The sequence below is a fragment of the Vulpes vulpes genome, unplaced genomic scaffold, assembly GCF_048418805.1.
Source record: "Vulpes vulpes isolate BD-2025 unplaced genomic scaffold, VulVul3 u000000641, whole genome shotgun sequence".
Lineage (NCBI taxonomy): Eukaryota > Metazoa > Chordata > Mammalia > Carnivora > Canidae > Vulpes > Vulpes vulpes.
The window spans coordinates 256223-326188 of record NW_027325782.1 but is presented as its reverse complement, the minus strand read 5'-3'; the positions used below and the strand labels follow the sequence as shown (position 1 = coordinate 326188).

Here is a 69966-nt window from a genome sequence, read left to right as displayed (position 1 = left end):
ACAAAAGTCAGTGGCCTAAAAGAGATGCCAGAGCATCAACAGTCTGTGGTATAACCTTCAGTTTGTCAATGATTTAAACAGAGTGGGTTATCTCAGAAATTGAATTCGGTAAAACATTTTTGTATACGTTCATGCCTGGAACTCTGCTACAGCAGGCTGTGTACTAGATCTAGAAAGATGTTCTGTGCTCTCCATCTCTATACTTCCAGCTGCTAAGTGCAATGACTTGCCTTATTCAAAAGTACATCTTTCTGACTTTAGGCTTCTAGCTCAGCTGCCAAACGTGAATGTTGTTGTCTTGCGATACCTTTTCGGAGTGCTACACAACATTGAGCAAGAATCCTCACCCAACCAGATATCAGCTTATGATTTATCAGTGTGTATAGCCCCAAGCATTCTTTGTCCACCTAATTGTGGCAGCTTGGAATTGGAAGAGAACTTCATAAAAAAGGTAGGGAGAGCTCTCATATGTGTCCCCTGAGGTTTAGAATCCATGCTTTGAACCTGAAATGTGTAGTAGTCAATTGGATGGATCAGTTCTGAGAAGTGCACATCTTCATAGGCTTCCTTGGAATTGCAGAGTTTGTTATCCTTCTCTGGTGGAATCTGGGAAGGGGTGTTGTTAAAGTGGGAAACGCAGGGCAGTTGAGTTGCTTCTTTCCCATCCAGGAGATTCAATACTAGACTGACTAAACAAAAGAGAGAGAAGAATGATGTAATATGGTAGAAAAGACCTGGGCTCCAGAGTTTGACAAGCCAAGGTCAGATCTCAGCCTTATCCTTGAGGCGGGAGCTTGTAACCTTGGGCAAAGCCATGGTTTCTTCATGACACAATGATAACAACCCCCGGCTTCCGTGGTCCTTACTGGCACATCCTAGGTGCCTCGGGCACTATGAGCACCTATGGCTCCAAACACATTGGCTTTGCTCTGCAAGTCTTGGCTCATTTAGAAAAATACTTGGCTACTGTTTTGCCTCCGCTACATCAGACAGAAACTAGAGAGATATTCCAGAACATCCTAATGAAGCCACACATGCCTAATAAGATGACAGCTTTTCCCCAAGCTCATGCCAAGAGCCAGCTTTAGGCAAAGCGAGACATGAGAAGGGACTTCAGTTAGAGAGACAGACATGTTTTCTCCCCAGCCCTGTGAGGTTTTACTCAAAAACAAAACAAAAGAAAACATAGAAAAAAAATCCACAGGACTATGCACTTTCCAAAAAATATTCTGCCCTATTTAAGAAATTGATTTCATAGGAATTTGTCTCTGCCCTATACATTTTAATCATATATTATACTAAGTTACATCCCAATATTTTCTGGAAGCAAATATTTACAAAATAAGTAAACTTTCAGAAGGTAGATTACTTTGAAAGCTATCCTAGTTTTAAGGTGTAACCATTGGTATCACAATATTAGCTATTAAATTATGCCACAAATTAGGACTTTAGCCCACTGACTAGTAGTATTTTAAAATCTGTACTCAAAGTACAATGGAAAGTATCACTCTATGTTATTTTATTAGAGAAATTGGTTTTCTATATATTTTTATCAACTCTGAATTTTTCATAGAAGTCTTTCACAGTTTTGGTTAGATCCAAGGTTTATAAACAAAATGTGACTTATAACTCTTCCATATGAAAAAGAGCACCCCATTGTGTTCTTTTTGCATTACAGGCTTCTCTGATACAATTTTTGTATGAAAATTGTCTGAAGATATTGGGTGAAGACATCACTTCTCTCATGGGAGATAATTCAAAGAGTTGTCATTACAATGAGAAGGCTGCAGGTACTGTGGATAATTTAATAAGCTTTAGGGAGACACAGACAGCAAGGTTGCCAGGGGTCATGGCAGATACTTAACCCTGTTCTGGAGCCCAGAGCATCCCCAGGGCAATGATTCCCAGCTGCTCCTTCTTCTGAAGGCTGGCTAGCAGGTCAAGGGAGGTTTCACACACTGGAGACCCACGAAAGCATAGAAACTCCAAGACGTTTTTGGCAGTATTAGGAGATAGCATGGTATGATACAGTGTTTGGGGATTTTTTAAAACACAATTTTAAATGGATCCCACATCTATATTGTATTATATATGTAGGTAAGCATATAATGCATCATTCTTTATTTCTAGTAATAATATATAAATGTGCTCTAGTTGAAACCATAGCACGGGACTTTTATTCCTGCTCCATCCTCTTTATGATCAGTGGCTCTTGAGGCACCACAGGATTCCAGTGCTCTTTAAAATAAGTTGAAAAGAACCAGCATCATTGAGAGAAAAGGACTTGACTTGATGTCAAACAACCTCCCCACGGTACAAATTCCAGTGCCCCCATTTATCAGCTATAGGACCTTTGGCCAATTACTCTAGCTCCGTATCACTTTATTCATGCCTAAAATGTGGATAAAAATAATGTCTAAATCTTAGAAATGTTGTCAAGTTTCAATAAGATAAAGGGTGTAAAACACATTTCTAAAACGTAATTAATAGAACTAGGAGAAGTTCCCCTGAGACTAGTGCGAGTATTATTGGCGCCTAGCAAATCACAGCTCACTGGTAACACCCCATTTTTTATAAAATGAAGTTTAGATTCAGAACCTGGAAACACATATCATCAATCCCTCCATACTTTTGACATGTCTTCGTTTTACGACATATACCTCATTGTGTTTAGGGAAGCTTTTGGATAATCCGTGTCATCAGGAATTAAGATGAGTCTAGTACCATGTCTGAGAATATGCTGGTGCAAGACAAGTGTTTGTTTTTCATGTCGTCAGTGACAGAAAATCAAACTGTTGAATCCAAGCCAGTGAGAGTGATAGTGATTTCCAGAAGAGCAAAACTGCAGAATGCTACCAAGTCCCCATGTGGTCCATCCACCTACATGTCTACAGTTTAGTAAGGCACTGAAGACTGGACTCCATAATGACCCTTGACACTTCCTCTTTATCTGTTTTTCCAATGAATGAGAATGAACCCCTTCCAAGACCCAGCTATTTCCATTTAAAGTTTTTTCCTTGGTCCCATATATTCATATTGGAGAAATCTTCCCACAATTTATCTCCTCTATCTTCAATGCCGACCATATCCTATGACCTACTTTTTGAATTGTAGTGTACTGTGTTGTGTTGTATACTTTTATATGGATAATAAAAATCATTCCATAGCTCAGTAGGTTAGACAACCATTTCTTTGTTTATGATTCACATAACACTTCAGTGGAAGCTCATTTGAACAGTTCTGGTTTCAGGTGTGGTCACCTGTGCACTTGCAGGTAGCCTGCAGCTCCTGTCGACCTAACCTAGGTGTCTGTGTATTGGCGCTGGCTCTCAATTGGTCCCCATGTCTTCCATAAGGTAGCTTCTCCTCCTTTCATATGGTGGAGGAAGTGTTCCCAGAAGCAAGAGGGACTTTTCAAGAGTTAATGTGCGAGAGGACTGTGCAAAGGACCACGCCAAAGGTGTTGGTTTACAAGTCGAGAGGTCATTATTTCTTGAGACCACACATCATAAAACTCATGGCATCACCACTACCACACATATCCTTTTCTTCACTGGCTTCTCATTCTCAGTTCTGTGCACCAGCATTTCCTAAGGGGTATTCCAAATAGGGTCAGAAGAACCTTTGAAATACTAACTAATTTTTTTACCTCAGGTATTCCTTCCCTCATCCTTCTTCTTGTCTTAAGCTGACTTAAGAGGCAACTGAATCACCTCCTCAGGGCATACAGGCAAGAGGAGAATATGGGGAAAAGGGATCCCCATGTTGCTTATGAGATTTACAGATTTCGCTTTCTAGGAAACAAAAATGATTTGTGGCATAGAGTAGAAGATTTAGGTGGCAATCTCATGGGAGAAGCCAAAACCACAAGGTTGGTATATGGGATATCTGCATCTTTCCCTGGATAGATACCAAAAGGAAGCAGAAATTCCTCACAGAATAGCAAGCTGACATGTCTAAGAAAGATGGGGCACTCTATGTCCATGCAGTTTCTTATACCTCAACATGGAACAGATCAGTTAGTAAAAGTATCTCCATCAGTCCCAGAATACTTGGAAGAAATCGAAAGCCACTGGGTGTGAGAGACATGCCTCAGCAACAGGAGTACACACCAATTTCCCAGGACCAGAGAGCTGTTTGGACACCTCAGCGGCTATTAGTGTACATCAATGACACAGAGCAACCAGATAAGTGGCACCTCACCATTTTACAACCTGTCCTGCACCAGAAGACTCCGGAACATAGACACACTCATGGGGGCAATTAAGAAAACCTAAATCACTACCAGTCTTGGAACAGAGAATCAAACTAGACATCAAGTGAGCTATTTAGAGCTACAGAACTGTACATTTCTGAGTCATGCCAGTGTATAGACGGATATTGCCATCAGTGCATATAGAATATATGATCCATGCGTTGTTTTCCCTTTCCCAGGAACGGTTCCCTTGTTAAACAGGTCTAGGAAATTCTTACTTTCCTTTTGGAAGTCAAATTCCCCAGTTTTCTTCCACATATATTTGACATTATTCCACCCTTTTGAAGTGACCCCTTTAATTAATCATCCTGGGAACATTTATTACCTTGTGCATAGTAGTGGCCAGGTGTTTATGGTTATTTGGTGAAATGTTCCTCATCTGTTTATCCTTCGACACCTTGGCTCATCTGCTGACTCTTAAAGAATTCAGTTATTTAAGCAATGTTAAGGTATCTTCAAAGTGAAACATTCACAGCTGAGCAGTAGAAACTTTGAACTCAGCTTCTCACAGCTGATCACCTTTTCTTTGGAAAGTTCTTCCTTCAATAGGGAATGTTGAGTAATTAAAAATCATCTCTGGAAGCTGTTGGTCAATAAATGCATTCATAAACTCAGGATACCTTATTTTCCTTATTCTATGTTCTCTTTCAAGCCTTGTGCTTGTGTGTAGGTGTATATATACATGTATGTTTGAGTGTGTGTGTGAGGAAGTGTTTCCACACTTCATTGTGGTTTAGGCTCTTTTCAGTAAATGTTAAACCTATTTAACTGAAAACATCATCTCTGGGTGGGTTGGAGTGGTATCACAAGGGAACACAGCCACCACATAGCCAGCATGTAATGACTACTTCCCAAGGACCCTGACTGCAGAAAGTCATCCTTGAAGATGGTCCAGAGCAGAGGAACAGAGAAGTAGGGTCAGCAAGTTTGTTTGTTTCCAGAGAGGCAGATCCTTTGGATGGTAGAACTTGAGCACTCAGAAAGCCAAAGAGGAAATCTGAGGCTGAGGGGAGACTGGCTGTGAAAGCAGAGGATCACCACACTCAGTTTGACTTCGTACCAAATCCTTCTAGCCTTTAAAATCAGATCTGACACCTGAACCCACTGATCACTCCAGTAGAAAACAAACATCTCCAGGTTCAGTGTCTCCTGTTGCATTGCAAAGACAGTAACTGATGGCACAGGAAATACTGACCTTCAATCTGATCGAGTCTCTAGGTTTAACCATCAGTCTGAAGGATATGAGGAAGAACTCTTCAACACCATAACGATGGTATTAGCCAACAGCACAACGTGGAGAGTTGTACCCAACAAATGACTCCGTTTCCCTCCTCTAGCCACTACAATGAACACGCTCTAGAATGGCAATGGTGAAAATAAGGCTAAGTGAATGAAAATACACTAACCTCCCTTCTTCCTTAGATTCAGGCCAGAAGACCATTAAAAGAAGTCTTTTCAGAAGGTTAGCCTCTTGGTGCTGTGGTGCTACTTGCTGCAACAACAAGTGCACACCTGAGCCTTCTGCAGATCCCAGACAGCGCTTTGGAGTTCCCTCTCGTGGATATCTGTAGTAATGACAACTTGCCCTTCCCAATTCTGGTAGGTCTCAGTTTGGTCTTTTATTGCCTTCCTGAGGAGGGGGACCTCGGAGAGGCCAAGTGTTCTCATGCAAACTTACCCCAAATGGGGAAATCTATAGACAGCCCCTGGCTGTGGCTGAGAAGCTTTGGTAGTGTCATTTGATTTATCTATTGCAGAGTCATGAGGCCAATACAGCAGGACAACTTTTTGTCCATTCCACTTTTTTCCAGAGACCCACGTAGGCCTGTTCAGATCAGTCAAAATGGACTCTGTGCATGAATCATCTTCACATTTTCCCATTGCCTTCTGAACTCACAGTAGTCTCCAGTCTCTTTCAACTGAGTCTACCTAATCTAACAACTGAAAACATCTTACCTAAGACTAAAGACACATCCTGTGCCAAATATGAATCCATGAATCCTAACAGAATTTGTTAAATGACAGTCACAGAGGCATCTTCAAAAAATTAGCCAATATAAAATCATGCAGAATCCTAAAGCAGAAACTAAATTCTGGGGACAGAGTTAACTTGGACTGAGCAATTCATTTCTTAATTTTGAAGAGAAGATCCTGAGAATACTGATAAACTGTAAAAGGATAATTGCATAATCTAGAATGAATGACAGGCAATTAGGTGTTCCCCATTGGCCTTTACCATACCTGGGAGTAAGGTGTGTGTAATCATTAGTTAATATGCACTTAGTGATACAGTTAAGGTTTAACATGTCTAAAAGTAAAACAAAGGTACTTAGAATGACTATCTGACTTTATTCCAGAAAGAAAGTTACTCACAGGCTACCAGTATAAGAAAGCTAATTCTCATAATTGGTGGATCAATTACTATGATGAATCTCTCTCTCTCTCTCTCTCTCTCTCTCTCTCTCTCTCTCTCTAATAAGACTCAGTTTTTATTCATACGAGGAACATGTAAGAATTTGGTGAATGGAATATATATCAGTACAAGAAACCAGCTTTTTTTTCAGAGAGCACTGAACAATGCCTTTTATATTTTTCTGTAATTCTTTCTATGCTAGTCAAATGGGCCAATAAATACTCTGAAGATTTATAGTGGATGGTGAGTCTTTTCCAGTTTTGTTTTGTTTTACTTACCCATAGCATAACTGGTGCTACGAACAAATTGGTTTCTTCGTAGTCTTGGGCCTCAATGTCAGTATTAATTTAGTTGGCTTGCTCTTTTAAAGAATGAAGTCATTCCTTTGTCAAATAAAAGAAACAAGTAGAAAAACCAAATTGCCAAAGGAAAATTGTAATTTCTTAAAGTGGATAAAGAGAAACTGCTTTATAAGAATGGGAGGTTTTCCAAAATGTAAAAGTGTAAAACTAGTTGGGGAAAAAAAAAACATAACAAAGCAACATCATCCTCAGGATAATAATTATCTCTGGGCAAGGAAAGACCAGGATTAGGAGAAAGGAGAAAGAAAGAAACTCCAAGCACACATACATCAATTTAAATTCTTGGAAGAATTCAAAATGCTTACACTTCACCATGTGCTTCATACTAATGAAGAACATGTTGTAGGTAACTTGATCATATAAATATCTACCACATACCCATGCACACACAAACGCACACATTGAATTGTATATGTAAACATACAAAATACTGTTTAATGAATAAGTAAATAAACGACAGAAATTTTAGGATTTTGTATTTATTCATAAGAGACCGATAGAGAGGCAGAGACACAGACAGAGGGAGAAGCAGGCTCCTCACAGGCAGCCAGATGCGGGACTCGATCCCCAGACCAGGATCACACCCTGAGCCAAAGGCAGGCAGATGCTCAATCGCTGAGTCACCCAGAGGTCCCTAAAAAACAGAATTTCTGATCATTCAGCAATTTTGTCTGTGATTCCTCTGTATTGATGATCTGGTTCACTCAGTCCAAGTGGCTGAACAGTAGTATTCCATTATATGATGATACATTTATGTGTGGGCACATCTAGTCAAACTTTCTAGAGGCTTACCTAGTTTATTAGCTTTCAAAGAAATTGATTTTTTAAATCATCTCCATAAATGTTTTTCCTAGGCTCTTTGTGTTTTGTTTTTATAATTCTGTTGCTTCAACTTTCTTACTCTTTTGATTTCTTCATCTAGCTTCTTGGATTAAATGCTAGCTGATTGTAGTAAATATATTTAAGACTATTCAGAACTTCTAAGTATTGCTTTAGCTATACCTCACAAATTTATTTTTCATATTTTAGTTTGTTGATAAAGCCATTACAGTTTATGATTTTCCTTGTGAAGTCTTTTTTAACCTAGTCATTATTTAAGCATTTGGGTTTTTTTTTTTCAGATTTTCTAACCTGTAGGATTTTAATTACTAGTTGTAATAGTTCATTTCTAATTAAACTGCACTGTAATCAGATAATATGGTTTGAATAACTATGACTCTTTGTGACTGAGAGTGTACAGTTGATTTTATAAATATTTACAATGTTGCATGCATGCTTTAGGAGAATGTCTATTCTCTGTTGTATCCTCTTTTGAGTGCAGGGATATGTAAACTCACAATTATGTCATACGTGTTACTCAAATTCTCTATATATTCTCCGAATGTGCAGTTTCTGAGAGAGGTGTTAAATTTTGCCACTATGCTTCTCTGAGCTTTTCACTTTTATTTTGTAATTCTGAGTTTTCGTAGTTGCTGGCTTTTGGTGTTTTATGGTTTAAGTCTATATTATTAGGCACATACAAATTTATAATTTCTGTAGCCTTTTCATGAATTATATATTATAGCTTATTTGGTTTATTCACATTAATGCTTCAACTTCATATTCGACTTTGACAGATATTGTTGCACTAGCGTTTTTTTTTTTGGTTCATATATGCTTAGTCTATTTCTTTTTTTCCCTTTTTATATTTTCTGTTTTAGGTTGTGTGTGTAGCAGTGTCCCCTGTAAGCAGCATATAACTGATTTTTTTATATCCACACTGATAATTTATTTTTTTTTTTATTTATGATAGTCACAGAGAGAGAGAGAGGCAGAGACACAGGCAGAGAGAGAAGCAGCCTCCATGCACCGGGAACCCGATGTGGGATTCGATCCCAGGTCTCCAGGACCGCGCCCTGGGCCAAAGGCAGGCGCCAAGCCACTTCGCCACCCAGGGATCCCCACACTGATAATTTCTGATGTTTATTAAAGCGATTTAATCTATTACATTTATTGTCATTATAGTGTATTTCGAGTTATACTGACAAACCGTATTTTGTGTTTCTTTTTCATTGAAGATTCCTCCTGGTTCTTTTTTTCTTCTTTCCTAAGTTTTGTTAGATTCATAAATCATATTTTTGTATCCTCTGTGTCAATTTTTATTTATATTAGAATTTCTCAGCTATTATGTCTTTGACCACTTTGTTCCAATATTCCTCTATTATCTTTTACAAGAATCCATTAAAATTTTCTGAAACAATGATTCTCAAAGAACACTCGATACGAACAACCTTTTCACTTTTTCTCTTTGTACTGCATCCTGGGTAAAATTCTCAGTTCTTTTTTCCAGTTTATTAATTCCTTAACCTTGGTCATTCTAGAGTTTATTCTTTTACTTTCCTATTTTTTCTTTTCTCCACACCTATATGTTTTCTGGGATTACTAATCAGATCTTTTTCCTATTCATACAATTTTATATTTTTTCAGTAAAGATCATTTCAGGGGCATGTGAGTAGCTCAGTCGGTTGAGTATACAATTCTTGATTTTGGCTCAGGTCATGAGATGGAGCCCCCACATGGGGCTCCTCACTGGGCGGGGAGTCTGCTTGAGATACCTTCTCTTCTTCTCTCCTTCCCTGCTCTCTCTTGCTCATGTGCTCTCTCTTAATTAAATGAAAATCTTTAAAAAGTTCATTTCATTCATTTTCCCCTCTGATTTTGGTACCAAGAAGTAGGTCTTACTGTGACAAATACCTAAAAATGCCAAAGCAGCTTTAGAACTGGGTAAGGGGGAAGGCTGTAGAAGTTTGGAGGGCCACACTGGGAAAAGCCCCATTGCTGTGAAGGAACTATTGGTAGAAATAATAGATGTTGAAGGCGATTCTGGTAAGAGTTCAGAAATAAAATCAAGAGCTTCAGAGATAGATTGTATCTTTTAGAGAATACATAACTAATCAGAAACAGATTGTTCAAAACATGGATGTTGAAGATCTTTCTGTGAGATCTCAGATGGAAATAAGGAACGTGTTATTGGAAACCATAAACAAGGAGAACCTTGTCATGAAATGGCAGAAACTTGGCTTAACGAGTGTTCTAGTATTTTGTGGAAGTTTGAACTTGGAAGCAATAAAATCAGATATTTATCTGAGTAGATTGCTCAGGAAAGTTTTAAAGGAGCTTGTTTCTTCCTGACTGCTTATACTAAAATGCAAGAAGAGAGAAATGAGTTGAAGAAGGTATTAAGCAAAAAGAAGTCAGGACTCAAAGATGTGGAAAATTCTCAAGTTTCCTAATTTCTCAGTTTGTCATTTCTGCTCTAGCACTTGTGCTCATGCTCTTGCTATCCCTAGACAGTTCCCTTCTTGTCCTCTTCCCATCCATGTCCGACCTATAGAGTCAGCTTCCCAACAAAGTCTGTCTTGATTTGTTCAGTCATGTTGGCATTTTCTCTTGTGAATTTCTGTAACCTTATAATCATTTTCCTGTGATTTTTGTGACATGTAGTCTTTAAGGCACGTTTCATTTTGTAATTTTACATTTTCTGAAATTGAAATTTCAATTTTACTCTCTTGTCTGTGTGTATATCTATATCTTTTTCAGCAATTCTCTGTTTACCCATCAAATGCTTTTTATGGATAACACATATGTAATCCACGGGTTCTAGAATATGAGGAAATAGAAAATGTGACTGCTGAATGGTTCTCAGGTGGTTCTACATGGCACGTACAAGAGCAGGGCTAGAGCAGTGGGAAATTTAAGCAAACCAGTGGAGCCTTGCTCTGGTCACTCCACAGCCTTGAACAAGCAGCTCAACTCTTTTTTTATACTTTTTGCTTTATTACTTCATTTTTGGATCTGAGCAAAAAGTTTTGTGAACCCAAAAATATTGGTATAAATGTGTAGTATGTTTTAGCTTTGTCTCTCTTAGGAGAACACAGGCTTCTGCTCCCAAAGAGACTGGCACAGTTATGTCCAGATAATTGGGTCAGCTTATTCTTGATTGGTTTGTGTGCAAACATGCAGACTACATCCATAGTCATCACTCCTCTTAATCTTTCAAACATCTCTGTGCCAATCTCCTAAATGTTAGTTCCCTTCTAACATTTTCTTTAAAAAATGGTGCCTCAGGCCTCCCAGAATGAACACAAATTTTATAGCATTAATGGTTCTTTGCAGACAGCAAATTTTAGATTTCTTTCCAAAGCACATTAATGAGTGTTAAGAAAATCTGTAAATGGCTATAATTTAAGAAGAAAGTATTATCCTTAAGAGAAGATTAGAATTTGGAGGGAAAAACAACCACAATTTTTATCTAGAAACTTTTTATCTTCTCCCTCTGCCCCTTCTCCTGCATGCTCTCAATCAATCAATCAATCAATCATTCAATAAAATCTTTATTTCAAAAGAGGAAATGGGCTCACACAATTGTGGAGTCTGGCAAGTCTCAAATCTATAGGGCAAGCTTGCAGGCTAGAAATTCAGGTAAGAATTGATGTTATAGTCTTGAGCCCAAATTGCACAGGCAAATGAGACATTCAGGCAAGGTTTCTATGGCACAGTCTTGAGGCTGAATTCCTTCTTCTATTGGAAACTGGTCTTTGCTCTTAAGGCCTTCAACTGTTTGGATGATGCCCCCCACCCACACACACACACTACGGAATGTAATCTGCTTTACTCAAAGCCTACTAATTTAAATCTTATTCACATCTAATATATTCACAGTAATGTCTACACTAGTTCTTGACCAAACTATTGGGCACCATAGCATAACCACAATAACACATAAAATTAACCATCACGGTGTGTCATTATCTATTAGGCTCTGTTTTCTACCTCTTTTCCTCACTCAGCTCTACTTCATTTCACCTTACTCCACCAAATAAAATGCAATATGATTTCAGCTTTGTAAGGGTCTCCAATCTGCTACAGACCTAAAACCTCTGAACTAATCAGGAGTTCAAAGAGCTCTCTAGATGACACAGCCACAAAGACCAAATTCCCAACAGCTTTGTGTATCAGAGGTTTTCCTGCATGGTAGGTTTGGTGGAAGAGACAATGAGTGAAAAAAGCAAATGTCTATGAGGCAGGCTGATCTCAAAATGTTAATACACATTTGCCACTGAATTCACATCATGGATGGTGTATCATTTGTGTCATTATTGCTCGAAGTAAATTTTCTTGAAGTCTTTAAACCTGTACCCTGATACATATGTCAAGACTGATGGAGAGTCGCTAGGTAAGGGTGGATCTGAGCTGCTCTTTCATTCTGTATTTGGAATCTCAGCAGTCATCTCCTGGATTTTTTTTAGAGCAGAACTGATACAGCATCAGGGGCATTTCAAACTCTCGAAATGACATTTGAAAGCATTCAAATGAATGCAAGTAGCTGCATAAAGTAAGCACTAAAACGTGAGATTAACTATTGCTATGCTTCATGAGCCCTTTCACGTTTTTCTTCTAGCACCGTGGTAATAATAAAACTTAATCGTAGCAGCCTTGGCAGTTTAAAAACAGCACATATGTATTTCCACATTTGATTCTTCCTCCAAATAGCACCATGGACAAATATTGTTCGACAGATATGAAACTGGGGGCTCAGAATTCAGATTTCACTTGCGGAAAACAAATAGCAAATACTGGGTCAGAAGTAGATCACAGCTTTATCCACTATATCATCTCGTCTGTTAAACATTCTCAATTGCTGTTCTGGGAAATAAAAATCATTATGTTTCCAAAGTAAATTATGAACCAACAGCTCCGAACGACTTGTGTTAGAGGTAACAGTTCTTACACAAGAAAAAAAAAAGCAACTATTTGTGGCATTACCATGAAAGTCTCTTACTGTGAACTTTCAGAGAAAAAAATTAAATTTACAAGACTCTCATTGATTTAAAATGTAACATAAAAAAACTAGAAGAAAAAAGAAATGGTGTTTTGTGTTATGATAATGAAGTAATTTTCTTTTGTGTCTGGTAATTGCATTGGAAAACATTTTTAAAAAATAAGTACAACTCACACTTAACTACATCTTTGAAGAAGTAGAGGAAGGAGGATATTCATTCAGAGGATCAGCTTGATCTTTGCTTCTTTCACAGAGATCAAAAGACTTACTCTTATTTGGGAGGGAAAAGCAGAATTCCATTAGGACTGAGATGAAGGATGCTGGGAGCAGAGTAGCTGCCTTCTCAGTGCTTCCTAATTGGGTATCCTATCTCCAGAAGATACTCTTAATGGATTCTTCAAAATCTTAATTCCAGTAATTAAGCCATTTAGACATTGGAAGGATGTTAAACAGAGTCCAGTAAGAGCAACAGGATTCAAAGTCACTGCAAATGACTAGAGTGGCAAAGAGATAAATGGATTGGAAAACAGGAAACTTTTTTCCTGGCCCTCTAAAGTTAATCTGCAGTGCCTCAAATGAGTTCATTTATCATTCATGGGCCAGATAATAGGTCTCAGAAATCTCAGAACTGGTTCTCTCTATATAAATCCATCCTTTGTTTTAGAAACAAATCCTAATTTTTCCCATTCTGTCCTCATCAGCATGCTGACTTCCAAGCCCAGCCCAACTCAGAATTTGTGGACTTCAGTGTAGTTAGGGGCCCGAATAATGTGACAAAATGTTCTTAGTTTTACTAAAATCAAACTCATCACACATATTACAGTAAGTTCTGAAGTTGGTTATATTGTTTTTTTTTTTTTTCTTTAAGCACAACCACAACAAAAGTGATAAAGCCCCAACTGTATTTTCTTTCCAATGACAATGAACAATGAAATGTTCTCTGTTTCTGAGAGGATCATATGTTCTATAGAAAGTAATTTAATAAAAAAAGAACATCATTTAAGAAGGCACATCTTAGAGCAGTACAGACATTTAAAATTTGGGCCACGTATTTATGTTTTAAACTGCAGTTCTTACTCATTCTCTATCTTTTGCCATTTGCTTATCTCATTGGACAAGCATATTCTCAATAGCCGGTATCTCTTTCTCCATATATGGAACACTAATCACATACAGTTGAAAATCAGGAGGAAAATTAGCATTCTGTAAACACCAGTCACTTTCTTTCATGGTGCTTCACTTTATTTACTATAGAGATTTTATCGATATTGCCTGGAGTGACTTGCTCTTTTGTTGAGTTTATGGTTGATTTGTATCTCAACAGACTGTAAGTTCCATGAAAGCAGAGCCATTTTCTGTCACGTGTTCTTCTAGAGCCTGAGCCCCAAAGAGGTGTGCTTGGCACATAGTTTTGTTTTGTTTTTGTTGTTTTAGAGAGAGAGAGAAAGCTTATGCATGGGGGTGGGGCGGGGGGGGGCAGAGAGAGGGAGAAAGAAAATCCACGCTCAGCATGGAGCCAATATGGGGCTCCATCTCATGACCCTGAGATTATGACCTGAGCCAAAATCAAGAGTAGGACACTTAACCAATTGACACTTAGCCCACCTGGCTGCCCCAAGGTATTCATGTATTTTAATAAACTCCAGGCACAGGACTAGACACATTGTGGACATTACCTCATTTAATTCTCAAAGTGATCTTGAAATGTAAATATATTAGCCCTTTTTCACAATGAGGAACCAAGGCTTAAAGGAATTAAGTAACTTCTGAAAAATCAAACAATTAGGAATTTAGGTGTGCTGTGTGTTCTGTTTGGGGACCATGTTACAAGAAATGTTCCCAAAGTAGGCCATGGCTATAAACAAGATGATATGGGGACTAAACAAAGTGGCCTTAAGTAACAACAGCATCAGACCATAAAAAAATTATTCCCTTTAAAACTTCTTTGTAATTAACTTTATTACATCAAGGACAAAGTCTCAAACTGGTGCCAGTTTGTATGTATTGCTCCCGCAGTAATTGCTACTCTCTTCTTCTCTCTCTCTGTCTCCTTATTTCACTTAAGGGCAGGGAAGAATATAAACCCAGATTTTGTTTGCAGTGTAGAAATCTTCTACAACTTACTTAAGGCAATTAGTTCTGGTTTCTGATTTGCACTAGTAACAGAGTTCCATCATCAATAAAATTTTAGATAAAAGCCTTAAATTTACTTAAGGAAAGTATTAATTAGATAAGAGTACAGGTGGGCAGCCCTGGTGGCTCAGCGGTTTAGCGCCGGCTTTGGCCCAGGTTGTGGTCCTGAAGACACAGGATCAAGTCCCACATTGGGCTCCCTGCATGGAGCCTGCTTCTCCCTCTGCCTGTGTCTCTGCCTCTCTCTCTCTCATAAATAAATAAATAAATAAATCTTTAAAATTCAAACAGGGATTTTGTAATTTCTCCAGAGAGGCAACTTTCACATACCCTCTGTTGAATCGGTCTGGAATGTTCTTCTCATTTGCCACTCTCTTCTTTAGCTGGCTAGGAGTTAACATTTAATACAATGCTTGCCCTAATCTTTTTATAGCCACTAACTGCGGCTCCCTGGAAGCTTCCACATTTTGTTTCTGATAAACCACATGTTAGACATTTGCCCAAACAAAACATAAAGAAAGTGTTTGAACTCAGCCTGTGCTATTTTTGCATACTTTTACTTTATAGACAAGTGCTACAATAAAGACAACGTGTAAGTTTAGGGAGATAGAGCATGTAAGACCCCCAGACTTATTGGCCTGTGTACAGAACAAAATGTTTAATCCTTCAGAATATCTATCTGGAGGAAGAATCATTCCTGAAATGTTATAGTTTCAGTTGTGTGCTGAGTGTGAAGCAGGCCCCTAGTGGCTGTAGCCATCTGGCTTTTGGAGAATCAACTGGACCTGAGAAACCACAGAACTCTTTTCTTTAACTTGTTTTTTTTTTTTTTAATTTTTTTATTATTATTTATTTACGATCGTCACAGAGAGAGAGAGAGAGAGAGAGAGAGAGAGAGGCAGAGACAGGCAGAGGGAGAAGCAGGCTCCATGCACCTGGAGCCCGACGTGGGATTCGATCCCGGGTCTCCAGAATCGCGCCCTGAGCCAAAGACAGGCGCCAAACCGCTGCGCCACCCAGGGTTCCCCTTTAACTTGGTTTTTAGTGGTAAAAGCCTGAGGCTGGATTGTTCAAATCTCCTTAGATTCTCAACATTCCAGAGTCCCCTTATTGTAAATTCCCTCTTGGGGCTTAAGCAATCATAAGTGGGTGTCTGTTACATATATACGAAAGAATCCAACTTTAAAACTGAAATTTTAAAACTTTTAAGGACATTAAACTGGTCACTAATATATTAGGCATCTGTATGTCTTAGTACATTTTTTTTTCACTATAAAAAACTCATCTACTCATTTCAAGAGCTAACAGGTAGGGTTAACTGCCTCTAAAAAGTATCAGTAAAGAAAAACACTCTTATTCAGTGAATTTATCAATGTAATGGGGCATATAAAACATGCACATACATAGCATTTCAGATTTCATTTTACCTTCACCAAAATTATGTTCTCATTAAAATGACCTAAATCTTTTGAATTAAAAGAACAGGAGTTTCTTAAAATATTCAATATTCTTCTGATATTAGTAATATATATATATATAATATATATAATAATTAGTAATATATATTAGTAATATATTACTATTAGTAATAGATAACATAAAATATATATTTATATATATATATATATATATATATATATATATATATATATATATATAATGTTAACTCTAGGATTTTCGGCAGTAACATATTAGCCAGATTTTCAGGAATTTGTACTGGGAAGTCACAATAGCTGTTTTACTTCTTTTTGTAATGTATATCTTGAGAAATTTAGTACCTCTATACTTCCTGAAATTCTTCTCTATTACAATTATCCTTCCAACATACCACACACTTTCCTATGGCTTCATGTTTTTTTGATGCTATCTCTCCCCTCAAGTAAGTTTGCAAGGAAAACTTCTATTTATCTTGCAGAACCTGATTTAAATACCACCACCTCTGACAAGCATTCCCTATTTACTTTCTATCTCTACCTCTTGGAGTAGAAGCAATTTTTTACTTTCCGTTTATCTTTCATCATATCACTCTGTAAAACCATCTAGTATTTTTATGATCTGCTCTATTAGTAATTTCAGGTCTGTCATCCAAAGTTATCTAGAAGTCCCTTTATGGCAAAAAACAGGTCTTCTTCATAATTGTGTCTTTCTAGCACACTAGACAATTTCTGATTGTTTAGTACACGTTTGTTGTTGTAAACAAAGAAATTTCAGCTCAGAAAAATGTGATGAAAATTTCAGGTGATCCTAGAGTAATGGTTTTGAGAATTATTAAAAGGTTCTTAAGTACAATATTAAGGCTTTTTGTGGTTTAGATGTATTTTTTTTTCCATTTATGATTCTATTAAAGTTTTAAAAGTGTTTCAAAGTAGTTTTATCAATTTCTATTCCAAGCAACAGTGTATGAGAGTTCCAGTTGTTCCATATCTTACCAACACTGAGGGTTTTCAGATTATATTTATATATTTATATACACACACACACATTGCTTTTTAAACTATTTTGTTTTCTTTTTTTTCTTATCTTACAAACAGTAACAGTAGGAAATACTACTAGAAATAATCTTTTTCATGTGTGTATTCTATTTCATTATTAGCTCAGTACTATCACAAAAGCTACGAGAGAAGAATTAAGAAATCAGACAAGTTTCAACGTTATTGGTTGTTACATTCTGGTAAAAAATGTTATTAATCTAAATATATTTCTGAGACCATATACTTTATAGAAAAGTACTCATATATCACACACAACATGTTACTACCCTAAAGGAAAACTGATATAATCCTTATATAACATTTGTATATCATATCCAAATTAGGGTTTTACTTTCTTCCATTCTGATGTTGTCGGTTACTGATATAATTAACCATAGTAGTTCATCCTCAACTGGTAATACTGATTTCCTTTCCTGATTGCCCAAAAGCTCGGACATGAGGCAGAGGCCAAACACTGTTTTTTATAATAAGGCAGGGCAGTTTCACAGCCCCATGAAAAGGACTGTACCAGGAACTCTAATAATGCCTCAAGAAATGGACTCAAAATATAGCACAAAAGCAGCAGCTTTTATTTTTTAAGATTTAATTTATTTATTCATGAGAGACACACATAGAGAGGCAGAGACATAGGCAGAAGAAGAAGCAGGCTCCCTGTGGGGAACCCCATGTGGGGCCCGGTCCAGGACTCTGGGATCACTCCCTGAGTCAAATGCAGATGCTCAACCACTGAACCACCCAGGCATCCCATGGAGCAGCAGTTTGAAACACACCGAGGACAAACATTATATGTTCTCATTCATTTGAGGAATATAAATAATAGTGAAAGGGAATAGAAGGGAAGGGAGAAGAAATGAGTAGGAAATATCAAAAAGGGAGACAGAAAATGGAAGACTCCTAACTCTGGGAAACGAACTAGCGGTGGTGGAACGGCAGGAGGGTGGAGGGTGGGGGTAAATGGGTGGCAGGCACTGAGGGGGGCATTGACGGGATGAGCACTGGGTGTTATTATGTATGTTGGCAAATTGAACACCAATAAAAAATATATTTATTATTATAAAAAAAAAGAAAAAAATGAAACACACGGAGGAGATTGATTTCCTGATATCGCAACTTGTGCTGGGGGTGTAGGGATCTTCAGGAGCCTTCTCCAAGAACAAAAGAAATGATGGATGCAACGGCACTCCCCTACCCCTCAGCCTGTATATCTGGACAACTGCAGGATTCAGCATGAGTACTCTCCATTTAGCTTGCTAACACTCCATGCCTTACCCCAGTATTCTCCTGTGGACCTGTCCACTTCAACAAACCCTCAGCAGGAGTCAATCCAAAGCTGTGTCACAAGAGTGGCAGTGTGCAGGCAGCCCTAACAGGGACCAGCACCACTTCATAATGACTCCTGCCCTGGGGAGAGGGAAAGCAACCACACATACCAGTTTGACTGCAGCCGCAGCAGTGGGCTAGGGCCAGACATCTGTTCTGACTATAGGCTCCACCAACCAACCAAAGCTTCACAGGGCACAATGTAGGGAGCCTGCCCTGTAGTTCAGTGAGACTGAAGCTCTGGAAAACTGCTGGTCTGAGTAAACTCAAGCCCAAGGTGGGCCCCAGACTGACCTCTTAACAACACAGAGACCAAGCCCTAGCCACAACAGGCAAAGAGAACCATTGCAGACTACTGGACTAAAGACAAACACGAGTGAGCCTCAATAGTAGGGCACAGACAACCCACATAGGAGACACTTGAGAAGCATCAAGTTCTGGGGAACAGGGGACATTGCATTGCAAGGCACAACAGGACCTCTTTTTCAAAAGGTCACTATCGTTAAGGGCAGGATATGTAGCTGACATTCCAAGCACACAGAATCAGACACAGAGAATTAGACAAAATAAGGAGATAGAGGAATATGTCCCAAATAAAAGAACAGTACAGTATCAAAACAAGAGAGCTAAATGAAATGCAGATAATATGCCTGATAGAGAATTTAAAGAAATAGTCATAGAGATACTCACTAAATTTGAGTAAAGAGTGGAAAACCTCAATGGGACACTCAACAAGGAGATAGAGAACATAAAAAAGAACCAGTCAGAGATGAAGAACTCAGTAACTGAAATTAAAAACACACTGGATAGAAGAGAGGAAGCAGAACTCAAGGAGGCAGAAGAATGAGGTCAGTGACCTGGAAGGCAGAGCTACAGTAAGCAATCGAGCTGAATAAGTAGGAGAAAAAAATAATAATAATAAATGAAAATAGATTTAGGGAACTCAACAACAACATCAAGCATAGTAACATTTGCATACTAGGAATCCCAGAAGAAAGAGAAGAGGGGGTTGAAAATGTATTTGAAGATATAGTAGCTGAACGCTTCCCAAATCTGAAGAAGGAAACAGAAATCCAGATTTAAGAGGTACAGAGAGCCCCCAACAAAATCAACCCATGGAGGTCCACACCAGACACACAGCAATTAAAAACAGCAAAAAGTAGTGGGAAAAAGAATTTTAAAAGCAGCAAGAGAAAAGAAAATAGTCACAAACAAGGGAAACCCCATAACACTATAAGCTGATTTTATTTATTTTTTGTAATATGTTCTTATTCTTTATTGCAATAAAGATAAACCATGTATTCAAACAAAAATGTAGTAAAAGGCCTATCCAAAATGAAATTCTCCTATAGTTAAAATTCTTTTTTTATAATAAATTTATTTTTTATTGGTGTTCAATTTGCCAACATACAGAAAAACACCCAGTGCTCATCCCGTCAAGTGCCCCCCTCAGTGCCCGTCACCCATTCACCCCCACCCCCCGCCCTCCTCCCCTTCCACCACCCCTACTTCGTTTCCCAGAGTTAGGAGTCTTTATGCTCTGTCTCCCTTTCTGATATATCCCCCACATTTCTTCTCCCTTCCCTTATATTCCCTTTCACTATTATTTATATTCCCCAAATGAATGAGACCATATAATGTTTGTCCTTCTCCAATTGACTTACTGCACTCAGCATAATACCCTCCAGTTCCATCCACGTTGAAGCAAATGGTGGGTATTTGTCATTTCTAATGGCTGACTAATATGCCATTGTATACATAAACCACATCTTTATCCATTCATCTTTCGATGGACACCTAGGCTCCTTCCACAGTTTGGCTATTGTGGACATTGCTGCTATAAACATCAGTGTGAAGGTGTCCTGGCGTTTCATTATAAGCTGATTTTAGCAAAAATTTTGTGGGCCAGAAGGGAGTGACATGATATATATAAAGTGCTGAAAAAAACATCTGCAACCACGAATATTCTAACCAACAAGGCTATCATTCAGAATAAAAGGAGAGAATTAGTTTCCCAAACCAAAGTTAAGGGAATTCATCACACCTAAACTAACTTTACAAGGAATGTTAGAGGGGAGGCTTTGAGTGAAAAAGAAAGACCATAAGCAGGAGTAAGAAGAATAAGAAGCAAAAAGCAGTGAGTCTACAAAAACTAGTCAAGGGATTCATGAATTAAAAAGATGTAAAGTATGTCACCATACACATAAAATGTTTTGGAGAGAGTAAAAATTAAGTGCTTTTAGAATGGATTCAAACTTAAGGGGACCATCAACTTAAAATAGGCTGCTTTATGCATAAGATGTTATACGTAAACCTGATGGTAACCACAAATCAAAAACTGGCAACACATATGCAAAAAAGAAAGAGAAATGAATCCAAGTAATCCACTAAAGAAATCAGCAAACTGTGAGAGATAAGAGGTATGTTCTCTAATGTCCCTACTTTGTTGAAGGTTTTTATCATGAGTGTATGTTGTACTCTGTCGAACACATTACATCTACTGAAATTAGTGTTATTATTATTTTTTAAAGATTTTTATTTATTTATTCATGAGAGACACAGAGAGAAAGAGAGAGGCAGAGAGATAGGCAGCGGGAGAAGCGGGCTCCATGTAGGGAGCCCAACATGGGACTTGATCCCGGGTCTTCAGGACCACACCCTAGACTGAAGGCGGCGCTGAACCGCTGAGCACCTGGGCTGCCCTATTATTATTTTTTAAAGATTATTTATTTATTTATTCATGAGAGACACACGCACACAGATAGAGGCAGAGGCACAGGCAGAGGAAGAAGCGGGCTCTATGCAAGGAGCCTGACATGGGACTCGACCCCAGGTCTCCAGGATCATGCCCTGGGCTGAAGGCAGCGCTAAACTGCTGAGCCACCCAGGCTGCCCTCTACTGAAATTTTTACATGGGTTTCATCCTTTCTTTTATTGATGTGATGTATGATATTGATTGATATGTGAATATTAAACCACCAGCCTCCCTGGAATAATATCTTACTTGATTATGGTGAATGATTTTTTAATGTACTGTTGGATTCTGTTTGCTAATATTTTGTTAAGGATTTTTGCATCTATATTCATCAGAAACAATGAATTGCCTGTAGTTCTCTTTCTTTTTCTTTCTCTTTCTTTTCTTTCTTTCTTTCTTTCTTTCTTTCTTTCTTTCTTTCTTTCTTTCTTTCTTCTTTCTTTCTTTCTTTCTTTTTTTCTTTTTGGTAGTGTCTTCATCTGGTTTTGGTAGTAGGGTAATACTGGCCTCATAAAATGAACTTGGAAGCTTTTCTTCCTCTCTTTTTTGGAACAGTTTGAGAAGAACAGGTATTAACTCTTTAAATGTTTGATAGAATTTGCCTGTGAAGCCATCTGGCCCTGGGTTTTGATTCAAATGCAGACCTTTTCCCAAAGTCCTTGCTCTTAACCTGTATCATATACCTAGACAAGAAGATGCTGTGGATAGCAGATATAAATGTTGTGAGACAGAAGAATATTCAAGCTTCACCCTTCGCATTCATATCTTCATCCAAGTCCATTATACTTAAATGAAAAGGCCCCATTTCAGATTTGTGAGGATCTTCTGGGGCTTCTTTTACCTATCAGTAAAATTTTCCTACAATGGTGGAGGTTTTGTTTTTGTTTTTGTTTTTTTTATTCAAAAGAAGTTAGAAATGGAAATGATAGAGAATAGTTTTCCCTCTCTGTCTAGACAAATGCATTTCTCTTAACAGCTCTCTTGAATCTTGGTGAAGATAGAGACTCTAGAGCGAGTAAAACTGCTACTCTTCCCAACACCTGCTCTCACTGTATGAGGACTAGGGATAATCAGAGAAGTAGATCTTAATGTGCATCATATGCTTCACTAGACTGGCATTGTTCCAGACAAATAAATTACTTGACTACAGAAGGTGCAGTTATAATGGAATTTCAACTAAGCAATAACAACGATAATGGCAAAAAATAACAATATTAATAACTATGGATTTGTGGGCTTTCTAAATTGTTCAGAAATGTGAGGTCCACAACTGATGTGTCTGCTGTCCAATGCTTGATTTGTGGTATAGATCAAAAACTTTTCCTTGGGTGGCTCAGTTGGTTAAGCATCTGCCTTTGGCTCAGGTCATGATCCCAAGACCGTGGGATGGAGCCCATCAGGCTCTCTGCTCAGTGGGGAACCTATTTCTCAGTCTCCCTGCTTACCACTCCACCAATTTGTGCGCTGTCTCTGTGTCAAATAAGTAAATAAAATCTTTTAAAAACATTTTCCTGGGGGATCCCTGGGTGGTTTTTTTTTGTACAAAATTTTCAGTTTTATTATAAAAATGCCCACACAACAAAGATTGTCATAAGTCATTTCTTGGCTCTACTTGCATTCAGCACTTGCTCTTGAGCAGCTTTCTTTGCTTTTCCCATCTCGACAAGTTCCTTATATCGCTTCATGCAGTCCTTCTTTGTCCTGCCAGGCACTGCTTCTGCTATTTTTTCCCACCTTTCAGGTGTATTTACTGGGTACGTTTTTAAATCCTGTTCCAAAAGCTTCTGTTCTTCTGTTGTCCAAGGGGTGAAATCTGTGCACGGGCCTTCAAATCGTTCTGAAGGTGTCGCATTGTTGGCTTGAGGCACCACTCCATGCTCTTTTTTAAATTTATCAAAAGCCCTTTTGTTTATGTCATCTTTTTGAAGAGGGTCAAGTTTTTGAAGACTCTTTGCTTTGCCAATAACATCTTTGGCAGTTCTCTTGACTCCAGAAGAAGAGTGTATAGTCTTATCATTAGCGATAACTTCCCATCTTGAATTTGTTCCAGCAAGGAAGAGGTTCACAGCTTTAATTAGTAATTGCAAATCATCTTCTGACCAGTTTTTACTGCCATTTCCACTTCCACCAGTTCATTTCTCTGCATTCTTGGATGCTTGTCGCATTCGAGCCTCACCTTCCTCTTTCTCTTTTCTAATCTGCTCATTTATTTCTTCTGTTTTTTCCAGAGCAGCCTTTCTTACTTCCTTTGTAGATGATGTGAGTGTTTCATTCAAACACTGTAAACTTAGGCACTTAGCGCCTGCCTTCTGCCCAGGGCATGATCCTGGAGACCTGGGATGGAGTCCCATGTCGGGCTCCCTGCATGGAGCCTGCTTCTCCCTCTGCCTGTGTCTCTGCTTCTCTCTCTCTCTCTCTCTCTCTCTCTCTCTCTCTCTCTCTGTCTCTCATGAATAAATAAATAAATCTTAAAAAAAACTTTTCCTCGAAAAATCATGTGAAATTTACATACAGGGAAATTCACAGAACACAATTTTTTTATTGTCCATTTGGTCAGGGACTAATTGCCATATTAAAATCACCCTCTGTCAGCTATTTTTTTTTCTAATGTATATTGATTGGTTTCTTATTTAATCAGACTTACACATTTTATTTCCATTGAATATGGAATTCTAATTCCTTACTATTTAACCTTAACTCAAATCTTACCCTCTCTTTTAATAAATTAGGACATACCAATCTTGTAAAATATTATTTCTAATTATCGGTTAGTACATTCCACTCTCTTCTTTCATCTGACAGGTGAGACACACAATCACTCAATCTTCATGCAAAGATATATGACGATGTAATACAGTTTTACAGAATACTGTGTATGTTATTTCTATTACATAATTCATTTTAGTGTTTCCATCCATCAAAATATAGCGTTCATCTGAAACTTCTCTAATAATTCTTTTGCCTCTTATGTACAGAGATAGATAAATGAAGTGACTGTCTTACAACATGTAATAGGTTGACTTATTTGTTTGTATGTGGGGATTTATACAGTGATTTGTCTCCAAAGAGGAAGTGAAATAATTTTTTTAAATGGAAAACATAAAAATTTTAATGTGAAGACTACAGGGAAGGCTTTAATGAAGGAGAAGGCTGACATATTTTCCTGATAATGACAACACAGACATTGTTAAATTTCTTTGCGAGGACAATGAGAAAAAAGTTAGGAGGGTGCTTTTATAAAGTCATTGTTATTATTACTCAAGTCAATGAGCTGTTAAGTACAAGCTTAATTATGACCTATGTTCATCATCTTGATACTTAATAACGCACCAGATGCACTTTCCCTGCTTTGTCAATTGCCTGATCTGGGATCCCTGGGTGCCCAGCGGTTTAGCGCCTGCCTTTGGCCCAGGGATCCTGGAGACCCGGGATCGAATCCCACGTCGGGCTCCAGGTGCATGGAGCCTGCTTCTCCCTCTGCCTGTGTCTCTGCCTCTCTCTCTCTCTCTCTCTCTCTCTCTCTCTCTGTGACTATCATGAATAAAAAAAAAAATTGGCTGATCTATCAGTTGACTGAGCATTCCCTGCCAAATGTGACTGTCTTCCATCTCCAGAGGAGATAGCTGGTTTACCCACATCTAGACTTCATCGTTTTCTTCCCAAAATATTTGTTCCCTGAGACAGGTTCCATCGGAAATTAGGTCGGAAATTAGGTCGGAAATTTGTTGTTTACTCAAATTTGTTACTCAAATTTGTTCCATCGGAAATTAGGTCGGAAATTTGTTGTTGACCACATCTTAGGTCAGAAGAAACAAATGAAACAATATCTCATCTTGATAAATGATTGAGATACGGTCAGATGACATACTAATTTTAAAAGTGTGTTAATCCCACCTAAATATAGATGACGAATTAATTTAAACGTGGGCTAACCGGCCTGCTCTGCACTGCATCCAGGTGATGCCTTTGCTCTCAAGTTAACCTGATTGCGCAGAGGTGCCCTTGTTCCCTGACTTCATCCCCAAACCATCAGGATTATTTCAGTTTACCTTCTCCTTTTCCCAGAACATCCTGTTTGGAGTCATGCAAAGGGAGTGTTTGCTGCAAAGAAGCCTAATTCATAGTTAACATTGTCCTTATCATGGACATACTACGTAGGGGAATGCCTCTGCTGGAGGTCACCCACCAGGACCCACAAACCTGTGGCCCACACCCAGGCTGGCTGGGCTCCAGACAGGTTGATTTGGCTCCTTCCAGACCCAAGCCCAGGGCGCTGGGCGGTCGTGGTTCACCCAGGGTGGGGGCAAAGTGCCCAGGGTAGCAGCACTTCTTATTTTTGGTGGAAACTGCCCCTCGCTCTGGCTTTCAGGACCTGGGGGTGTGCGCACTCATCGCGACAGTCCCTCTCTTAAGTGAGGCACTCCGCGCCCCCCCCACCCCCAATCACCTCTGCGCGCCCCCCTGCAGCCCTTGCAGCGCCCAGCGCACCCCAATGGCGGCCACTGAGCTTCCTGCAAGCTCCCAGTTGCCTCCGTCGCCGCCTGGGAATCTGGGGCCCCAGGGGACTGCGAGCCCTGGTGTCCGTGGGACACAGGGAGGACGCAGCCGCTGTGCCTGCCCCACCCGCCACCCCTGGGAGCGGGGAGGCCCGGAGAGGCGGGGCGCGGCCAGCAGCTGGCCTGGGGCAGGAGCAGCGCCGCCCACAGCCCGGGCCTGGAGCCCAGCGGAGGGGGAGCGGCGGGGGCAGAGCTCTCCTCCGCGGGGGAGGGCCCCCAGCGGGGGGCACAGCAGCACCAGGCAGCTGCCCGGAGGCCGCGGGGTCCTGGAGCGGGGGTGGGGGGGCAGCTGCAGCGGGAACAGGCCTCCGTGGAAGCGTGGCTGGTGATCACCGGGACTTCACCTTCTCTTACTTTGTTAGGAAAGCCACCAGGTAAGGAGGGGACCCCCGGAGGACGCGCCGGGCGCTGAGTGGCCTGGGGCTCAGCTCGCCCCCTTCCTGAACCTCCCCCCTTCCTTCACCCTTAAAGGAGCTCTGTTCCCAGGCCCTTTGCTTTCCAAGGAGGGCTTTGGTCCCGCTGGGCCATAGAGATCTCTACTCCGCGGCAGGTACAGCCCAGACGCCAGGCGTGGGGTTCGATGCAACTTTCTCACAAAGTTAGATGCAACAGTGCACAGGCTGGACCCCCTCCCTCGACCCGCCCCCCACCCCCTGCCCTGGCATCCCCAGGGCAAGATTGTTCAGACACCCCGCTCAGAGGCCTCCCCCCCCTCTAGCCTCCGGGGCCCCCTAAATCTTAGCGCCCCTCAAACCATGTTGGAGCCCTTCCCTGCAGCTCCTCCGGGAGCACCATTTCCAGCCTGGTCGCAGCGGCTCCGCTCCACCCCAGGCCGCTCGCCGGCCCTCAGGGGGGGCGGGGAAGCCGGCGGGGGAGAGCGCGGGGAGCCCTAAGGCAGCACCATGCCGGAGTCCTCCCGGAGTGAGTGGGGTCGCCTCCGCCCCCGCAGTCCCTCCCGGGCTCCGCGCTTCCTTCCACTCTCTGGCTGCGCCCAGGGCGGCGCTGGGGAGGGCGGCGGCGGCGGAGGGCAGGTGCCCTTTGGGGACCAAACAAGGTACTTCCCGAGCATCCCCCCTCCCACTTCCCTTGGGGGCGCGGGGCTGGGTGCGGGGTGGGGGCGTCGGGGTCAGCCGGGGGCGGGGGTGCTCCCCTGGAAGCGGACTGATAGGGTTCTCTGCCTTCATTCTCTTCGTGTAGTCCTACTTAGGGACCTCAGAAGCGGCTCTTGTTTTTCTGTTTGTTTGTTTTTTCACAAAAGGCTGTTTCTCCTAAAGCTTTGGTGTCCCTGTCATCCCTGTTGGGGTTTGGGGACAGAGCCGACCTCTTCGGGCAACTCTGATCTCCAGGGTTTCGTTACTCCCCGTCCTTGTAAAGTCTTTAAAAAAAGACTTTTTTTAAAGCTATGGTTATTAAAACGTATGTGTGTATATATTCTTATATACTATCTGTAAGAGTTCATGTTGAGTAAAAGTCAGAAAAGGAAAGTGTAAAATATTTAAAGAGTAGCACAGACCATTAATTGTAAGAGTTAAAAAGCACCAAAAGCTGTCAGTTTAAAGAATATAATCTAAGAGCTTGTGTGTAGTCAGGGGTTCTGGTTTGGGCTGATATTTGGTGGCATTAACTGGGTATTTAAGAGATTACTCAGTTGTTGATTATAAAAATTCCAAATTTCTAAACCCAGCGTGATTCATATGGTTGTGGTAAAAACTTATTGCAGACATTTTCACTTTAGAGCTAGGATTGTTTTTTTAACTAGAAGCTCACATTACTTTGCTTTTTTCCCTTTTGTTACACGCTGTAAGTGTAAAATGAGTCTGTGATTCAGAACCCCATGAAACAGATCGTTCTGTAGAAACATTTAACATTTTTTAAATTTAAAATAAATTTGGATTCACTTAGATTGGGCATCCGTGCCTGTAAACAGGCATGTTGATGGAATATTTCTACCTTATTTGATTTAATTGTTGTCATTTGACATTCATGCGTGCTTTTTTATCCTATCCCCAGACTGAATGATCTGTCCTCACAAGTAGTCCCTGAACAGGATGAAGGTTTCTGGCATTCCTAAATTCTTATTTATATACCTGTGAAGGGGATCCCTGGGTGGCTCAGAGTTCAGTGCCTGCCTTCTGCCCAGGGCATGATCCTGGAGACCTAGAATGGAGTCCCACGTCAGGCTCCCTGCATGGAGCCTGCTTCTCCCTCTGCCTGTGTCTCTGCACACCCCCCCCCCCCCCGGTCATGAGTAAATAAATAAAATTTAAAAAATACCTGTGAAAATTGGTTGACCTTGAAAGGAGTTCTGCTGCTATATTACATTGATTGTTATAACTTATCTTCAAACACAGAGCTAAGCACCTAGTTTAAAGAAAGCTACAAGCTTGGGGCATAGATGCTTTTTAGGAATCGCAGCCTCAAAGGAAAAAAAAAAGGAATCGCAGCCTCTTTATGTGAATTTGAGTGTCAATTGAAGAATTCATAACATAATCTATAGGCAGAAAAATTATTTTGAGACTTGCAAACTACAACGTATGGAAAATCCCACCCTCACTGTTCTACCTGCCTGTGTACATACCCTGTGAACTAAGGGCTCTAATCTTCATGCATTTGCAAATGAAGGCTTCTGGTGCCAGTGCCACTTTAACAGCTCTTCTTCTTGCCATCATACTAAAATAATGTTACCTTTCATTATTTACTAAACTTCTCTGCCAAGGAGGGTGATGTTTTACATCATTTAGTATTGTAGGAGTAGCATGGTTGACTTTTTATTGCTTTGTTTTGTACGAGGCAAAGAGAATATTCAGAATATTTGGCATTTAATGGAAATAGGAATTACTAAGTGAGGACAAGTTTTTATGACCGCTTGGATCAAAGTCCAGAAACAGAAGTCTTACACTTCCGTGTAGCTTTCAGCGATAGACTTTTTATTTGACACTGCAAAACTGTGCTGAATTAGTTCACATTCCTGGTCCTGTGTCTAGGATTTTTTTCACTTCTTTTCTTTTCTTCTCTCTTTCTTTGTTTCTGTCATAATTTTTCTCATCTCTAAAAGCTGTAATATTCTTATTTGCAAAATAGTTCTATTAAAATCAGATGAAATAAATTTAACACCAATAAAAGATAAATGTATTATAAAAATTCAAATGAAATAAAATCAGATGATAGATATCAAATAAATATTGCCATCCACTTTTTCAAAAGATACTGTTTCTGTGAATATATAGGAATATAATTCCAATTATCAGATAAATGATTTGTGAGGCATATGTTATTAAGTTGTCACTAGTGTTGAAGATAATAAAACTCTATGGTTATTGACTCAGTCTGACTTCGGTCTTATTTATAATAATTTTATGGTGGTAATTCTGATGCGGTGATGACCTTTTCTTTTTGTATGGTTTATAAACAGCGTTCATATAGCCAGCTTTAAGCTGCTCTTTAGTACTCACCTCAAGATGTGCAGTTTTTAGTATTTTGAATATGTTGTGCAACAAAATTTTCTTTTTAGTAATTCCACCTAAATATTTAAAATATCCGAAACTGGCTTTTAAGTTTCAAAGGTAGAATTTGTACCTTCATCCTTATCTGAATACAGAGAAGGTTTCCTAAGGTTTGAAACACAAAATAACTTAGGACTTTGCTTGAACTTCCTACTGCATTTTAAGAATGCTCAAGAAAGATTTCTTCTGTAGTTGAAAAGGCTACACAGAACTGTTTGGTGTTTATTAGTTTATCCCCCAAACATTTTTCAACCTAATATTTTATTAAACCTGTAACTGTTATGTCGAATTAGATGTGTTCTTTGTTCTCAGAGCTGATTGTAGGATGACAGCCTCTTCCTAGGAGGAAAGTCTTCCATAAGGACCACTGGGCAATTAAACAAATCACTGAGTTGATTGATTGTGGAGGGTTCAAAACGACTAATTTCTGAATTTAGGATGCAGTCTAGTTACTGACTTTGCAGGACTTCCTATGAAATTAGTTTAGCTGGATAGATGCGGATTCAGTTGACCAGTGTTTACAGCTGATTGATGTGGTCGCGGTGATATCTGTTATATCAGGCTCTGAGTAAAAAGCGCCTGTGAGCTACATACCTAGGAATAAAAAATGAAGGAAGGCTTTCCAATATAGGAGTCATTCATTTGATATTTAGCTCTGTAATCTTATTTACCGACTTGGTATTCCCACTTAACTTGAACTATATATATATTTTTTACGATGTAAGTGCTTTATTCATTTTCTCTAACTGGTAGAAATTTACGCTTACTGCCAAGCAAATGTTTAAGGCAGGTAAAGCCAAGTACTCACTTGGCTTAAGTTTTGACACTGCAAAACTGTGCTGAATTAGTTAAGAACTTGAGTTCTTAAGAGTCATTTTGCTAAGTATTCTAAAAACCTTTTAAGAAGCTCTTAAGGATATCTATTTATTTCTCTGGTTTGTAGTTTGTACTGAACATGCTATTTAAAGTGTTATGTGCCATTGGTAGCTTCTGTTTTCCTCGAGACTTTTCCTCTGATTCTGAATTGTAAAGTCAACCTTTTGGAAATTACATTTTCTGAATAATTTTATTAAACTAAACTTGGGACTGAAAAGATACTCTTCTAGTATCATATCTCTAGTGATAACTATAAAAAATAGCCATCCTTATTTCTGCTCTCTGTACATATACCGAGGTATAAGAAAAGATCCGGATCTCTTAAGCTGATGAAATAATTAAACACACACACACACACACACACACACACACACACACAGAATTTTTGCACTTTAGAGTTAGAGAGGATCATGAAATCCGGTGTTTCTCAGACTTAAGTAGTGTTCCCCTGCTAAAGACAGTCTTATTCATCTCTAGCATATTAGAAAGCATTTGGTCATAAGTAACATAAACCCTACTTGGATGCATATAAAATTGACTTACATGATTAAGTGCCTGGAGATTGGTTTGGTTATGAAATTGAGCTGATCAAATACCCGTCAAGATTCTGTTTGTCTGTATGTCTGTTTAATCTGTTTGTCCTTCCTTCAGTCTATCCATTCACCTCTTCTTCCTTCTTTCTTTCCTTCTGTCCATCTACCCTTCCAGTTTTTGGTCTTATGCTGTGTTGGCTTTATTCTGTACATTTTCTTTATAGGCTGGAAGCCTTTTTGGTGCAACTTTCGGTGGCTCTTAATATTCTGAAACTAGAGAAATACCTTGTTATTTGTGTCAGTCCTCTCAAAATTACTCTGGCCCTGCTTGGGTCATGTGCCAGCTCTGGACCAATCACTGTGTCCAGAAGAATAGGTTTATCCAAGGGGTGGATAAGCCACAATCTGAAATGCCTTTGGGGGAGAGGGAATTTCCTAAAAGAAAGCGATGTAGACACAGCAAGAAGTTCCAGATACCTACCATCTAGTGCCGGGCTTCCTTTTATTTAATGTTAGTTAAACGTGGAATTCTTAAGAGCTGGTATAATGCTGCCATAATTACAGCATTTTTCCAATTGTAATACCGAAATAAATTTGTGAGTTAATTACGAACTAAAATGGTACAACCCCAGCCAGATACAAGTTGACAGCATTTATTAAATCACCCTTTTAGAGTGAATCTGGCCCTGCCTGCCCAGTAAAGGGTCTGCTGAGGTCAGCTCACCTTTGCTACAGTTGCCTTAATGATGATTGACTTCTTCCCCTGGGTCTGCTCAGTCAGGAAGCTTTTATTCCAATAGCACAGCATACCAACTTTGGGTTTTCCTTGGTCTGAAAGCATATTTGCATATCAAGGTGGTCTCTTTTCAAGATTTCCCTTTGTTCTGCGACCACTAAACTGCAGTGTGATTGTGAACACAAATATATACCTGACTGCCAAAATTGCAGGACAGTGCTTGATTCCAAGGTGGTCATCCCAGTATTTTAAAGTATACTTCTTTCACCTTCTTTCTCTCCTCCTCCTCCTCCTCCTCCTCCTCCTCCTCCTCCTCCTCCTTCTTCTTCTTCTTCTTCTTCTTATTATTATTATTATTATTATTATCATCAGTGTGGAAACACAAAATTTAAGACACTTTCATAGAAAAATTACAGATCTCCACAACACACTTGTTTGGGGTCCCTCCAATTGGAGGTGCCCCCAAGTGCCAAACCAGCACAGTCTTTCCCATATCTCAGCTGCAAAACAAATCAGTTTACATATTTACAGCATAGACGTCAGTGACTATGTTTTCTTTCAGAGATAAGTAGGATTTCCTTTAAGGAATATTTTTCACACATGTGTTTGTGAGTGCACGGAAATTTACAGAACACATCTCTTTCAACTCTCAGTCAAGTGTGAATGTAAAACCACATGAAGCAGTTATGCATTTAATTTGTATCGGGTCCCAGTTAGCTTCTCAGATGTTTTCATAGCTGGAGAAAACTTGGAAATACTAGATAACTTCAGGCAGAGCGTTCATGTCCTTTCCATGCCAGATCCAAGAGAACTAATCACTGTAATATCGGAGTAGAGGTTATTTGAGGATATCACTTGGAGGTGCTCCGAATCTCCCCAGCTTCATTTAATAGCCTATTATAGTGTAGTCATCTTTTCTTTATCTAAAGCAGTACTCCTCAAAGGGGATGCTGTGGGGGTACCTAGGTGGTCTAGTTGGTTAAGTGTCCAGCTCTTGATTTTGGCTCTGGTCATGACCTGAGGGTTGTGAGATCAAGCCCCACCTTGGACTCCATCCTGGGCATGGACCCTGCTTAAGATTCTCTCTCTCTCCCTCTCACTTTTTTCCCTCCCCAGCTTCTCTCTCTCCCCCTCTCAAAAAGAAAAGGTGAGGGATGCTATTGGAGTTCGATGGTGGCTTTTTTATGTTGTTTTGAGACACTGTACAACACATTGCAGGATATTTAACATCCCAAGGCCCCAGACACTAATTGCCAGAGTGCCCCCATCATACTGACCCACATTTCCAAATGCCCCCAAGGACATACTATTACGTACATACTACTTGGTTAGAAGCCATTGTTCCAAACTCTTTCATATTGATTTCTACTGATGAATACTGTGTAAGGGCCCCAGATAGGACAAATCTTAGCTTCAAACCCTGGAGCTATCTCTTTCAAAGATTATGACCTTAGGTGCTTCATTTGCCTCCTCTGTAAAATGGGGATAGCATTTACTTTGTAGGGTTCTTACGAAATTTAAAGGAAATAATGTATATTTTCTTCTCTCTCCTAGAATGAATTTCAGTAGTTTACTCTTTTATCTTTATCTTGAGAATCATCAGCACCTTAAATATAATCACAGACAGTCATTGCTTTATTCTGGCAAGTGGGAATTAGAACAAATGAATGGTGATTTTATAGATTTTAAGAGTCCTTATTTTTTACATGAATGTTAATTAATGATTTGAACAGAACCATTTGTGAATTCTGTGAGGTACTGGAAAAGGAAGTGGAAGGGGAGCTCAGACCTCCCAGTGCTGTCCCCAGCATTGGAATTGGCCCAAATTAATAACCCTCAGCTTTAAAGTGAGAGAGGGTAGGGAATCAAAGCAGAGACATTCATTAGTGAGCTTAAAAATCTCTTTCAGGTCTCCTAACTCAGGGAAAAGAACTAGGGGTGGTGGAAGGGAAGGTGGGCGGGGGTTGAAGGTGACTGGGTGACAGACACTCAGGAGGGCACTTGAAAGGATGAGCCCTGGGTGTTATTCTATATGTTGGCAAATTGAACACCAATAAAAAAAAATTATGAATAAAAAAATCTCTGCTCTAAGCATTCTTTTTTTAGGCTTATTTGAGAGAGCAAGAGAGAGAGCATGCACACAAACAAAAGAATACAAGCAGGGGGAGCTGCAGAAGGAGGAGGGAGAAGCTGACTCTCCCCTGAGCAGGGAGCCTGATGCCCATGGTTCCTTGCTCTATCCCAGGACCCTGAGATCATGACTTGAGCCAGAGGCAGATGCTTAACCGGCTAAGCCACCAGGTGCCCCAGCACTAAGCATTCTTGATTCTCACAAGGAGAGCAGAGTGTCAGATTCTCAGATTCAATAGTTTTCTTCTTTAACTACTTTCCAAATATATGAGTAGTGGATGCAGGTCAAATCATTCAAACAGTGTAACTCAAACTGTAAAATTAGGATTGAAGGGCAGGAAAAATATCTAATGTTATATTTATTTTTGTGAGTTATTTTTGTGGTTTTCCTACAGATCATTTTAGCAGATTTCCGTATAGGTGTTTAACCATCCCTTTCCAGACAAATAATTAGTATAATTTTTGTAATTCTGGTTTTAAAGTGATTAATTCACATGACTTATGGAAAAAAGCACTGGACAGAAAGAAAAAGGGATGACACTTTAATAGTAATCTTCAAAACTTGGGAATATGTTGTGTTTTGTGGATTACTCAGGTCCTGCAACTTTTTAATCTACTTGTCTGAAGCATCCTGCAAATCTCCCCAAATATTACTGCTCAAAAACCTGGTGCATAGCCCTCCTGGAGGCCCAAGCTTCAGCATACTTAGAGAATTTCCTCAATTGAGCCCCTTCGGTAGGAGCTATAACAGACCAACTTTAGTTTCCAAATCTGTATCAGAGTGTTAAAGTATTATGTTATCTAGTACTAAAAACCATTCTGCGATTTAGAATTATGATTATTGTGAAATATTGCAATTGTTTTCATTATAGTTATTTATTTTCTCACATTTGTTGTGAGTTTTATCTTTGATATTTTGAAAAAAGGTCCCCCAAATCTATAACTTATTTCTGCAAAAAAAATTAAGTTTTTGATAGTAATGGGAAAACAAGATATGTTCTTATATTTATTTTTCTCAACTAAATATTCAGCTCTTTATTTTTATACATTATTCAGAAAATTACATCATATATAGTGTAGTTATTATTAGTCTAGGGAGTCTTAATGGTTTTTCAGTACTAAATTGAGAGAAAACAAGCATTGAAAAGACCATTTTATTCCTTTAAGTGTTTCTGTACAGATATTAGTGCTTTTAAAACAGGAGCCTAAGAAGCAGCAGTGGCTAACATCTAGTTGTTCTGTACAAGCCTCTTGAATAATTTTTATTTTTACAAGAAATCACTTTTGAAGGTATACTCCATTTAATAATGTTTGATTAACTGAAAAGTAATATCTATCATGTATTAAAGACTGTATTAGGCATAAGGCTTGTCTGAGACTCTATGCTGTCACATTATATGTCTCATTTCCTTAAATTTTTAAAAAATACTTATTTATTTATTTATTCTACTTTACATTTTGTGGCTTTTTTATTTTCATGTATCTATTTTTTATTGGTGTTTAATTTGCCAACATATAGAATAACACCCACTGCTCACCCCGTCAAGAGCCCACCTCAGTGCCTGTCACTCAGTCACCCCTACCCCCCGCCCACTACCCCTTCCACCACCCCTAGTTCGTTTCCCAGAGTTAGGAGTCTCTCATGTTCTGTCTCCCTTTCAGATATTTCCCAATTATTTTTCTCCTTTTCCCTTTATTCCCTTTCACTATTTTTTATATTCCCCAAATGAATGAGACCATATAATGTTTGTTCTTCTCTGATTGACTAATCTCACTCAGCATAATACCCTCCAGTTCCATCCACGTCGAAGCAAATGGTGGGTATTTGTCGTTTCTAATGGCTGAGTAACATTCCATTGTATACATAGACCACATCTTCTTTATCCATTCATCTTTCAATGGACACTGAGGCTCCATCCACAGTTTGGCTATTGTGGACATTGCTGCTAGAAACATCAGGGTGCAGGTGTCCCGGCGTTTCATTGCATCTGTATCTTTGGGGTAAATCCCCAGCAGTGCAATTGCTGGGTCTAGGGCAGATATATTTTTAACTCTGAGGAACCTCCACACAGTTTTCCAGAGTGGCTGCACCCTGGAATCCCCTATCTGCAGTTCATATTCCCACTAACAGTGCAGGTGGGTTCCCCTTTCTCCGCATCCTCTCCAACATTTGTGGCTTCCTGCTGCGTTAATTTCCCCATTCTCACTGGTGTGAGGTGGTATCTCATTGTGGTTTTGATTTGTATTTCCATGATGGCAAGTGATGCAGAGCATTTTCTCATGTGCGTGTTGGCCATGTCTATGTCTTCTTCTGTGAGATTTCTGTTCATGTCTTTTGCCCATTTCCTGATTGGATTGTTTGTTTCTTTGCTGTTGGGTTTAATAGTTCTTTATAGATCTTGGAAACTAGCCCTTTATCTGAGACGTCATTTGCAAATACCTTCTCCCATTCTGTAGGTTGTCTTTTACTTTTGTTGACTGTATCCTTTGCTGTGCAAAAGCTTCTTATCTTGATCAAGTCCCAATAGTTCATTTTTGCTTGTGTTTCTCTTGCAAAAGAAAAGAAAAGAGAAGAGAAGAGAAGAGAAGAGAAGAGAAGAGAAGAGAAGAAAGAGAAAGAGAATAAAATAAAAGAGAAAAAAAGAAAAGAAAAAAACGGGTGGGGGGTCAGAAACAAATCAAAAAACAAAAAAAACAAGGGGGAGTACCCTCTGATTCTGTGTACTGTAAATCCCTCGACCCCCCCTGGAACTTTCCAGTGCTGCTTGGTGAATAATTTGTTTTTCCCCTGTCCCCCTAGCTGGTCTCCTGGGGGAAGGGCCTGCTGTGCTGATTTTCAGGTGTTAGCACTTGGGGGAACTGCTCAGTCCCCTGCCTGCTGCAAGGCTCAGTGAAAGATGTTTAAACTGTTTATCAGGTGAGGCCACTGTGAGGCTCAGTGGGGGTTGTTTACCCCTTGAGGCCCCAGGAGGAGCAACCAGAGTAGTGGCAGCCAGCTCTCCAGCCCTACAGTCAGCTCCCGCAGTAACTCGGGAGCTCTCAGTCTGCAGGGGCCTGGAGACTCCGGGGCGGGGGCACTCATCTGCTCAGCTTGTGGCAGGAGCCTCCTTGTTGTCCTTGGCCCTCGCGGCTTCTACCTGTCAGCGAAGGAGGCCAGATACTGGGCTGTGTCCCCGGCGCCCTGGGCTCCCAGGCCTGTGCTGTTGGAATCCTGCTCCTGCCACGCAACCCCCTTCACGCGGAGCCGCAGCCGGAGCCCCTCCGAGCTACTCCCCGGTCTAGCCAAGTGCACTGCAGCCCTTTAGGCAGCTCGGCTCTGGGGTGTGGCGTGCTGTCCCCGGGGTGCAGGTGTCTGTTAGTGCCTCTGGGAGCCTGAGGGCATCCCCACCCTCCTGGGTCCTGCTCCAACTTCCTGTGAGCCCCTTTCCATCTGGGAAGATTGGTGAAGCTCCTGCTTCTCCGGGACGGAGCTTTCCTGTCCTGGGGACACCGTCCCCAGCCTTAGCCGGCTCCACATGGGGCCCCTTCCCCTTGGATGCTTTTTGTTTCTTTATTTCTTTTTCCCCGTCCTCCTACCTTGATAGATGCATGAAGTCTTCTCACTGTAGCGTTCCAGCTGTTCTCTCTTTAAATCTCAGGCCAAATTGGTAGATTTTGAGGATTATTTGAAGGTTATCTTGGTAATTTGGTGGGGAGAGGTGACTTGGGAACCCTACTCTTCCACCATCTTGCCCAGAATACTTTTCTGACATTCTTCAGCTACACATATTTAGGGCACTAATTACTTGTAATGAAAAACTGACTTAATTTTTCACATCAACCCTTTTAAGTTATTTAACTTCCTGTGTACTGTATTCTGAATGCTGTTCAGTTAAAGAGACTGCGATCTGTAAAAATATGTGTTTTCTATCTGCTTTTCACTCTGGAGATAGGGGATTCCATGGGTCGGGGTTATTGGATAATACCCCTGGAGAAGATATAAACAGGTAGGCCTCGGTGATATGTGTATACGTGTGTATAAGCCCAAAACAGCAAGAATTTTTAACAGAATCCTTTGAAAAATCACTAGGGGTGGTAAAAGGGGAGGAGCGAGGGGGTGGGGGTGATTGGGTGACGGGCACTGAGGGGGGCACTTGACGGGATGAGCACTGGGTGTTATTTTGTATGTTGGCAAATTCAACACCAATAAAAAATAAATTTATTATTAAAAAAAAAGAATCCTTTGAGAAATCAATAGAAAAAGCCCTGTGCCCTTTGCTGAAAAATTGTAAATCTCTACTGTCCTAGTGACGATCTTTGTTGATTTCTAAAAATGTGTCTCTCTTGGGTTTAAATCTGAGAACGGTGTGCTGTCAGAATTGATTACATGAGCAGACTTTTTTTTTCTTTGTGCTTCTAAGGATATCCTGAGATCTGTTTAATTGGACACTGAAGGCAGAGCATCTGGCCTAACTTCAGTTAAAAACAAAGGAAAAAATGCCTGTAATTTAATATAAACATATGGTGCCATCTGATTCTCCAAAGATACCCCTACCTTAAATATTAGTGCTTAAAACTAGCTTCTTTTTCTTTTCTTTTCCTTCCCCACCTTAGCTACATTTTTTTTTTATGTAACTGGCTTAGGAGGTCTGTGCAAATCAAACAGGGTTTGGGATCGAGATGGTTTTTACTGCAAGATGAGAATATTCACTCATTACAGGCCCCCAGACATGTGGGAGATGATCTTCAGTAGGACAGTAACCAATACACTTCATCTTCATGAAAATTCAAATAAAAGATGATGCTATTTGGAAGACAAGTTTTGACAGGAAAAAATTATATTTTGGCTGCAAAGGTTAGTTAGATGCAGGAAAATGATACTAAGAGGAATATCTTCCTTATTCCTTCGATTTTAAAAATGTTCAATTTATTACCTCAGGGTTTGGTATCAAATTAAAAATAGATAAATGGAGACTTTAATAGTAGCCATCTGTCTGGAGAGTTTTTATTTGGTTTGTCTGGAGAGAGGAAGGATGGCTTAGATTATCTTTGAATGTCTCTTAGATATTTCAAGAGGGGAATGCTGTGGGTAGGGTGGGAAGATACAAATCACATGAGCAGATGATCTTACAGCTTCAGGGAAGTGTTAAGACTGGGAAGGGGAACAAGGCACTTCAGAGTTGGAGGGAACAGGTAGCCTGCAGAGAGGAACTCAGAAGTCATTTGGTTCAGGGTGTTTTGAATAAAATAAATAGTGGTTCTGTTAATGAACAAAAAGAAGTATCTCAGCTATGAATATGTAAGCAACTCTACAGTACACTGCTGTCTATGATCTTGTTGCTATGAGAATATAAGTAATCCTGAATCGATATGTAAAATGGATGTATTGAAAGGGACAGGTTTCATCAGAAGTTTAATATAAAATTAAATGGTGCTTGTCTCCTAAGCTGTGATGTGGTGTGAGATGGTTACAGACAACCAGAGTGAATACATCTAATGGACCGGAAATAAGTCACTAATACTGAATACTTGGACCTGGTTGGAGGCAAAGGGCCTGGGAAAAAGCTGAAATATACAAAGAGCCAACGATGCCCCTGGCCGAGTGTCCTTACTCTAATAAGTCACAGAGAAATCTTTGTTACATTTCACATCTTTGAAGAAAGAATTCCAAATGTCAGACACATCTGATGTATATTGTACTTCCTACTGGGCAGCCAATGTATGACTCAGAGGTAGTTTCTGTGAGTAGTGCTGTCCTCTCCAACGGAGATATGTCCCTGACAGAGCCATTGGGGTTTCCCTACATAAAAAAAAAAGTTGGATTGTGTGGATTCCAACAGTAATGGTGTTCTGGAAGAGAGTGTCTGTTTGTGTAAATGGAGGTCTCAGTCCTTGGATTCCCCAGAAGATTTATGTGGGGATCTGCACTCCAATAAAGATAGCCAGAAAGAATGTAGTAAATGCAAAGCGGTTCGTTAAAGCAAAAAAAGTGCACTTTCAAGGTGGAAGAATAGGCAGGTTCTGAGAGGTAGAACCGGCTCCTAGGTTGTTCTGGAATTGGGTATTACTGGGCCTCTCTGGGCTGGGAGGAGCTGTGATCTGCAGTGAGGTGGTCTCTTAATGGAGGCTGCCTCCAGTCATTTGGGAAACTCCTCCCACAAGTTGGGAGTAAGAGTTTGACCCTCTGAGGTTTGGCAGCCTTCTCCGTGGGGGGGGGGGATAGAGTGTTGTACCCATTATGCAAATACATTATAATGAGTCTAGGGGTTACCTTGGGGTAGGGGTGGAAGGGGAGAGAGCATGTTCTACACCTGAGGCATTTGATCTGCCCACCCCAAGGTCTTAGAAACTACAAAGGAGGCCATTGTCTTCCCAGGATTTTTTTTTTAATTTTTATTTATTTATTATAGTCACAGAGATAGAGAGAGAGGCAGAGACATAGGCAGAGGGAGAAGCAGGCTCCATGCACCGGGAGCCTGATGTGGGATTCGATCCCGGGTCTGCAGGATCGCGCCCTGGGCCAAAGGCAGGCGCCAAACCGCTGCGCCACCCAGGCATGCCTCTTCCCAGGATTTTAATGTGTAGCTTATTTATCACCAGCCTTGCCTCTGCTCCTCTCCCCATCATTTCCCTTTAAAGACTGGGGACCGTGCCTTAGGGTGTTCCTTCCACTGCTTCAGTCTCCCTTCTGCAAAACAGTCGCAGATTTTAAAATCTGATTCTAAGAAAATTTTTGTTTCAAGAATCTAATGGCATTGCTGCTCATTCTGCTTCATTTAGCTCTTTGTCAAGGTAAACAGTTTTGTTACTGTAGCTACAGAGGAACCGGGAAAGGAGACTTCATACCCAATTATCTAACGTGACTTATTTAATGATTTATTCACTGTCCTTAAAGAACAGTGAGTTGATGTCCTCTTTGAGGAGGGGCATGGAGAGTTCTTTCTATGTATCCCAGCAGTCTTTCTGGACACTTCTGACGTTACCCAATGGGCAGTGAGGGGTAAGCAGCAACATAGCACAGTTTTCAAGTGCCTCCCAAAGGAGATCTCAGTATGAGCTTTCCTAGTGAGAAGTTACAAATTCCCATGGCTTCTCACCTAAACATATGAGATATAAATAGTAGGTGTTTATAGTCCTGAGTTCTTCTTTTAGCAGTTACAATATCAAAAATTAAATTTCTGCTTCTCATGGAGGTCTCGCATTTTGTCAGCAAGATTTTTAAATGATTATTGAGGATCCTTTGGCATTTAAGAAAACAGGAATTGTTTGAGACACATGGCAGTGAATGGTATAAAGACAGAACAGGAAAACTGCATTTTTTCTGGACAATATATGCTAAAATCTTGACATATCAGTGTTTGGAGCTCATGTAGCAGATGTTTTGATGTAACAGTCTTTTGGAGGTAACTTGACCTCTGCAGATGGCTTCCTAGTCTGTACATCAGTATGTGGCTGGACCTGTGCAGTTTGTTTGATGTCCCTGCCCCTCATTTTCTTGGTTGCTTCTGTGCCACTCCCGGGGCCTTTCTAATTGCCTTCTATGTGCTGTTCTCTCTGGGTAGGAGCACTCTGTCTCCAGCCCTCCACTGGCCACTGGCCAGTCCCTACCTTCTTTAGAGCTCCTCTCAGGTCAGAGAGGCTGTATCATCTCTTCTGAGATTGCTCAGCTCCCCTCACTCTGCCTCCTTCTGCTCTGCTTGAGTTGTCTTCACAGCTCTTACCTTTCCCTGAAGTGATATCCTATGCTTGTTTGTTCTTAAGTGCTGCAACGATGTCCAGTTCCAGCTGTCTTGTTCACTGAAAGATTCATAGTGCCTTAAGTTGTACCTGGCACATGGTAGGGACTCAGTGAATTATGTCCAGTGAATGCATGATTGTCCAAATGGATCATTGGGAAATTCAGACATTATTAGGCTCGTGGTGCTTTATTTTATTAAATGAAGTTTTGGAGATGTAGAATTTGTTTATCCCCACCCCAAGTCTGCAAAGGTGAATTTATATTCTTATATTTGTGTTACTTGGTATTAGAGATCTGAAGTGCTGATCACTCACTCCTTTCCTCCTCCCCTGGATTCCAATGGAATTTAAACACACAGTGAGTTGGATGGAGATTGATTTTTCCATTATTAAACTGAGCACCGCCTGATAACCTACAGCGTGGGGGCCTTGGAGAAGCTTGAGTTGAAGCAACTTGGTTTCCAGAATGTAAAATGAGCTACCCACTCCTTTGGCAGTTACCTCTCTCCCTCCAACTGAATGTTGAGTGGGTCTGACCAGGAAGCCTTATGGCATGAAACAAAAGACAGAGGGCGCACTGACCTCAACAAGCCATGAGCAGGCCATGAAAAGACAAAATGGAACCTATTTTATTTATCTACTATTTAGAAATGTGAAAATGTGGCTCAGTGGATGTCAGATTCTACTGGTTTCATTGGCAAGTTCTCCTCATATGGAAAAGATTCAGGAAACAGGTGGAGAGTGAAATTGAAAGGATTGCTCCAGCTCTGCCCCCCTCAAGTGGGAACCAAGCAGTATCCCCTTTTCAGTGGGAAAAGGGGGACAGGTTGCAATTATGGTTGTCCCCTGGGTGGTTGCAGTTGCAACACGTCTATTAAAATATACCAACTAACAAATAATTTGAACCAGAAAAGAGCTATCAACTCTGAGAGTTGCTGCAATTGTGAGTCGTCTAGACATCTGCCAAATAAAATAGTAGGTTCTATTTGTACGTATGTTTAAGGGGGAGAATGGATGTTAATCCAGCATCTATTCAACATCTGTCAATAAGAAATGTGTATCCTTATGAGAAAATATCATATCCTACTCTTGATATGTTTAGTATGACTAATACTAACTTCATGTCCAAACTCAGCAGCTTTTTATGTTTCAGGTTCGTGGGAGTAAGGGAGAAGTACTATACATTTTGGATGCTACCAACCCTCGACACTCCAACTGGCTTCGCTTTGTTCATGAGGCACCATCTCAGGAGCAGAAAAACTTGGCTGCCATTCATGGAAGCTTATTTGCTTCTTATTTGTACTATGTACTGTGAGAGGAATGAACCAATTTATAACTGCACTCCCTGTTTTAAATTTATTCCCAATGACCTGCTTCAAATAACAGTAACTAACTCATAAAGCAGAGAAATCTCATGTATTCAGCATATGCAGAAAAGGGTTAAATCTAGTTGTAAATTGACACCAGATCATTCTCTTTATGAGAATTCTTGAGGGAATGAATTACATGCTCTGATAATGTCCTTGGCAGATCTTGTTTTCAAGTACTTTTGATTCATTCAGTGAACATTTATTGATAGTTTCTTTACTTGATGGTTTATTTGGCTCATAGTGCAATATTCTGTGTTATTACTTGGGAAAGGCTTCATGGAGAAATTTTATTTGGGTATATCCTCATGACTAGATTTTGAGCTTCTCGAGGATAGTGTATTAGCCAGTGTTTCCCAGAGAAATAGAACTGATAGGATCTAGATATCTGTCTTTCTGTCTATCTATTTATATATATCTCTATCTATCGAAAGATTCATTCCAGGGAATTGGCTCACGTGGTTATGGAGGCTGACCAAGTCCAGAATATGCAGAACAAGTGTCCCACTTTGAATCTAGAGGCCACAGGCTGACGTAGAAGAAGCAGTGTCCCACTTTACACACCGTTAGGCTGGAAGAGCAGATATTCTAGTTTGAAGATCATCAAGCAGGAGAATCCTCTTATGTGGAGGAGGATCACCCTGTTGTTCTGTTCAGGTCTTCAACTGATAGGATGAGGCTCACCCACACTGGAGGACAATTTGCATTAGTCAAGTCCATCTATTTAAATGTTAATCGCATGCCAGAACACCCTCACAGAAACACCCAGAATGATGTTTGAACAACTATCTGGTGATCCTGTGGCCCAGTCAAGTTAATACATAAAATTAACCATCCTCAGTAGGAACCGTATTTTATTGAATTCCATATCCCTGTATCCTTGCCTAGTGCTGCACATTACATTGGGCTCTGACAGAAACTGTGAGTTGAACATAGCTGATTCCTCAGCAGAAATTCCGCCAAGATGAGAAAAAGTTAAGCAATAAGTTTTTAGAGGAGTCCTCTAATTAAAACTCCTTTATCAGATGGTTAACAGAATGAAGAAACATTGCAATTCACTGGGAAATTGGTTGATTGCATGTGAAAGCACAGCTCCTGGTACCTAAGCTGCAAAAAAAAAGCAAAGCTATGGTTGGCAGAAGTAAGAGAGAAGGGAAAGAATAAGGAAACTAATATTTTTTTTAAGAATTTACCATGTGCAGGCAGGCCCAGTGGCTTAGCGGTTTAGCACTGCTTTCTGCCCAGGGCGTGATCCTGGGGACCCGGGATCAAGACCCATGTCAAACTCCCTGCATGGAGCCTGCTTCTCCGTCTGCCTCTCTCTCTCTCTCTCTCTCTCTCTCTCTCTCTAATAAATAAATTAATAATCTTTAAAAACAAAGAATTTACCATGTTTATTGTTCTAGAAGCTTCATTGTACATCATGTCATTTACTGTGATCCGAAAGACTGTAAATTTAATAATTTGCTGAGAGTTATGCTGATTTCACTCCATTCTGAGTGTAAAGTCCACAGTCAGAAGAGGGAAAATGCACAGAATTAGGTTTTAAAGTAACCAGAAAGGATAGTCATCTAGAATATTCCATTTCCTGATGTTATTAGCTAACCATATTTTCTCCATACAGATAAGCATTGGATAACCAATGTAATTACTGTCTTTTTTTTGTCTGGATAAATGAGAGATGCCTCTTACAAAAGGCTAGATTGGGCTGGAAAATAGAATCTTTTTGGCAGCTGGAGATATTCAAGCCACTTTTTAGGTTATTCAGGATATACGTTGATCCAACCACAAATTTCAACTGATATTTTTAAATGTGCATACATTAATTTTTTCCAAGCATTTTGTATTTTTTATGGCTTCCTGATGCAGTCCTCTTCCAGCACCTCCAGCATGACCTCACAATTTTAATTTACAAACTCAGTTCAAGTGTCTCCTTGTGAATGTTACTGATATCAAAAAGCCTACATGTAGACTCATGGAATTTACTTTAGGCAAACCCACTGTTTTGTGTTCTTTCTTTATTCTGTGTTTTAGAGAATGTTATTCTGTTTAAACTACATTTTTTCCTTATGCTTAAATAGTAACTCTTACCTTTGCTCAGCTGCCTTTTGTTTGTGACCTTTCTTCCTATTGGTGGTTATGTCTGTATCATCGATAACACTCTACGTTTGCCCAGACTCCCAAAGGATTGGCTGCTCAGCTTTGAGTTCCCTTTAACTGTATATTTTGCTTGCAATGATCCCTTTAGGTAATGGAATACTATGTCGGTAAGTTTTTATATCTACCTTTTACCCACATCACTCCTCTAGGCCCTACTTATGTATTTCTTTATAAGGGAACCACCTGCACGTCTCTCTTGTTTAGTAGCCGGTGTTGCAAAGACTCACACAGTTCTCCCGGTCATTCGGTCATTCAGTGTCGTACCTGTCTTCTGCTATGTCAGGTGCGCTTCCTTCCTTGAAATAGAGTAGGAATCTACAGAAGATGACTGTTGGCAACTTTGATACTCTCAGAAATTATTGTTCGATTTAAGAGGAGGTGAAGTGGGGGTGGGACTGGAAGAGGATTCATAAACTAGAAGATCTGTGAAGTTTCATATTCAAATTAATTAGAATCTGTTCAGAGGCCAGTGTGAGAGCCTTTTGGTGCACAAGTGATGACAGTGTCTTTAATTCCTTTTAACATTATCTTGGCTTTTCCTTAGAGTGGGATCGAGTGCACTCTGTGTTCCTTGCCACAGAGCACAGTATGGATCTTTGTCGCTCCCTTGGCGGAACGTCTGTTTTCCTTGAATGCTAGCTGGAGTAGCAGACTGTTCAGGGTTCAGAATCACATCTGAGCTGGGAGCAGAGGACCCAGCTATAATGGGTCACAAGGCTGACAGTGATGTCAGCCTTCTGATTCGGTGGAATAATCTCCTGAGGGTTGCATTCCAGAAACATCGAGCTGGTAGGAGAAGACCATAATGTTTCCTGCTTAACATTATGAATCACTTACATTCCAAATTGTATCTGAAATTTGGGGTATTCAGGAAATTTCTTGTTTGAGCTGTATGTCCCAGGATTGGAGTAAATGAGAAACATTTGTGGCTATGTGGCTTGCTTGGTGGAAAACATCAATAGTTGGTCCAATTTTTTTGGACAAGGGATTAAGAATTTGAAGTCTGTTTTGGCAGAGAATTGGAACTCCTTTTTGGAGACTTAGTTCACTGGTAGTTTTGCAATTTATTTGATTTTGGAAGATTTGCTTTGGAAATGATGATTTAAATATATGAATTATTGAAGGATCTCATAAGCAAAAAATTCTTCCCACATGCACACATTTCAGAACAATTCATTGAACTGTATGTTCAGACTTCTGAAAAGTATTTCCAACTGAACCAGAAAATTCTAAGTGTGAAAGATGTGGCTTAAAATGAACCAAAAGAATTCTTAGGCTCCATAAAAAATGGGTGATTCTTATGACTAAGTATTAATTTCTTTACACCAAAGGAAAAATGTAATATTGGAAGAAATATTTGACCTACTCAGATTTTACAGGCTTTTAAAAATTTCTGATCTTTTCATAGAAAATTATTTATGTACAGAATTACATCATTTAAAGTCAAGACTTTGAATTCTTGGAATATTTTAGATATAGTGCTACATCTCATGTTCTTAAAGACATAGTTCCAGGCATCCCTTCCTGGGACTTTTTTGCAGCATAATATCAACATAAATGAAAAGGTGGCTTGGTGTTATAAGAAAAAGGAGCATATAGAAAACCTGGGTTTTTGGAACACCTCATGAGGGATGTCAGGTTGTGGGGATGGACTGAATATGTTGAGAGAGCACTAGGTATTGAGCCAAACTTGTGATGTCAACAAAGCTTTGTCCCAATTCTGATGTCAGTTTCGTTTTCCCATTAGCAGGAGAGTTATTTTATTACATATTATTTTCTCTCCTTTCTCTGCCTTGTGCAAGGCTGGGTAGTCTTAGGCAGTTTATCTTGGAGTCTTCTGGTGACACATGATATTTCAAAATGGTCAAGCCAAGAGATCAAATGTGGATTCCTGTGAGAGAAGCAACTTGATTGTTTCTAAAGCACAGACAAGACTTTCTCCATTGTCATGAAGACATTGAGATCCATGGGCTTATTAAATGTTGTTGATGCAGCATTCAGATCGCAGGGGCACCAACCTAGCAACCAAAAAAAAAAAAATCAACTGGATTTTTCATTTATACCAAAAATTATAAAGACTTTTCTCTAATTCAGTTTCTTTTCTGTTTTTTAAATCAGATTTATATAAATGTTTTTTTAATAATTTTTCTAGACTCTGTTACAGAATATTAGGGAGCAGCTATCTAATGATTTCTTTAGTAATACCATAATAATATCAGTTAAATATCTTGGAGATCTTTTAATGGATTATTTTATAGTAAAGTACATATTTGTCTTTCCTTAGTTAAAAGTTTAAAATAAGTACAATTAGAAGCAGTAGGTCCTATGAAATTTTAAGTACTAGCCCTACTGTGGCTACATATTACTATAGGAAGTTAAATTATTATATTACTTATAAATATATTATTTTAATTCAATTGGAGATTATCCGCAAGTCAAACGACTATTTTTAGAAATATCCTTAAGCTGTATAGATTGATAACTTTGAAATACATCATTTAATCCTTAATAATGATGATGGTGACGGCAGCTAGCACAGAATAGGTACTATGTGCCTATAAGTGGTCATGTGTATTAGAACCTTAATATGTACCATGAATATGTGAGGAAGGCACTAGAATTGTCCCCTCCTCTGTCAGGTGAGGTTGCTGATACAGAATCTAAGTAACTTGCCTGAGCCACACAGCCATTGAGTAGCTGGATAGGAACTGAGTCCAGGTAATTTGTCTTCCCTGTCCACCGTGTAAACCTCTGTGCTCTAATACCTTAGAGTTAATTTGCAAAAGAGTAAACACAGATTTTAAAAGCCTTCCATGCTTCTGAATTTACTATTTAGATAGTTTTGAAACTACTGAACATTTGCAAACAGTTTCATTTAAGAATATACATAGTTTAGAGTTATTTAGAACTCATGTTCCTTGATATTTTTAAGTTCTCAAAACATCCTGAATTCATTCAAAGGCATTGCACCTTCTTTTCTTTTATACAAAAGTCATGCGTAGGCAATATGTGTTTTAGCCTCTTTTTCCCTTTGGTGAGGGAAATTAGCTTTGTTGGAGGATGAGGAAAAGTTAGAGTCAGTGGACAAAACAAACACTTGATATAGAAGTAGAAAGAATGCAGAACTGAGCCCAGTTTGGATTCTGTTAAGAAAGGCAATTTAAAGGCCTAATTTCTGGCCCTGACCCTTGTTGGCTGAACACTTCACTTGATGCATTCATTCAACTGATAGCCCTCGAGCATCTGCTGTGGGCCAGGGCCTGTACAAAACTGAGCCCAGTTTGGATTCTGTTAAGAAAGGCAATAAATGCCTAATTTCTGACCCTTGTTGGCTGAACACTTCACTTGATGCATTCATTCAACTGATAGCCCTCGAGCATCTGCTGTGGGCCAGGGCCTGTACAGAGCACTGGACATGTTATAGTTCAAAAGATAATCTAGTCACTGTTTCCATAGTGGTAAAAATAATCTTGGAACTCTTGTTTCTGTTGTGAATTAATGATGATAATACCTACCTCATTGGATTTTGTGAAGATTAAGTTAAATAAGATAACATAAGCAAAACACCTGGCCCCTATGTGTGCCATATAAGTTAGCAAGTATTTTTATCACCACTCTGCCATGTGTATAGTTTTTGTCTCTGTAGTTTTGTTTCTATATAAAACAGAGCAAAGTCTGTTTTATTTCTCTAACATCTCAAGGTAGCTGGTATAAATCCCAAGCATGCCAAAGACGTTTAAGTAAATAATCACCACTCAAGGAACAACGTGCTATGTGGATGACAGTCCTAACGGGCCTACTCCCAATGAAGACAGCAGCAGCCTAGTGCCCTGTTCCTGGGCTCCTCAGTTGGATGCACAGGGAAGCATGTGTTCACTTAGGCCACTTGAATATTGTTTACCGGGGCCATCGTACTGGCTATGGCTGGGTGGCCTGTCTTCTCTTTGGAAAGGTTGCTAGGACTTTATAAATGTAAGAAATGTCCTGTAGGGAAGATATCTTGTTGTGCTGTGCAGAGACCTTTATTAGATATGGTGGTTTGGCAGCTTTAGAGATAGGTTTAAGATCATTATTATTATGCTAAACCGCTTTCAGCTTTTTAAGAGAAGCAGGTTTTGTGCCAGCTGATTGTTTCTTAGTCAACCTTGTGCCTGCAGTCAGCTACCTTTCCGAATGGGGAATGCTGGATGTTAGTAGGTAGGGTCTTTAGAAATCATTTCAGTGAGCCTACACCTTCATAATTTGTAGGGCAGTAAAGCCTACCGCTGAGGCATCAACCAAGGAGAAGCTAGAGTGTTTGTTTCCTAACTGCGCTGCGGCCTTTGTTAACAGGATTGGTGATACTGAAAGTATGAAATAGAATTTAAAAAAGGAATTCTGTGAAATTCTTCTTTGGGAGGAAAAGTGCTGAGTCTTCGATTTTATATTTAAAGTTATTATTATTACTAATTTAAAATTAAATTCTATTTAATTTCTAATTTAACATTTTAAGTGAATTTGAAGCAGAATTGTTTAAGATTTTCCCAATACCTCTAGAATAGAAATCTAGAGTAATATATCCATGGGCCCACTTAGAGAAATGATTTACTTATATATGTGTTTTTGTCACTGAACTGAGTTCCTCAAGAACTGAACTGAGGAACACAGAACAGCTATGTTTATTTTCTCACTGCCCACCCTGGCAGTCGGGGCTCAGTGAATGCTGGGTGATCTGGCCTCCTCTGTTCCCTTTCGTTTCTCTCCTGATGCAGTACACCTCGTCCAGTGTGCCTTTTCAATTCGGAAGAAAGCTTATGTCTCTTTCCTTGGAAGTTACAGAAAGCAAATTCTTCCACTTGAACTCTGGTCTGCTGTTCATGTGCATGGAAGTATTTGGTCTGGCAAAGTGTTACATTTTTACCCTGGGATTGCTGAGTATGTACTGGTATGTGTGTACACATTTTGGTCTACTGTGTAAGTAGCTTATCTCTGAGCCACATAACTGTGTGGCCAACAGCATCTTGTTGTTAGGTCATAGATCTTTTTATGGTTATTACCACAGATAATCAGAGCCTTCGATTAAGATACCCCATTGACTAAGAACCTGGCAGTCCTGTCTGGACTACTCAGAAACCTGGATATGGAGCAGTGAAATGACTAAGGTTCATGCGAAGATGGTATTTGCTGCAGGGTTCTTTCAAATTATGCTTAACAAATGTAATAATGAAAGATTAGTATTCTAAAATTAATCCACATTGCATTAAATACACAGGTTTAAGAAGAGATATGGTAAAAACTAAAAAGGAGAAAGTTTACAATCTTTTGTTGCTAAAAACTATGATGAAAAGAAGAGGCATTCGAGTTAGATTCAGTAAGGCAAATAACATGAATACATCACTTATCACAAGAGGAAATTAAAAGAATATAACACTTTTAAGTGTTAAATCTAATATCTAGACAACTAAAATTAAACATACATATTGCTTGTTTCCAGACAGGATTTCTTTGTGTAGGAAGATAAAGAAGAAAATGCCTTTTTTTTTTTAAATTGGGGATATATTTTATGATGAGTATTAGATTATTTTTTAATGATTGGTATAAAAATAGTCAATAAGCTGCAAAGTGAAGTTAATTTAATGCACATAACATAAAACACTTGAATTAGCTAGATTTAGTTCTTTATGAAGGAAAGTTGTGTTTCTAGGGAGATTTTTATTCAAGAAAAATGTATTCCATCTAGTAACATGAGTGGATACTCATAAAAGATTCAGCCACTACTTAGCCATACAAAATAAAATGTGAAGTTCTACATTGCATCATTGAATTAATAAAATATTCAAAAGAAGGTTTAAAATTTGTCTTGTAATATAAATTTTTATGATTTATATTTATACTTTATATAATTCAGTGAATGTAACCTGCACAATAAAGATGTATTCAGCTAAGTATATTAAATTATGAGAATTTGAGAAACAAGCTCACAGAACCTTAAGAAAAATGTTTCTTAGAACCTTAGGAAAAATGTTTCCTAGAACTTTAGTCATCCTTCATTGTGCCTTAGCCCTCTTTGGAAATCTCACATGATCCAAAAAAGACTGCTCAGGAAGGGAGACAGAACATGAAGACTCCTAACTCTGGGAAATGAACTAGGGGTGGTGGAAGGGGAGGTGGGCGCGGGGGGGGGGGCGGTGACTGGGTGCTGGGCACTGAGGGGGGCACTTGATGGGATGAGCACTGGGTGTTATTCTGTATGTTGGCAAATTCAACACCAATAAAAAATAAATTTATTATTAAAAAAATCAAAAATAAAAGAAATCCTGTGCCTAAAAAAAAAAAAAAAAAAAAGACTGCTTGGAGAAAAGAAAAAGGAAGATAAGTTACTGAGTTGTAGGCCACTGTTTGTGGTGCTTTATTGCATCAAGAGGGTACAGAGTTGAATAGAAGAGGAGTTCTAACTCCTAACTCTGGGAAACGAACTAGGGGTGGTGGAAGGGGAGGTGGGCGTGGGGTGGGGGTGACTGAGTGGCAGGCACTGAGGTGAGCACTTGACAGGATGAGTCTGGGTGTTATTCTGTATGTTTACAAATTGAACACCAATAAAAAATAAATTTAAAAAAAGGAGAGGAGTTCTAAAATGTGGCCTTCCCTTTTTTGGAGTTTGTTTTTTTTTTCTTTTTTTTAAACTTTATTTTATTTTAATTTATTTATGATAGTCACAGAGAGAGAGAGAGAGAGAGAGAGAGGCAGAGGGAGAAGCAGGCTCCATGCACTGGGAGCCCGACGTGGGATTCGATCCTGGGTCTCCAGGATCGTGCCCTGGCCAAAGGCAGGCGCTAAACCGCTGCGCCACCCAGGGATCCCAGGAGTTTGTTTAACAAGAGTCTAAAAAGTAATTAAATATATTATTATCATGGCTGACTTATGTCAAAACTATACACACTATTATTCTTTTTTTTTTAATTAATTTTTATTGGTGTTCAATTTACCAACATACAGAAAAACACCCAGTGCTCATCCCGTCAAGTGTCCACCTCAGTGCCCGTCACCCATTCCCCTCCAACACCCGCCCTCCTCCCCCCTTCCACCACCCCTAGTTCGTTTCCCCGAGTTAGGAGTATTATTCTTAATTAAATGCATAATCAACTGACTGATGTGTCTATTATTTCTTAGGTTGGTATTTACTTTTTTATTTTTTTTAATTTTTAGATGAAGAACAAAATTTTATTCTAAAAATAGTTCTCAGTGACAATTAAATACCAAAACCTGGTCATTATAATAAAAGGAAAAAAGAGTTAAAGGAATTTGCTTTAAATTTTTCTCCTTAAAAATACAAAATTCTCACGAATATATTGTCAACTCTCATTTACCTGAATGGGAGTGATTCATGTTTTGGATTATCTAAAGTCCTGGATTGGATTCTCACGCATCTTCCAGTGAATACATTTCTCAGCGGGAACAGAAGCGAGTATTTGCCGCAGTGAACAGGACTAGGTAATGAGTTTATGCCCGTGAAATGTGCACTAGGGGAGCAGTGGTTGGCCTGGGAAGTGAGCGATGCAGCTTCCACACGGAGAAGACAGGCCTCAGGCCACCGGAAAGGTATTCAGGGACATGAAGTGGTTCCCTATCCTCAGAGTGCTCAGAATCCGGCTGCCTACGGGGTTCTTTTTTTTTTTTAATTTTTATTTATTTATGATAGTCACAGAGAGATAGAGAGAGAGGCAGAGACACAGGCAGAGGGAGAAGCAGGCTCCATGCACCGGGAGCCCAACGTGGGATTCGATCCCGGGTCTCCAGGATCGCGCCCTGGGCCAAAGGCAGGCGCCAAACCGATGCGCCACCCAGGGATCCCCTGCCTCTGGGGTTCTAATGGACCTCAAGCCGGGAAGCACAAAGAACACAAGAGATGAAAAAGGTAAAATTGAAAACACCCCCCACCCGCATCGTCATTTTACAAAGAAATGGAAACGGTGGGGGTTCCTACCAGGCAAGTATGTGGTCTGTTACCAACTCTGCCCACCCAGGCTTCCTTGGATTCCTTCTACAATACACATCTCAGGCCTGCGGCGTTACCTGGTCCTCAGCAGACTAGGCCTTAATGCACAGTGCGTAGACGTGATGCTTTTACATAGAAATTCCTAGCATCCTCTGAAACACAAAAGCTGATCACAAGTCACATTTAAATCCTTTGCAGTGCAGACGAGGGACATTAGGACATATTAGTGCATTTCTGGATTAGCAGAAATTTACTAAGATAGCAACACTCTGTCGGATGGTCATATAGTCAGATTAAGTACCATTTTTTCACCAAACATGAACGAGTTTTGGCTGCTTGTAACAGGAACTACATTGACTGGCCCTGGGGTCCCTACAACATGGGGCTTTCTCTAATACCATAATACAGCCATGTGCCCGCCCCCAGGAGACCAGTGGCCTGAAGAATAATAAAAGCTTATCTTTAAAAGCCTTAAAAATGTACTCCAAAGCTTTTGTAGTATAAAAATGCTATGTCCCCAATCTGAGTAAAATCAACAGTGCACAAAAATGCAGCATTTGGTATGTAGGTGGGAGCCTGAGGGGTTGTGTAGGTAGTGCTGCCCTACGGCCCCTGGATGGACTGGCACAGCCTTAGCTTGTGGGGTGGGTTTGGAAATCACAGGAGGAACTTAGGTTAGGGAAGTTTACAGGACATTCAGCGATTCTAGGAGCAGAAAGCTTTACACCTCTTAAAAATATTCACTAAACAGAAAATAACTGTTCCATATGAAATAGAGCGATTTCTGGTAGTGACACTAGTCTCACATCAGCAATAACCTAACCAAATCTTTAAAACACTGTTCAGTGTTCCAATTTAGTGAAATACACAGAGGAAAAAAATACTTAGATTACCTCTCATTGAAAGTTCAGGCTCTCCCTAGCAGGGCAAAGCCCAGATATCTTCGCTAGTTTGACTGGGCCCTGGGGGCAGTGCACCCGGCACAACGCTTTAAAGTTATGCTTGCGAGCTGGTGAACTCCTATAATTTTTGCTGTGTGGTGTTTCTGTCAGCATCCTGAGGGCCTTATTTGTATGCAGGGAGGGCACAGCACCCATGGGGGACCATGTCTGCCGATCACTCCCCTGCTGTGACCAGTGCCATACAAGGAAAGGGCAGGCCTTGTCTGACTGTGTATTTCTTAAAAGTGACTATAACCATTGCATTAACTCTATGTTCCAAATACTCCTTTAGAAAACCCAAACCAAACCCGTTTTCCCTTTAGGAACCAGGAGGACGCTCCACATGTTTATATAGCACATTGTATATTATGTGCATGGCCGAATCACCGAAATGATCTGACAGGGCTGTATCCGTCTTCTTCCACTGGTCCTGGACCTCCTTAGATGATGGCATCATGTTCACCAATGGTTCGTGATCGAACGCCTCTTCTGGAATAATACCTTCTGCCTCCGATGTAAGGAACCGACGGGACACCCAGTGTCAGCACAATACCGCCCAGAGAGCTGCCAGTATCCACTCTGGATCCTGGATTTCCTTTAGAGCTAATAGCTGGTGTGATTGTGACTGATAAGAAAAGGCCGCGGCTGAACTGTCGTGGGGATGGTCTCCGAGGCCAGTGTCGCCTGGGTTGTGTTCTGGGACCCTGAGCTGCTGGAGATCCTGTTGGCCCAGCCCCCAGCTGCTGGGATTCTGGCTGTAGCCACGCGTCTTGGAGATGGAGATGGCGGTTGGTCAGCGGGTTCCCGGAGCTGCTGGTGGCCTGGCTCCTAGAGCTGGAGGTCACAGAGGTGACATTCCCTGTTGGTGGTTTCCTGAGGCATCGAATTCTCTGCATGCAGAGATCCGTGCAGGCGCGCGCTGTCCACAGGCGCCTGGAGCAGCGCCAGCAGGAGCAGCAGCGCCCAGGCCACGTCCCAGGCCCCTTGTTCAGGGGCAGGACACGCAGCCTCAGGGTCCCGCCCCAGCTCAGCTGCCTCCTTCAGGCGGGATTGAATGGGCGATTGATTTAATTCATCTCAGTGGGCAGAGATGACAGCGACATTTCCTTGTGTCTTTCCCTTTGGTGAACTAAGTCCTGTGATGTATGGCTGTGCACAGTTAGGGGTGGGTTACATGTCTGTCTGTCTATCGGTTTGCTTTCCTTCTTTCTTTCTCCTTCCTTCCTTCCTTCCTTCCTTCCTTCCTTCCTTCCTTCCTTCCTCACTCCCTCCCTCCCTCCCTCCCTCCCTCCCTCACTCCCTCCCATTCTTTTTGTTTTTCAGAAAGGAAAAGCAAAGAAAAAGGAGCATGGTCATTCTTGCTGACAGTTTCCCTGACTCTTCCTCTAGCAACAGCATGGAACCAAGCAGGCTTTGGAGAGCTTTCCCTCCGCGACTTAGTTCCATGGGCCCATTTGTAGACTTTGGAATGTAGTGTGCTTGTAAACAGCTTTCCTGATCTTTCTTCATTTTTTTCTCTATTAAATTTAAATGCACATTATTGGGTATTTATATGCTATATTAAACTTTTATAAATATATTTTGCTTTGTTTCAATTCATGGTAGGACCAATGCCATATTGTACACAAAAGTGACATTTAATAATCCCTTGAAATACTTTGTACCTTGCCACACGTAAGATTTTTAATTCTGTTGACACCATCTGAATCCCATAGGAAACCCTATGGTAATTTTAACCCTAGAATGTCAGTAAACAACTGGAAAGATAATGTAAATAACACTGACACATCAGCTCCTGACAGCACACACTCACACTCACTCATCGGTGCACTCGTTCTGTTTTCGTCCTCCCGGCATAGAGAAGTGTCTGTCCCCTCCTCTTTCTGAAGAACAAGCCTGTGTACCCCCTCTGATGAACACTTAGGACGTAGAGCATCCCCTCTCTTCATTTGATATTCACCCTCTGACACTGATGATCATTGTCATTGATATTAAATATTCAGACTTTTTCTTTTCAAAATTGTTCCCTCTTGATTCTACATCCCCTTTCGTCAGGGATCCCCTCTTTGCTTGGATATTCTAGGTCTCCAGTTTTCTCACCTCCAATGTGCTCCTCTGCCCGCACTGAGATGGCTTCTGCCCTGAGCTTTCTAGTGACTCTCTCAGGCCACCATGCACTTTGTGTCACTAAAGCACTGCAGGCTTTTTGGAGCTCCTTCTGCTGATCTGCCCAGTGGCATTAGGGGTTGTTGACAGATGACAGATACCTCCCTCTTAAAGCACTCTCTTCCTTGACTTCACTGAAACCATCTCCTAGCCACTCATTTTTTTGTTCTATTTTTTTGCAGCTTATACGCTTTTTACCCAGCTATTAAATGTCTGAGTGCCTTCCACTTGCTCTACATTTGCATTTTCTCTTTTTCCTTTGCTAGATTCCTCTGTTCAGTCATCACAGGGCCAAGAAACCATCCTTGAACTCCAGATGAGATTAGCTCTCTCCATTATATACTCCAGTAGCACCATGTTCATCATTGTCCTTGCATTCATCAGGTTATTTTCCATTTCTTTGGTGGTTGATTAATGGCTTATCCCTACCTAGTCTGTAAGCTCTTTGAGGTTGGGTACTGTGCCTGCTTTATTTATTTCACTGTGTTATACTTAGTCCTAGCATTACTCTTGCACATACAGGCTCATTTTTTTTTCTCAAAAGAATTGTTTATCTATATAAGAAGTATTTCTTTCTTCATTAAAATAAAAAGAAGTAAAATTAAAAATGGTTGATATTGAATGACTATTGCTCTGAACTTATCTGAAGGCTATTTAATGTTACATTTTGGTCAAGGTTAACATGTTTTCATTGACTAGAAGGTGTATCAAGAGTCCTTTAGTTTTTTATCAGATAGATTCTATTGTAGCAATATAACAGACATCTGAAATTTCAAGTTTGATTGTATTAGTCTGGGCTCTCCGGAAAAGCAGAATCAATAGGATGTGTGTGTGTGTGTGTGTGTGTGTGTGTGTGTGTGTGTGTGTGTGTATATATATATATATATATATATATATCTCACTCTAAGAATTGGCTAAGGTGGTTATGGAGGCTGACAAGTTCTGAGATCCGCAGGGTAAGCCAGCAAGCTGGAGACCAAAGGGAGCTGGTGCTGTACTAGTTTGAGTCTGAAGGCCTAAGAACCAGGAGAACTGAGGGTATAGCTCAGGTCAAAGACTCTCAAGCTCGAGACACAACCAGTGTTTCAACTTAGGTCCAAAGGCAGAAGAAAGCTAATGTCCCAGTTTGGAGGCAGTCAGGCAGGAGGAATTCTCAGGGGAGGGTTAGTCTTTTGTTCTGTTTGGGCCTTGAGCTGATTGGATGAGGCCCACCCATGTTGTGGCTAGCAAGTTCCTATAGTCAGTCAATGAATTCACATCTTAATCTCATTTGAATATATTCTCATGGATACACTCAGAATAATGTTTGACCAGATATCTGACACCCTATGATTCAGTCAGGTTGATACATAAAATATACCATCATATTGATCAAATGAACAAAATTTATTATAGATTTCTACTTTTTAGTCTTTTTTTTTTCTATTTCATTAGGGTGAGGAGGTTGCCTTATAATTTTCTTCAAATGCTGCAATTAACAAGGCATATTTAGATTTTTTTAAAAGATTTTTTTTATTTATTAGAAACAGCAAGAGAGAGAGAACATGAAGGCAGGTAAAGGCCGAGGGAGAAGCAAGCTCCCTACTGAGCAAAGAACCTGATGCAGGGCTGGATCCCCGGACTCCAGGATCACGAGCTGAGCCAAAGGCAGGGCATGTTGAATCTCTGCCTGACTTTTCAGTCACTCCACACATCGAAGCTGCTCTTTCAGTCTCCTTTTCTACAACTTGTCTGCAATACCCAGTGTTCTAGCTAGGTTTGTTGCTTACCATAATCTGAGCTACGCTTGGTAATACTGTGACTTTGCTGACATTGTTTGCCCTATTTTAATAAACCCACTCCCTCTCAATCTTGTCTTGTCCCAAACTTTCCTAGTTTTCAAGGTTCAGAGTGAATCTCAAACACTGTTGTGAAACTGCCTCTGAGACTTCCATAGCTGCTGCTCTCCATGCAATTGTCTTGGCCCCTTTTACTTTTTATGGTAATTTAACCAGTTCCTATTCTCTTTCCACCAAAAGCATGTCAAGTCCTACAGAGCAGAAACTGGTATTGACTTTCTTGTGAGTGGTGGGGGGTGGGGGGTCCTGCAGGATGGTGCACATGATGTGCTACAATAAATGCATTGAATGAACACTCGGTTTCTCTCATAGGTTTTTGAATTGACTTTTGGTATATGAGTGGAGTGTGCTTGGCCTGATTCCGGTTCTCTTTCCAGGAAGCACATCTGCTTATCTACTCTGTCCTCTTATTTCCAGTCGGTTAAAATACTCTCAATTATTGGTTAACTTTTGATTTCTTAAGAATTTGTTGGGAATGGGAACTTGATTCCTCAGTCCTTTTTCTAGCAAGTTCCACTTTCCTGAATGACATTCTTGCCTTTATCATCTTATTAATTTACAGGAAAATGCCAGTTATTTTTCTTAGTTTTTAGTCCATTGGGTTCTTTGTGTCTGGCCCTCATGAGCAAGGTGTTGAGTCAGGTACTGAGATTTCTACATAGATGAATATGATGTAGTGCGTGCCCTCTGGGAGCAAGGAATCTTTGGGGAAGGGAGGAGGCAAGGGGAAGGAGAAATCTGTGTTTAGTGAAGTCTCCTGCCATTTAGAATAATATATATTTGGGGAATGATAATTTATATGTAATTTGAGGATATAATCCCTTCCCCCATGGAGTTTGCAGCCCAGTTGGCGGATGCATCTAAATAAATACAGATCAGGGTGGGAAATACTTTGATAGGGATAGCAAAGTTGGTTAGGGAGGCATGTGTGGGGAATCTGTTGCTCAAACTTGGTTATATAATAATTTGGTTGAAATTCTCTTTTCTGATGTGATATGGACCGGTACGTGGTCAGGTAATAGAAAAAGTTTGTGCTAGCAGGGAAAATAGAACTGATATTTCAACCATTTAATTTTAGTTTAAGTTTTGTAAGTATACATTGATTCTTTTTTAAAATAATAAATTTATTTTTTATTGGTGTTCAATTTACCAACATACAGAATAACACCCAGTGCTCATGCCGTCAAGTGCCCCCCTCAGTGCCCGTCACCCATTCACCCCCACCCCCCACCCTCCTTCCCTTCCATCACCCCTAGTTCATTTCCCAGAGTTAGGAGTCTTTATGTTCTGTCTCCCTTTCTGATATTTCCCACACATTACTTCTCCCTTCCCTTATATTCCCTTTCACTATTATTTATATTCCCTAAATGAATGAGAACACATTGATTCTTTAATTTTTAAAACTATGAGCAGCCTGGGTGGCTCAGCAGTTTAGTGCCACCTTCAGCCCAGGGCGTGATAGTGGAGACCCGGGATCCAGTCCCACGTCGGGCTCCCTGCATGGAGCCTACTTCTCCCTCTGCCTGTGTCTCTGTCTCTGTCTCTATCTCATGAATAAATAAACAAAATCTTTTTTAAAAAAATAAAATTTAGGGATCCCTGGGTGGCGCAGCGGTTTGGCGTGTGCCTTTGGCCCAGGGCGCAATCCTGGAGACCCGGGATCGAGTCCCACGTCGGGCTCCCGGTGCATGGAGCCTGCTTGTGTCTCTGCCTCTCTCTCTCTCTCTCTCTCTCTCTCTCTCTGTGTGTGTGTGTGTGTGTGACTATCATAAATAAATAAATAAATTTAAAAAAAAATAAAATAAAAAAAAAATAAAATAAAATAAAATTTATGACCATAGCCTTCTTGATTCTGAGCATAGGTTTTCTCACTAGAGTTTGCAACCATATATATTTTTTATAACCACTCCTTATAGTATTCAGTTTTGCTATTTTTAAAGTAATATGAGTAAAGCCTCCTTCTTGTAAAGCAAGTGGAGTATAAACTCCTTCCAGACTTATGATTTTCCTCCATCTTTTATAATTGCTTTCGTTCTGTAACTTTTTTTGTTTTTTTCCTCTTTTTTTTTCCTTCTGTAACTTGACAATTCTTTTTACACATTTACCTTTGAGTGTTTTTTAAAAATATACAGCTGATTTTCTTAGAAACAAATGAATTTTTTTCTTACTCGTATATCTTTGGTTTATGTAATATTTGGTTAAGTTATCAATTAAAATATCTTGTACAAGTGTCATAAAATATGTGGGAACACACACAAGGGACTCTCACGACACAAGCATGCTAGTCAAGGGCTGAGGACAGAGGTGTGCCCGTAAAGCAGAGAGCAGGCTGCCAACTGAGAAGACTTTGCTTTGGACGTCATTCAGCTGACTTGATGCAGTGTCAGGTAAATCTGGGAATGAGTTAAGTGGAGGTCAGTTAAAAAACTTCTGATGTAAAATAGAGCAAAAATGCTCTGGGAACACAATATGCTCTCTAATTGCTTGTCTATAAAATAGCCACTCTGTTCTCTGTGACATAATCTTATTCTAAAGTTTCTTGGCCTGTCGAGATTGGTAATTTATCTAAGTAAAATAGTTGAGGTATACCTTTTTTTCCTGTGAAGAGTACCTGTTTCCTAGGATCAGATCACATGTTTTCTGTGTAACAGATTTTTCTTTTTATTCTTCTTGTCTTTTCTGTTGACTTTTTTTCCATGTCAGATTTTTTTTTTGTAAGATACTTTAAAGATTACTGTCTTTGCCTGAGCCCCTCAGAGAAACATAGCATATATGTTAGTGATTTGTGGTTGTTGTTTTTTATTTATGGACTTAGTTTTTTTGTCTAATATAGGATCCCATTCCTAGGAATCCTATTAAATTGTTTCCTTGCTGTGTGGCTGATTATTAGCTGTGATTAGAAACCATCAGAGACCATTTTAGTGTCACCTGGATGGCTCAGTTGGTGAAGCATTTGACTCCTGATTTCACCTCGGGTCATGATCTCATGGATTGTGGGATCCAGCCCTGAGTAGGATTCCACACTCAGCAGGGAATCTGCTTCTCTCCTTCTTGCTCTCCCTCTTCCCCTCCATTGTTTTCTCTCTCACAAATAAATAAATAAATCTTTTTTAAAAGAAAAGAAAAGAAACATTTACATTTGTTTGAAACTTCACTTTTTAATAGGACCCGATGAGTGTGCCGTAAATATGAAATTAACTTATTTTACACAGTTCACTCTTTTGAATACACCTGTCATTTTTCTGCTTCACATAAATTTCCTTGATTAAAAGATGCTTCATTTTTACCAAGGGAATAATTTAAAAAGTATTATTTTGCTTAAGTCATTGTATCAGTCAACTTTTGCCAAGAAGACTGCTCAAACAAATAACCTTAAAGTCTTAGCGGTTTCTAGCAACAAAGATTTAGCTCTTGTCCATGCAAGTGTGGGGTACAGGAGGCTGTGACTCTTTCCAGCATTTGGTTCCACTTGATGTGTAAGGGAACAACACTTACAAGAGACATGCATTTTTCTGGCAGAAGGGAAAGAACAGTCCCCCAAACATGACGACTCTTAAAGCATTCTCTTGGACATGATTCACTTTGCTTCCAGTCACATTTCATGTGTCAGTACAAGTCATTTGGTCAAGCCTGATACAGTACACACCTCATACACACACACCACTCTGGGCTAGATCACAACTTGGTACAGTGCCCCCTCCTGGGATGGGAGTAAATAAATAGGAATGCAATGTTCTGTTACAGTCAGGTCTTTTTTTAGGTTTTAATAATAAATTTATTTTTTATTGGTGTTCAATTTGCCAACATACAGAAAACACCCAGTGTTCATTTTAAAGATTTTTTGTTTTGTTAGAGGAGTATTAAGGATATATTTTGTGAATTTTACTGTGGAAATAATTTTTTCCTGATATTTTTCAGCTTTATATTTTGAACTCTGTAGAACTGATGTTAATATACAGGTTAAGATTGAATTAGGATCTTTGTAAGGAAGAATTAAGTGAAAGGATATTACATATGGAATTCTTACTTCCTACTTCATTATATTTTATTTTCTCCACCTTTATCACTTGTCTCCTACTTCTATTGATAATTGAGCGGGAGTTCAAACTTTTTTCGTCCATACTGGTATAGTTTCAGTTTGTAACTTTAGGAATTTTGAAGATTATTTCCTATTGTATTGATTAGTCATTAGTCAATTTGGCTGGATAATCTGACGCTATCTACTACCATTTCAATACACTAAATTATGCCTTTGCCAATTTCATAGTCATGTTTTGTTTTTTTTTTTTAACAGCATCCACATGTGGACAACAGTCTCCCAGCAAGTAAAGAGAAACCAAGTTAAGTCACAGACAGGTGCAGCTGAAATACCAAATCACGCATGGCCTTTTCTAGAGTTATATTTACTTGTGCACAGTGGGGACTATATTTCCTTACAAAACAAGAGATAGTTACATTTGCTGTTTTGAAATAGCAGAACTGAACCTCAAATGCATGAGAACATGAAATCTTAGTGGGGTATGGTACTTGAAAAGGGACAGTGGGCAAGTTGTCAGAGAAATTGGAGATTTGTGAGTGATGCTGGATGTTGGAAGGAGATAGGAAGTTTGAAAAGTAGATACATCTAGATATCCAGGAGTAAATGTTTTGTGATAGTGATGGAATCAGAAAGAATTAGACTGGAAGGCATTGTGAGTTTGTTTGGTCCTAGCTATTGCCACAATACAGAAGCAGTTCCATTGGTAAAAGCTTATCAAATGGTGGCTTACATTATCCTGTGTAATTTCAGAGAAGTCCCCTCCCCCAATCTTCCAAGATTGTGTATTCCAGTTTTTCACTGTCATATCCCACTTAAGTGTGTTTCTTAATTCCATACCAACTATCCTTTTCAAAGGGTGAGGTCTGAGAGGGGCAGCAATGATCACATCATCCTGTATATGCATTTCTCTTTAACGTCATTAAAGCTCTTGGGAAAGATGTTATTTCACCTGTGATTGAATCTAGTTCTGAAAGGGATGAGATTACAAAGTCTACCTACACCATTTTACAGATTAAGTGAAAGAGTTTCAAAGATGATGAGACTCGCCCAAGGTGAAAGGGCCCAAATGGGAAAGCCAAAGCCAGAAGAACAATCTTGTCTCCTAATTAAGTGTTCTTACTTTGTATATGACATATAAGTGGCTATTTCATGAGTATATTAATATCAGATGTACATAACAGAATATAAGTTTTCTTCCTGCACATAACATTGAGGTAGCATAGTTAATAATAGGTGTCTGGCCAAAGAAAGGAAATTGTTTTGTGAGTCATTGAAAAGTAAGCATAAGAAATAAAAGAAATATATGAGGACAAATTCCATTTAGCTGTCAAACGCATTGGGTTGTTTTAGCCTCCTTTAAGAAATGTTTTATCCAGGAAAATTGAAAGCTATATATAGATTAACTCATTCTATTTCACTCCTGAGTTCACTACGCCTGTTCTTCTCATGGTTCTAGTTATAGGCTGGCTCTAGGATTTGCTAAGTGTGAGCTTTACAATTGTTTATCATCACTTAGTCTCAACTCTCCCATTGGTAAAATGTGCACAGCTTGGAGGTGTTCTTCTGGGAGATGGACCCAGATTTTTTTGAATTTTTTTTAATAAATTAATTTTTATTGGTGTTCAATTTACCAACATACAGAAAAACACCCAGTGCTCATCCCGTCAAGTGTCCCCCTCAGTGCCCGTCACCCATATCCCCCCACCCCCCACCCTCCTCCCCTTCCACCACCCCTAGTTCGTTTCCCAGAGTTAGGAGTCTTTATGTTCTGTCTCCCTTCCTGATATTTTTTGAATTTTTTAATCCAGAATTACTCTTTTAGGTAGGTGCTATTGATCCTATTTTGTAGATAAGGTAATAAATGAAGTTAAGATAACCTTTCCTGAGGATACATTGCTAATAAATTGTATACCAGAATCCCAAGTCAGGTCTATCTGATTCCAAGGCAGAGTCTCTCCACCCAGTGTACTTGGAAATGCACTTGACTTTTTCATCCATCTCTCAGAAGGTGAAAGCCTGATAAAGTACGTGATATTTTTAGACAATTGCCAAGTGCTATATCAATGTGAGGTATTGTTGTTTCTTTTATGTGTTCTTAGCCACTTATTGGAAAATAGCAGTACGATCCAAGGCATAAATAAGTTTTCTATTTTCTGCTTTATGGATGAGGAAATTGAGGCCCATGGGATAAGGAAGGATATCTACATAGGCAGAAAGTAAGAGAGTAGTGTCAGTTCCTAGTCTAGTTCTAAAGCCCATCGTCCAGTCTTTCTCCTTATTCTTCTCTAGACCTGAGTTTTTATTCTGGCATAGGGGCTGATTCCATCACTATGTACTGATTCCTGTGTTGGAACTTCCCAATCAGCTAAGACACTCTAGCGAGGTAAGAGTAGGTTACTAGTAAGGAAAGAGGTAATGACACTGATGATAGTATTTTTTAAAGACTATATGCATACAGGTAATCATTCAAACTTCATGACAGTTGGATATAACACTATATGGCAACCCTTCCATACTTTATGAATTCAGAAACGGTCATTGTGGTGCATTAGGATTTTGGCAGAGCACCCGCCTCAAGAGAATACTCTGTAGCAGCTCTACCATAAGGCACTATCTCCAGTTTTCCTGTTGAATCATTCCAGCCAGGTTACTTACTACATTTTTCTGGGCTTGTTTATCTTCATTTCCTAAGTTTGTTTGAAAAACCCTAACAACTAGGACATTCAGAGAAGCTCTTGTATGTGCAAATTTGCCTGTAAATCTGAATTCTCTATGAGATGTTACTACCAAAATGTTGAATCTAATAAAACTGTAAGCCACCATGATTTTTGTGTGTCATTCAGAGATACAGATCAACATTCTCCTGTACTTTACTTTTTTGAATCGATTATCAGTCCAAAGGAAGAGCTTTGCAAGTAGTTTGTTACTAAAATGATTTATTTTTTGGATTTAGGTACACATGATGATTCTCTCAATTCTTTGAACCTCTCAGTTGCCTGTTCTTTTTTCTCTTTCTGGACCAGGGTTTTGGAAATTCATTTAAGGTTTGTTTGTAGTTCCCTGTCGTATAACATGAAAGTTCTAACTTAATTTTAATATTCTAGTTTAAATTTAATATTAAGAATTAGATCACCGATAGCATATTTTTCTCTAGATGCAGAAATGACACCATTACCTAATAAACTTCTTTTTGCTGCATTTACAGGCCTCCACAAGATGTTACTGCATTGGGCAAATTGATGATGTGGAATTCACTTTTAGAAAGTTAGATAATTAGCCTTTCCTTTGATATATATGACTGTCTCTATTTGTAATATATATTTTATGTATATTTTATGTATATGTATTTTGTTTGCCAGGTAACTGAATATTGTCAGATTCCTTTTTCAGTATCTAGATCAGTTGGAAATTTAAAAAAACATCAATGGTAACTTTGAATTGGCACGTGGTACTCAATGTATCTTAAAATGATTTTTTCTTAATCACTATTAGAAACAAATGAATAGGGCACCCTGGGTGGCTCAGCAGTTTAGCCTCTGCCTTTGGCCAGGGCCTGATCGTGGAGACCCAGGATCAAGTCCCACATTGGGATCCCTGCATGGAAAGCCATAAACTACCAGAACTGGAACAGGAAGAAATAGCAAATCTGAACAGGCCAATAACCAGGGAGGAAATTGAAGCAGTCATCACAAACCTTCCAAGACACAAAAGTCCAGGGCAAGATGGCTTCCCTGGGGAATTGTATCAAACGTTTAAAAAAGAAACCATACCTATTCTACTAAAGCTGTTTGGAAAGATAGAAAGAGATGGAGTACTTCCAAATTTGTTCTATCAGGCCAACATCACCTTAATTCCAAAACCAGATAAATACCCCACCAAAAAGGAGAATTATAGACCAATATCCCTGATGAACATGGATGCAAAAATTCTCAAGAAGATACTAGCCAATAAGATCCAACAACACATTAAGAAAATTATTCACCATGACCAAGTAGGATTTATCCCTGGGACACAAGGCTGGTTCAACACTCGTAAAACAATCAGTGTGACTCATCATATCAGCAAGAGAAAAACCAAGAACCATATGACCCTCTCATTAGATGCAGAGAAAGCATTTGACAAAATACAGCATCCATTCCTGATCAAAACACTTCAGAGTGTTGAGATAGAGGGAACTTTCCTCGACATCTTAAAAGCCATCTACGAAAAGCCCACAGCAAATATCATTCTCCATGGGGAAGCACTGGGAGCCTTTCCCCTAAGATCAGGAACAAGACAGGGATGTCCACTCTCACCACTGCTATTCAACATAGTACTGGAAGTCCTAGCCTCAGCAATCAGACAACAAAAAGATATTAAAGGCATTCAAATGGCAAAGAAGAAGTCAAACTCTCCCTCTTCACCGATGACATGATAAACTACACAGAAAACCCAAAAGCCTCCACCCCAAGATTGTTAGAACTCATACAGGAATTTGGTAGCGTGGCAGGATACAAAATCAATGCCCAGAAATCAATGGCATTTCTATCCACTTATAATGAGACTGAAGAAAGAGAAATTAAGGAGTCAATCCCATTTACAATTGCACCCAAAATCATAAGATATCTAGGAATAAACCTAACCAAAGAGGTAAAAGATCTATACCCTAAAAACTATAGAACACTTCTGAAAGAAATTGAGGAAGACACAAAGAGATGGAAAAATAGTCCATGCTCATGGATTGGCAGAATTAACATTGTGAAAATGTCAATGCTACCCAGGGCAATTTACACGTTTAATGCAATCCCTATCAAAGTACCATGGACTTTCCTCAGAGAGTTAGAACAAATTATTTTCAGATTTGTGTGGAATCAGAAAAGACCCCGAATAGCCAGGGGAATTTTAAAAACGAGAACCATAGCTGGGGGCATAACAATGCCAGATTTCAGGTTGTACTACAAAGCTGTGGTCATCAGGACAGTGTGGTATCGGCACAAAAACAGACACATAGATCAATGGAACAGAATAGAGAATCCAGAAGTGGACCCTCAACTTTATGGTCAACTAATATTCGATAAAATAGGAAAGACTATCCATTGGAAGAAAGACAGTCTCTTCAATAAATGGTGTTGAGAAAATTGGACATCCACATGCAGAAGAATGAAACTAGACCACTCTCTTGCACCATACACAAAGATAAACTCAAAATGGATGAAAGATCTAAATGGAGACAAGATTCCATCAAAATCCTAGAGGAGAACACAGGCAACACCCTTTTCGAACTTGGCCACAGTAACTTCTTGCAAGATACATCCACAAAGGCAAAAGAAACAAAAGCAAAAATGAACTATTGGGACTTCATCAAGATAAGAAGCTTTTGCACAGCAATGGATACAGTCAACAAAACTAAAAGACAACCTACAGAGTGGGAGAAGATATTTGCAAATGACGTATCAGATAAAGGGCTAGTTTCCAAGATCTATAAAGAACTTCTTAAACTCAACACCAAAGAAACAAACAATCCAATCATGAAATGGGCAAAAGACATGAAGAGAAATCTCACAGAGGAAGACATGGACATGGCCAACATGCACATGAGACAATGCTCTGCATCACTTGCCATCAGGGAAATACAAATCAAAACCACAATGAGATCCCACCTCACACCAGTGAGAATGGGGAAAATTAACAAGGCAGGAAACAACAAATGTTGGAGAGGATGCGGAGAAAAGGGAACCCTCTTACACTGTTGGTGGGAATATGTACTGGTGCAGCCACTCTGGAAACTGTGTGGAGTTCCTCAAAGTGTTAAAAATAGACCTGCCCTACGACCCAGCAATTGTACTGTTGGGGATTTACCCTAAAGATTCAGATGCAATGAAACGCCAGGACACCTGCACCCTGATATTTCTAGCAGCAATGTCCACAATAGCCAAACTGTGGAAGGAGCTCGGTCTCCATCGAAAGATGAATGGATAAAGAAGATGTGGTCTATGTATACAATGGAATATTCCTCAGCCATTAGAAACGACAAATACCCACCATTTGCTTCAACATGGATGGAACTGGAGGGTATTATGCTGAGTGAAATAAGTCAGAGAAGAACAAAAATAATATGTTCTCATTCTTTTGAGGAATATAGATAATAGTGAAAGGGAGTAGAAGGCAAAGGTGAAGAAATGGGTAGGAAATATCAGAAAGGGATACAGAACATAAAGACTCCTAACTCTGGGAAATGAACTAGGGGTGGTGGAAGGGGAGGAGGGTGGGGGGTGGGGGTGAATGGGTGACGGGCACTGAGGGGGACACTTGACGGGATGAGCACTGGGTGTTTTTCTGTATGTTGGTAAGTTGAACACCAATAAAAATTAATTTATTAAAAAAAGAAAAAATTTATTTCTCACAAACAGAGCATGTTGCAGCATTAAACAAATCTTCCTCATTTCTCACATTTGCATAATGACTTTCTCGGATCTAATCCCCAAATATGTTAACATCAGTCTTAAATTCCCGTTCTGTTAGGTGATACTCCTACGTCTATATCCTGACACTGTTGCACAGTGATGTTCAGAATTCACAATCAGGGTTTGCTAAACCTGCCTGTATCTCTAACTGCTACCCCAAAGTTCTTATCAATATTTTTCCCTACTTGAAAGTGTCTCCCCACTGAGGACATCGCTTCCCCTAAAGTCCTGTCAATTGAAGGCTATGTCCTCCATTGCCCTCTTCCCACAAATGCCTGGAACGCAGAAGGCAAGAGGTGGGGAGAGGTGGGTGGGGGTGGGGGCATAGTTGTTCCTCTGGAGGCTCAGGAATTGTAACAAGACCTGTAATCATTGCTGTGACCAGGCTCTCTCCCTCCTCCTTTCTAAAATTTCATGTTTTTTACAATAATCTTGAGGAATTACCCATATGTATTGCACTCACTATATTCCTCCCTACTTATAAGCCTTTTATTACTCCTTTGTGTTTCCTCTTATTCCTTGAAGACTTACACCACAATTCTTATCAAAATCCTTGATAATTTTATTATCTACATTGATGACTTTTGATCCTGGTGTCTCACTCAGTGACTCCATGTCCTTCTCTCCAGTGGATTTGGCTCTCAGCATGCTTCAGCTACTCACATAATCATGCCTATGTTTGTAATTACTAATTTCCACTGCCTTAAGAACCCAGCTCACCAATCACCAGCTCCTATCTTTCCAGCTTACTTCTTCTAGTACTCTAATTCCAAAAATGCCACAGACCCACTTGGACTTTCGGTCCATCATTTCTACTGCATTTTCGATGTTCTTTATGACCTCATCCTTGTGCCTTCCTTTTCAATATTACTAGCTTAAATTCCATGGAAGGTTTAATTTCTTTCAGGCATGTACCTGTAACTCCGTTATGCAATGCTCCCTTCAGAGCATTTGCTTGAATAATCACAATCCTAGTTTAAAACAAATTTCCTCCTCCTTGGGATCTGAACTCACAAAGTTTCATGCAGCTAAAGAAAAACACATACCATGTGAGTTCTGTGATCATTTGAGTCTCACCACAAGTAGGACTTTAATGGCACCCAATATATTTTTCCTATTCTGTTCACTCTTCTGCATTCCTGGAAGACTAGGCCAGACCTCTTCTCAAATTAATAATGCATCCTCACCGATCCTTACTGAGTCTATGACTTCTTATTCTTCTCCATTTCTCAGAGAAAACAAACAAATAGAAAGAAATAAGAGATGTTCCATAAACTCCTGCCACCATATTTGCTCCCCCCCTTTTAGGTTAGAAAAGGATTTGGGCACAAGATTGTCTTTTCAAAATTTTGTTTTGTTTAAAAAATACCCATATGCAGAATGGATACTTATCTCTTATTTATATAAATCTAGTATCTAAAACTTACAGGTCGAGA

General features: G+C 39.8%; 1 protein-coding gene across 1 annotated transcript; it reads left to right on the top strand.

Annotated features, from left to right (window-relative positions):
- The first annotated feature begins 22746 nt into the window (after positions 1-22746).
- Positions 22747-68302, top strand: LOC140597332 (uncharacterized). Its single transcript, XM_072745551.1, has 5 exons — positions 22747-22808; positions 26077-26481; positions 62343-62404; positions 65041-65131; positions 65293-68302. The coding sequence occupies exons 1-5, from the start codon at positions 22747-22749 to the stop codon at positions 65354-65356; spliced, it is 684 nt and encodes a 227-aa protein (XP_072601652.1). The 3' UTR covers positions 65357-68302.
- The last annotated feature ends 1664 nt before the right edge of the window (positions 68303-69966 follow it).

Bases quoted from the DNA above. Each gene is read 5' to 3' on its own strand.
- LOC140597332 (XM_072745551.1), top strand. From the start codon at position 22,747: ATGGCAAAAAATAACAATATTAATAACTATGGATTTGTGGGCTTTCTA. The intron at 26,482-62,342 runs GTAAGGAGGGGA...TTTTTTTAACAG, and splicing joins TTTGTTAGGAAAGCCACCAG to CATCCACATGTGGACAACAG. The intron at 62,405-65,040 runs GTGCAGCTGAAA...TTTTGGATTTAG, and splicing joins CCAAGTTAAGTCACAGACAG to GTACACATGATGATTCTCTC.